The sequence below is a fragment of the Euprymna scolopes genome, chromosome 9, assembly GCF_053919585.1.
Source record: "Euprymna scolopes isolate OS-2025 chromosome 9, ASM5391958v1, whole genome shotgun sequence".
NCBI classification, from domain to species: domain Eukaryota; kingdom Metazoa; phylum Mollusca; class Cephalopoda; order Sepiida; family Sepiolidae; genus Euprymna; species Euprymna scolopes.
The window spans coordinates 3020255-3092343 of NC_136490.1; positions in this window are offsets into that span (position 1 = coordinate 3020255).

The following is a 72089-nucleotide window of genomic DNA, read 5'->3' on the forward strand; positions in this document are numbered from 1 at the left end:
TTTTATGTATATTGATTTATATGTATGCATTTTTGAACAAAACTGCATAATCAAATTTAAAAAAATTGTTTCTTTTACACATACCCCCCTTTTAAAGGTAACAATACGTTCCACTTCTTTTATTTCTCTATTCTGTACACATTTAAACACAATTAAAAATGGCGTCTTTTTATATGCTAAAATTTTAAGATCCAAATACTTTCTAATTTTTGTTATGTATAATTGAATATAAAATCATATATTTATTTTTGAGCAGAATGAACACAAGGGACTTTCGCAGTATAGAAAAAATAGGGGAGATGTTCCAATATTTTTTATTCATAATGGGGTAGAGCAAAATGTGGCACAATGCCGGAAAGTGGGGATCCATCATGCACCACAAAGGAGAGGCACTCCTGCAATCGTAAAAATTGTCTGAGTAACCCCGTCGGTATACCCCGGTTGGGGCACCTCAGGCAGTAAGCGATAAACTTACTCGACTGGAAAGCCCAGTGGCAAGGCCTGGGAAGGTGGATATCCTAGGTATTACCCAGGCGGTGTACCTCAGTCCGACAGGTGCTGGGCCAGTTCCTGGCCCCTCGCCTGTCGGGCTGAGTGTCAAGAACGGATCCTTGACGAGTACTTCTACCCTGTCTCCCTGCAGCCGAAGCCGCTAGGAGACACATCATCCAAGATGAATAAGGGGGTATAATCCCACACAGCCGGCCGTTTCTATTCATAAACGATGCTGCTAGGAACTGACGAATCGAATTAATTCACGTTCTGCTACCAACCAATCAGAAAGAAACCAGAATTGCTCCATAAATAATAAACCTTTTCTTTAGCAATTTCGTATGGTTTTTCCGTCTCGACACGGTAAGAATCTTTTGCTCTGTGAAACTGTCTACTGCAAACCAATCACCTCTCAGTACTTATGATGAACAACGCACCATCGGAAACTGCTCTGTCTACTGCAAACCAGTCACATCTCAGGACTTGTGTAGAACAACGAACCATCGGAAACTGTTCTGAAACTAAACATGGCTTGCACTTTTACAATTTCTGTTACTACTACTACTACTACTACTACTACTAATAATAATAATAATAATAATAATAATAATAATAATAATAATAATAATAATTTAATCTCTAATAACTGCAGCACAGGATAACTCGATAAGAACCAACCATATCAAAGCAAGGATCGATAAAACACAAGAAAACAGCAAATGCAGACTCTGTGGACAAACAGACAAAACGATAAACCATATATTAAGTGAATGCAGCAAACTTGCCCAAAAGGAATACAAAAACAGACATGACCAAATGGGGGGTGCTCTGGGAATTGTGCAAACGACTGCATTTTGAGCGTACAGACAAATGGTACAAGCATAAACCCGCAACAACACTCGAAAACGAGAACCACTAAATCCTATGGGACATGGACATACAGACGGACAAACCCATCCAAGCAAGAAGACCAGATATCGTAATAATTAACAAGAAAGAAAAATCCGGTCAAATCGTAGACTTTGCAGCTCCAGCTGACCACAGGGTGAGTATGAAAGAAAAGGCGAAACGAAGCAAATACACAGAGCTAGCCAGACAGTTAAAACGGATTTGGATGATGAAGAAAATCAAAATAGTACCGATAATAGTAGGAGCACTAGGAACAATTCCGAAAAACATCGGAACTAGAATGTCAGAAATTGGAATCAGAGGAATAACTGCAAATGTGCAACGACTAACGATAATGAAAACGACTAAAATATTAAGGAAAACACTTGAACGCGGAGAATAATACAAGATAATATAACGAATAAGCGTTACAGGGAATGAAGAACACCGAAACTGCATATCTACAAGTTCTCCCCCCCCCCAATCATACATCCCCCCATTGTTTCATCACCGTTTCCCCCAATAAAAAAGGGATAACAAAGGGCCGAGAATGGTCAATAAGGACCGAGGAGAGAGCGCCAACTAGACCTCGGCTGGACAAGCGCAAAGAGAACTGGGACCTTGGGGAGGCTGAGTGCCACTCAAATTCCAGTATAAACCAATGACTACTAACAGCGAGAAATCAATCCTAAGCGGCTGTTGCGATGATGCAAATTCATTTGCAAATGCTATCGAAGGAGGTGGAGAGAGCTGAACGTTTGGGGAGACTTGCTGCCACTCAGCTGCCAGAGAACACCACAGGTTTCCAATCAGATCGTTTGTTGACTTGTGTGAAAGTTCCATGTGAGCCAATAATAATAATAATAATAATAATAATAATAATAATAATAATAATAATAGTAATAATAATAATAATAATAATAATAACAACATTAATAATAATAATAATAATAATAATAATATTAAAATTATTATTAATAATAATGATAATCATAATAATGATAATTATAATGACGATAATAATAATAATAATAATAATAATAATAATAATAATAATAATTTGCAAGTATCCTGTACGTCTATAAGGCCACCATTCGCCCATGTATAGCTACTGTTGTCACATTTGGGCTGGTGCATCTGCTGCTTGCCTCTCACTCTTAGACAGAGTTTAAAAGAGAGTCGCCAACCTGATAGGTCCGGCACTGTCATATAGGCTTAAGCCACTGCCCCATCGACAAAATGTTGCATCTCTCTGCCTGTTCTATAAATATTTAATGCTGGCCGCTCTGACGAACTGCAAGCACTTGCACCTCCTCGATGTAACTACCCCCAACAAACCCGACAAGCAACTAAATCCCACCCCTTTACAGTAGAGATCCATAGGTGTAAGAAAGCCTTTTACTCTAATAGTTTCTTCCCCACAACTGCAAGTCTTTGGAACTCCCTTTCGGGATACTGCTTTCCCAACTGTACTGATATGCAGAAGTTCAAGTGTAATGTGAACAAATATCTTTTTACTCATCCCTTCATAATGCCTCCGCAAATTATGTCCCCGATAGTAGCCCCCTACTTCCAAGTGGCTTTGCCTTGTTTGGGGTGAAAATTGAATAAAAAATATTATAGAAATAGTGGTGAGTACTTGAAATCCGTGCAGACATGTTCTTACTCAGACCCCAGGGAACACCACGGGTAATTTTTAAAATGAAGTTTATTTTTATTACCTGTGTGTAAACGCTTAGTGAATAATACTAATGTTAATGGCATATTTCTGTATTTATATTTACAGTTAAATGATTTATCTCTTTCTTTAAATATCATAAGATATTTTTAAGATTATGCTTTTCTTTTCTTTGCTGATAATATATTAAGTTGCACAAAAGATTGCTGAAGCAAGACATAAACACGCATAGTCGCCTTTGTATATGGATTATAATAAGGCGGATTTTATCAATTTTCATTACTAGTATAAATTGTATATACTTTTAAATAAGGAGTTAGCTCTCAATCAGCTTGTATATCTTTAAAATTTGCATAACTATGTCGGTAGAAGTCCATAACCTATATACACTCATCTATGTGAGTGATGTTAAATCGAGAAGTAACTAGAAGTAGCTTTAATAGGTGTTATAGGAGGTTCAATATGATAAACAAACCCGACAAGCAGCAAACTCCCACCTCTTCACAGTTGAGATCCCAAGATGTAAAAGAGCCTTCTACTCTAGTAGTTTCTTCCCCAGAACTGCTAGACTTTGGAATTCTCTTCCGAGTCCCTGCTTCCCCAACTGTAATGACACGCAGAAGTTCAAGTGTAACGTGAACCGACATCTTGCTGTCCAACTCCCTACATAGTACCACTGTAGCTTATGCCCCTGATAGTAGCCCCCCTACATCAAAGTGTCCATGTGCCTTGTTTGGGGTGAAAATTGAATAAAAATGTAATAATATAATATATACAAATATGACGGTGATCTGATATTTTATATGATGTATACTGGGGAATATATTATTTATATCGGATAGGGTTTAGGGAGAGTTATTTTTTAGAATGTCAATATGATATATAATAGAATTATTATTTTAATATGTGAGATTATATGATAGAAAATAGATGAAGAAGAAGAAAGTGAAAAGGGAAGTAAGTAAACATGCTGTGCATATTCTACGTAAGATGGAATCACTAAAATTTAACACTTGTTATCACAAAACATAAATAATAATTAATAGTAAAAATTAAAAAAATAAAAGTAAATAATTAAAACGTAACTGTGAGAGTATAGTGCTTAGAATAAAAATAACTTATAAGTAAATTTAATAAAGGAATAATAGAAAGTATAAATATGTTTTATAATTTATATCTATTTTTTTTTAAATCTACCTAATATATAAATTTATATATATATATATATATTCTTTACAATCAAGTTTTCACATTATATATATATATATATATATATATATATATATATATATATATATAATGTAAAAACATAATTGTAAAGATTAGGTAAGATTAACGAAGTAAAATAACATGTTTATTAGTGTTTTTATTGCCAATGCGAGTAGAAGTATGCATTTTGCGTACATACAAATATAATGGGGACGTTGTAAAAGTAATGTTTCCTATTTATAGATGTGATTGAAAATTAAATTATTTTGCTACGTTAACTGATTCATCCATGAACATTTCACCTCTCCGTACAAATACTGTTGGTAAGTAAGTCTAAGAAAACATTCGCTGTCATGGATACAGAAATATTGAATTCTGACAAAAGTATATTGAGAATTATGGTGACTATGCAGAAAAATAAACTCTGGAGAACTAAAGGACACTTGTTTAAATAATGAAATTCCATCTTTGTATTTTTTAAATTTTTTGATTAAAGATATAATAATTTTACTCTTGAACTCATCGAATGCTAAAGTGCGTTCCGGAAGCCCAGGCACAGCAACCATTCATCGCTGGTAAAAGTGCATCGATAATAATGATGACTATATAAATAATAATTCTGCAGCACAAAAGTAGCTCATTTCAATGGTCCTACTCTCCTCTTTGGAGTACTAGAAATATTTTAGTTAAAAAATAGGAAGTTTTACGTTTAAAATGATAGTCTTAGCGAGTATAAAATTCCTACTTGTGAGAAATCAGCCTCTCGTTTGTTGGATAACCATACTCCTTGTTCAAGATAATGTATGTTTATACCATAGTTTTATTTTTTCGCGGTTTGCTTATCTGTACTAATTAATAGGCTTTCATGTCTATATCGCGGTGGCTCATGTGGCTGAGTACCCGCATCACATCCAAGTAACTCGGGGTTCGAATCGCGAATTAGAATGTGTTCAACTGATGTACTCAAATGAAGGCGAAATTGGAGCCTTGGACTTCCAGGTTTCTGCCTGTCTCGACACTTGTGAGCTGCAACGTTGTTTAGCTGTGGAATAAAAAATATCACATTCTGAAAATCATATTACGTATTTATGGTAGCTTTACATGTTAAGTGACATCGTCGTAGTGTGTAAAGTTCGTACGAGAGACATCGGATATGGTCCTCGTTGGTTGCAGGCCACAGACGTTGTTCGAGATAAAATAGGTTCATTCCATCGTCAAATTTCGCCACCATTTGCCTAATGTGTGTTTGTCAATCGTCTTTCATGTGTGTGATACGATTGCTCAAGTGGCAGATGACTTGCTCCACATGCAAGGGACCCAATTATATATATATATATATATATATATATATATATATATATATATAAGGTAAAGAAAATTAAAATTGTAAGTTGAACTTTACGATCAAAATTTATTGTTCGACTGGATACTCCAATTTACAAAGTCCTTATTCTGCGGAGTTTCAAAGAATGCTATTCTTTTTATTCTTCTCATAAGAGGACATAAAGAAATCAGCAAATTATATTTGTAGCAATGCTAGAATTTGCGTCGTTCCGTTTGTGAAGCAGATAATCGGATATCAAATTCAGTAGACAATATTTACCATAACCAAATATTATTCTTACTTGTTTATAATCCGCCCGGAAAATTTCGCAGTGAAGACTTCTTTAAATCAAATAACACTAGATTCTTCATGGAACGGAAAAATGTTTCTGGTTGAGTTTTTTTTTTTTTAAATGAGAGTTGATTTCTCCTTCATCTAATTCTAAAGAATCGTTGAAAAAGTTATTTTATGAATGACGAAATGCTAAATTTTTTTACTACGCAGTTATTACAAGAAGAAAAAAATATAAATAAATAAGGAAAAATATATGCAACGGCGTCTCCCCACCCCTCTCTTTCTTTCTCTTTCTCTATCTTTCTCCCAAACACAAATCTTGTTAAGATCCGCGTCGAGAGAGATTCTTTGAAAAGTCAATTAAAAATGGTGTATCGGGTCATGAAGGCATAAGTTATGTCATCATAACAATGAAATTTGACGCCTTCTCTCATTCATGTGGAATAAAAAATAGGAGGCATTACTTCTGAAATGCCTGTCGTGTATATAAAGAACCTGGTTGGGATGAATATTAATATTTAATTTCTCTTTAAGTTTACAAGAGCTTTTTACTTGTGAACTTTATTACTTCTTCATTTTGTTTATATATATATATATATATATATATATATATATATAAAGATAAAGATATATATATAAAGATAAAGATATATATATATATATAAAGATAAAGATATATATATATATATAAAGAGAAAAATAAACACTTTTTCTATTGAAGCCGGTAATGAAATTTGACATGCTGTTTTCCTTTTATTTTTATTTTTCGATCCCATTTGACTTCTCCGTTGGTAGCTATGGAAAAAGTGATTTCTGTGCGCGATGGCAGCAGCACATTCTGGGGAGAACCACGTCTGGCTGTTAGGTTTTTGTTGGAATGTTTTGGATGGTCAGAATCGGTCTATGCCTACAATTAGCCATTCGGTCAGGTCTGATACTATGGAGGACGCATCCTTTTTTAAACATGGAATGCAGTGGTAAATCGGATATAAGTGTACGGAAGCTATACCAGTCAGTATATATATATATATATATATATATATATATATATATATATATATATATATATATATATATATATATATACAGTACGGTGGAGAGGTACATATCCAGACTTATTGCATTTCGTTTTTATTTTAACTGGTCGGAAGATCCAGAGGAGACAGAACGGAACTTGAACATAGCTTAGGGGAAGTTGTCAGAAAAAAAGTATAGAAGGCTAGCATACTGACCGGAAGTATCGCGCACTCGGGTGGGTTCGTGGACAAGCTGGGTGAGGTCATAGGCAATGGCAAAATCATGACAGAACCTCCCCTCATCATCTGTCTTGTTAGAGTGGGTCAGCCATTCTGCATTGTGGACAAATTTACTGATTTCTGATGAGAAGAATAGTAAAAATAGCATTCTTTGAAACTCCGATGAATAAGAACTTTGTAAACTGTTTTTAGAGTATTCAGTCGAACAATAAATTTAGATTGTAAAGTTCAACTTACAGTTTTAATTTTCTTTCTCTTATTATAAGCCCTGCTCTCTTTTGCGCATTGAGATTTTTATTCGGTTGAGTTTAAATTATCTATGTATAAACACTGGTATTTATATCAGATTGAAGTTTAGCATAACGTTTATCAGGTAAAAACTATACTTTTGGTTCATTACTTATATATATATATATATTACTTCTTCATTACTTATATATATATGTATAAATAAATATATATATATGTATATATATATATTTATATATATATATAACAATTTTCATTATTAAAGTTGTTTTGTAAACTTTCCCATGAGATTTTTGAAAACTTTCCAATCGGATTATATGTATCGTCACCTGGACTTATTTTTGAATACATTCTATGAAAAAAAATATTTTGCATTTTGGATCAACTTTAAAGAAGTTTCATTCAAACTGAAATATTATTTTATATTAGTTTTTTACATATCCAATATTTTTTCATTTTTTAATTTGGCAATAAATTGCGGTTTCACTTAATGCCGTAACTATAAAATTCTAGCATTACTACAAATATAATTTACTGATTTCTTTATGTCCTCTGATGCGAAGAATAACAAGAATAGCATTCTTTGAAACTCTGCGAAATAAGGAATTTGTAAATAGTTTTTTGAGTATTCAGTCGAACAATAAATTTTGATTGTAAAGTTCAATTTACAATTTTAATTTTTTCTCTCTTAAAATAAGCTCTATTCTCTTTTGCGTATTGAGTTTTTTTAAATTCGGTTAGTATTACATTTTCTATATATAAATACTGTTATTCATATTAGTTTGAACTTTACCATTGCGTATATAAAGTAAACACTACACCCCTTTGTTTTCATTAATATATATATATATATATATATATATATATATATATATATATATATACTAATTAAAATATTCAAAGTTGATTATTTTTAAAAGCAATTAAATTTCTTCTGGTGAGAACATACATTTAAGGAAACTTAAAAGAAATTAAACAACATGGCTTTACTTTCATATTTTTAAATAATTTATATGAAAGTAAGTATTTATAAATATATGTAAATAATTTCACTATCTTATAATGATATAAAATTCCTATAATGAGTATAAATGTAGTCTATTAGGCATTTTGTTATCATGCTTGTGAGAATATCTTTTATAAAATACTCTCTTAATTTATTTATAGTTGTATTATTAAAATAAAGAAAATACAATTATTACGAATACTTGAACGCCTTTACACAACCATTAATAGACGAAAGAGATCTAATCCTCTAAACTTTTTCTCGCGTTTTTTTTTTCATGACAAGCAAGTGGTCGTCTGAGCTCAAATCTCAGGTCCTCCTCGCCAAACTTTCACAAAAACACTCGACGAGCTACAATCACTATTAACAATTCCATCCATTCGATCTGTATCTTAATCTACACGCACATACCATGCGTAAAACTTCTTTTCTAGTACTACCTGCCTCTCGAACTCTGTTTCGCTGGGCTTCTTTCCGGCTAACTACAATATAGTAGTCTCTAAATCAAATGTAAACAAGTACTTATTGAACCCCCTCTTTAATAATCGAATTCTACTCAATATCTACCATTATCGATTACTACGATATCACCATACACTCATTAAGCCTTATCATAAGTGCCATTAAGACCTTGTAAATTGGTGCCTTCCTTGTAAAAAATATTTCATTTGAAAATCTCTGCTGGGTTCCGATAACTACAAAATGAAGAGAAAGTTAAAGTAAGGTACATCGCCCGAATGGTTCCCAGATGAATATTAGTTCGAATAATTCAAAATAATACATCTAATAAAAATGATCCGTTTCATAATGACAGTTTGTCAGTTAAACCAGTTAGTGAAAGATTGCGAAAGACATGAAGCGTTTCAGATGACCATGTGATTGCTTTGACTGAACGACAATAAAAATAATGAGGAATATATGATCCAACTTTCTAAACGTACCATGTAGAATTAAAAAAAAAAACGTTTAATTGTATATCAATCTTATGGATGGAATCTATATCAAGACTGTTTTCCCTCATTTATAATAAAACGAGTTTCAATGTTAATCCTTGATGAACACGGCTCACTCTTATTATCGTTTTCGATTTAATAAATTAACAGGTGCCCATGTGTAACCGATGTTTTTGTCATTATGGGCTTACTAGACAAACTAGTACATATCACCATCGTTGCTATCTCAACGATACCTTTTAATTGCGATTCCACGTTCATTGACAGATGGGAAAATCAATCAAATGCTTTGGGTCACTGTTGGTCGCCCATTGCTTAGCGGCAGCTGCAGTGCGATCAGGCCTCATGTCGACGGGTTAATGCTCCAAGGAATAATACTTAATTTGCATGAATTTTGGCAAATGCCCCCGGATCAATGTCACACACGTCTGGAAGGAGTTGAAGGCCCATCTAGTTATCTCCCACACGTCACCTCTACAAGATAGCGAGAACGATATTAGAATATCATGACCTGTTCAGCATGCGTTCTTCGACGAAGGACCGTACATCACGACGAAGGTAGAAAGGAAACGACCGGAATGCCAAATCGACTACAGGCTCACACTTCTGTCTGTAATAGTCCGATCGTGTGTTCATTAAAAGATCGATCGATGCTTGAACCGGAAAAAGGAATTGGCACCACGGGGAATTCTGTCAGCCTTAAATATTTTTATAGATGCTTCTGCCGACGAATGACAGCTATCTGCCGCGAAACAGGCCACGGTTTAACACCATATCAAATTCTATGCATGATTGTGAATTAATTCCAAACGCGAGAATGCAGGGCTTCGGACATGACAGCGAAATAACTTTCGTTGGGTTTTTAGCATAAGGAACGAGAAAATCAGACATTTTCTTTGCTTTGAACAACAGAAACTTAGACGAAGCATTAGAATGTAAAGGAAATTTAAGCATTACAAGCGCTTATTCTCACTAAGAATTTAACGTCTTCTATATAGAAAATATATGTAGACATAAAATGAACGCATTCATTCAGCACTTTTAATGCTGAAAATACTACACGAAGAACCACAACAGATTGAATCTGATCGCATTTTATAAATTATTTTAAACACATAGGTAAATTAAACTAAAATTTTGAGCATATTGTATATTTTAGGAGATTATATTAACAGAGAAATATATTAAAACGTATCATGTGTTATATAGTGGATATATAACGGACAGATAATAAACGTATACGTCGTATGTATGTTATTTAGCCAGGAGGATATAATATTGACGTGTAAAGTGAATCATATTGTATCAGATTTATCGCACGGGAATATTTAGCAGTTCATATATAAGAAGGATTATATATGCTTCATACCTTTTTTTCTTGAAGAGTTTTTTTGTCTTCCTGCTGCTCTGTGACGAACCATGAAACGACCAGCACCATCCAATCGAGACATCTGTTCTTACTTGTGAAACCACAAAACAACACTTTATATTTTTATAATATAAATTTATTACAGTTGTCTCAAATGGTTTTCACAGGATCTGTAGTTCTTCAACATTTTCTATTTTTACAGCCCGCTCTCTAGCTGTCTGTCGACCCCTGTGACTAGATCGTCTATTCCCTCTCAGTAGTCAAACTTCAACTCTCTGAATCTCTCCAAAACTAACTATATCACGTGTTCCCTTTTATGTGTCTCAGACCAACCTAATGTCCACATCTAGTTATTTGTTTATCCAAACCCCAAAATAATGTTTACATCTATTTTCTAATCACCACACTCTTCAGTACATCAAGATACATTTTGGTATTAATTATCAAACGGACTTCTCACTAGTAACTATACCAAAAACCATAACCGTGACCCGAAACATTGTCTTCATTACTCTGAGTACATCCCGGTAATTCGTGGCCATCCAGCGATGCATATTGAGGGTGTTGGCAATAGTCCTGTGGTCATAACTTGGATCGGTAGAGAGCATCAATTGTATAGCGGCGTATCTCCGATCTCCCTTGTTGAACTTTATGTTACTTTCAGATATGATGGTTCAAAACTACAATTGAGGCACATGTTCCCAACCGGAAATTCTATAGCAATTCCCACTCTCCACTGTGGTTTTACTCTGCTTGTGCATCTGTTACATGATAAGGGCTGTCCCCTTTTCATGTAAGTATGAAAATAGAGAATTTAGTTAAAATGAAAATGAAATAGCATAGGCGAAATTCGAACCTCGTAATTAAGGTTTAGAAATAGATTACGTGTGAGAATTTAAAAATGTAAAACAAACATTTGTTTAGAATATAGATAAATATTTCAAGAAAATGATGTGAACAGTCAAGTTTGTTATGAAATTTTAAATTGAAAGAATGCAGCTTATAAGATAATGTTTTTAACATATTGGAAAATAGGTTACTGAGTATAGGAAAAGTTTTGGACACGTATGTCCAGAACACGTGAAAGAAGGCACATGTTTTAACATGTGTATGACGTCACGGAAAATAGAAAGTTCTAGGGATAGAGAAAAACTTTAGTTAGAAGACAGTCAGTGAGAAAACTCAGAGGGAGCCAGTCGTCTAGGAAGCGAGACGTCACGTTGGAACTAAAATGTGAGACTTTGAATTCTTGGTGATGGAAACGGCCGGTCGTGACGAAATAAACCATCATGTGTTTTGTAAAGCTCGTCTTGTCTTATGATTCTTACAAAAAGGTAAAGTGGAATTGTATTATATATTTGTGTTATAAAATGTCTTTACATACACGTCTCAACATCATCATGTCTACACAATGTCCGAACTGTCTGAACTCTATCCCTTCACTCAATCTACACATCTAAAGAATGAACATTTAAAATATAAGAATAATAACAGGAACAATCTCTCTAAGTCTCTTACAACAAAATCTCTCTCTCTCGGAGTCTTTCAATATTCCTCTTAAACACTCTCTCTAAGATACAACAGCCCATATAATAAGACTCTTCCTAAGACTCTCTCTTTTAATAAGATCCCTTATATAACACATCTACCATTGCTCAAGGGCAGCATGCGTTCCACTAATTCAACCGACATAAGTCCAGTTCACACAAACAGAAGTTTATAGAAGCCAGAAATAATTGTAAGAGAGTAATAGCGACAGCTAAGACAAATTACACTGAAACCACCAGGAAACTCATCGAAGCACAAAAATTAGGAACCCGTGATTTATGGAAAATCTACAACAGTGTAGTAAATAATGGGCAGTAAACAATTCCCCCACTATCAAACAATCATGAGGTTGCTTGCACGGCAACCGGCAAGGATAATCCGTTTGCCAGTCGGTTTGCCTCAAACTCCACACTGTACCTGGCACACAACTTCCTCCCCGACCTTCCTTTGCAGACAAACGCCACTCTAGACGATTTGAAAATCACCCCTTTTCAGGTGCATGGTATCATAAAAAAAAAACTAGACACATCAAAAGAATGTGGACCAGAGCTCATCCCGGCTGTGATATTAAAAAATGCTATGCTTGTCCATCAGCTGACAGTTCTAATCTCCATAGTTTTATTGCATTTTCTATCACGTTGATGATCCTGCTTGGTATTTTATACATTTTTAAGCATCTCCAAACTTTACAATAAATGCCTTAACGAATCTTGCTTTCCCGACTGATGGAGAACCGCTTCTGTGGTACCAGTCTTCAAGAATTCTGGTGAAAGAACTGACCCACTAAATTATCGCCTCATTAGCCTCCTCCTACTTTTCGTCAAAATATTTGAGTCCTTAGATAATAAAGCTCTGGTCCAACAGCTAACAGCTGCTAAACTCCTGACTGACAAACAAGATGGATTCAGGTAAGCCCGTTCAACAGCAGATAACTTAACTGTAGTCTCTGAACGTATATCGTTCACTGGACAAAACAGGGAAAAGTAGAGCGGTAGCCCTTGATATATCTAAGGCTTTTGACAAGGTATGGCACAAGGTCTTCTAAGGAAAATTAGATCATATGGAATCACTGGAAAAATACATAATGTAATTAAATCCTTCTTAGATAAGAGAAAAATACGAGTTGTCCTCGACGGTCGTGCATCCAAACAATATGATATAAATGCGGGATTACCCCAGAGGTCTATCCTTGGACCTTTATTATTTCTGATATTCATAAATGACCTCTCTGATTAAATTGTTTCGGAGATTGATATATTTGCCGATGACACCACCCTTTATAACAGGCATGAGAGGAGGAAAAATGAAGACATATCTACAGAAATAGCAGAAACACTAGAGGATGACCTCCAATCTGCAGTGGAATGGGGACAAAATGGGTGGTCACATTCAATTCTACCAAGACTAAGCTTGTGTCCTTCAATAACTACAAAAAACATTTTCTACCACCAATAGTAATGGCCAAAAACACACTGCATGAAAGTACTCCCGTTAAACTCCTCGGCCTAAGGTTTACAGGGATCATAAACTGGAATAGATATATTGTTGCAAAGAAGGTGGGCTCTCTCTACCTTGCCAGAAAATTACTTATGTCTGAAAGTATCCTGTACCACTATAAGGCCACCATTCGCCCCTGTATGGGGTACTGTTGTCATATTTGGGCTGGTGCATCTGCTGGTTGTCTCTCACTCTTGAACAGCATTCAAAAGAGAGTCCCCAACTTGATAGGTCCTGAACTGTCATCTAGGCTTAAGCTTTTGTCCCATTGACGAAATGTAGCATCCCTCTGCCTGTTCTACAAATACTTTAATGGTGAATGCTCTTACGAACTGCAAGCACTTTACCTGCTCGACGTTACTACCCCGACAAACCCGACAAGCAACTAAGTCCCACCCCTTTACTGTAGAGATTCATATGTGCAAGAAAGCCTTTTACTCCAATAGTTTCTTCCCCAGAACTGCAGGTCTTTGGAACTCCCTTCCGGGATTCTGCTTTCCCAACTGTACTGATATGCAGAAGTTCAAGTGTAACGTGAATAAACATCTTTATACTCATCTCCCTTCATTATGCCCCTGATAGCACCTCCCTACTTCCAAGTGGCATTTGCTTTGTTTGGGTTAAAATTGAATAAAAAAAATTGAATAAAATGATAGACGGCTCATATCACTGTTAGAGTTTGTACACAACTGATCAAATAGTAAATGGTCTTCAACAACAAGAACACCGGTGTTCATCAAACGGAAATGGAATTATATCGTCTTTTCTAGGGCGACAATGTTATTATTTCATTCTGTACTCACACTAAAAACACACCGCCCATAAAATATAAACGAATGTACACAGTCCATCAAAAATGACATACATTTATCTTCGCCAATGCTCAACCTGATATTTATATTAATAGAAAATAACACCTGAATTAGTGAACTTAAAAAAAAACAAATGTCTCAAACTGCAAATCAAAAAGTTAATAGTGTGAATCTATAAAGAACACGGCAAGAAAAAACTAAAAAAAATGTTTCATTATATGAATAGACTTTAATGCTTATTTGAGGTTGAGGTAGACTTCCTTACAATTAACGCTCGCAGTGCTCATATATATATATATATATATATATATATATATATATATATATATCTTATATATATATATATATGTGTGTGTGCTCATAGATACTTGAATAGAATTCGGTCGGGAGATTTCTACTCTCTAATAACTATGCGACGGGCTGATATATATATATATATATATATATATATATATATATATATATATATATACACACACACTTTTACCGTTTCCACCTCTCAATATATATATATATATGTGTGTGTGTATGTGTGTGTATGTGTGTGTGTTTATGTGTGTGTTTATGTGTGTATGTGTGTGTATATTTTTGCAACAAGTCATTATCAAGGCGCATTTGATTAAATACGATAATTTTCTTTTCTTCTTTATTTTCTGTCAATTTTCTCGATCTGCCGAGCATTTTTTTTTCAGTTGCTAAGTGATCTTTGTTGGTCATTTATTTCTAGTGCTTTCTATCACTGATCGTCGTCAGGAGCAATTTTGCCATTGTTAATGAGGGGTTTTTCTGTTATTTTTTTAATATTTAATCAATGTTATTTAGGTTTTTGTTTATTGGTTTAAATTTATTTTGGTATTTTGATTTAAGTCCTCTTTTAAGGAGGAAATGATAATAAAGTCCACTTTTAAAATTTTAAGTCAATATATATATATATATATATATATATTTATATATACACACATATATATATATATATATTTATATATAATAAATTATACACCCAAACAACGTCGCAGCAAACAAGAGCCATTACATTCAACGAACCGGAAGTCCAAGACTCGAGTGTAGCCCTCATTTGGGTTCATCAGTTAGACACATCCGAACGCAAGATTCGACACCCGAGCCTCTTGTATGCGAGGCAAGCACTCTGCCAATCTCTCTCTCTATATATAGTTACGAATATATATTAATTGTGTAATATATTTAATATATTAGCACCACTGTTAAAAAGTATTTTGTGAATGTTTGGCTGCATTCTAGCTAATTAATATTGTTTCCAGTACTTTTGATTTCTCTGTGCAGTTAGTAGATGATAATTATAGGTTTTGTATATTGAAGAGCACAGCTCCCGGTATTTGAGTAATTATGGTTTAAAACTATTTTTAAAGAGGAATGCTGGAATGGAACGAAGTAATCAAAAGTTAAAGTGAATATTTATTGATATGTAAATGCGATTCCAGGAATGTAGTGAATTATCCATTGTAGTTCGAAATAATTATAAAAAGAAAACTAGTTTAGAGGAATAATGAACACTCAAATGAACGAATGTTCTTGGGATTTCAGAACACGTTTTGTAAGCATATGCACTGTAAAACGTGAAAACCAGGCACGGTTGCACCGTTCTGACGTCACAAAGAAATATAATACAATATATACAGTTAGGTTCGACTAGAGTTAAGCAGGTGAGAACGGTTGTTGAGAGAAGAGAAAGAGGAGAAGCCAAGAGTTCGAATTGAGTTTGTCTTTTATAAGCGAGGCAGAGAGGGGAAGACAACATGCAAAATCTAACTCGGCATCGGATTCTCAACATAAATGTTTTCATATATTTGCCATCAACCTAAAAGTTATGTGTTGTTTTACGTTATTATTGAATAATGAACCTCATATTTGATTCTTCCAAAGTGTTGAATGCATCGCCCTTATCAATAATGCATCCATTCATGTTTAAAAGAAATGTCTTTTACATATCTCTACACCTATATCAGCCTTTTATTAAAAAATAGAGAAAAACCCGATATGTCGTAAAAAACAAAGAAAAAGTATATGCTAACGGTATAGAAAAATAAAGAAAAAAGAAAATTACACTCAAAAATGAGAAAATGGGTTTAGGAACAAAAAGCGTAATGCCGTAGGTGTGACCAGCTAAAAATGTATTTTAATACACACGGATAATCAGGAAAAAGACACATGATTATTAAATGTAAAATCTGTAAAGAAAGAAAACAAAATGTGTGAATGGAATGCAATCCTTCATCCCAAGAGTTGGGATTGTAGCGGGTCGAATTGGTGTGATTGCAGTCTGTCAGAAGTGAAGGCTTCATACGACCTTGTTGACAGATTTCGTCTGGATCATGCGGAGCGGGAGATTTGGATGTGGCATGATAGTGTGCGTTCACATCAAGCACATACGTGGATCGGATGTTAGGAGAGCTGATGTAGACTTTCTATAGGAGATTTGGACCATAAATTTGTTATGGCCCGGTTGACCTAAAACGCTTGTCCTAAACTAGCCAGATACTGAAAGTTTAATAGCACTTTAATGGAGCTCGATGACTTCCGACAGAATGTTATAGAGATAATTAGCGGGCACTAGTGGGAGCGGTACGGGAAGTAAGATGTGGGTTAGCACTAAGTTTAAGATTAGACGTTCCTGTGTCCAATACAGCGAACGCCTAACTCAAGATATGGCTAAGGCAAATAAGCACGGATCCGATAGGTTTGCACGGGGGTGGCTGTGGGTGATCTAGAAATAGCAGTAGCTAAGTACGACCTTAACCGCTTGGCTAGGAACGGTACGAAGATCAAGGACATAGGGCGAGGATAATGAATGTTTTCAACTAAGCCGTGAACGTTGGCGCTCTTGAGCGTAAGACGGCGTTAGGTCCCGGTTCAGATGGGTGCATTCGGAAAGTAAATAATTTGGAAGGACACGTCCTCGTATTGACACGGGGGATTTACGAGGTTTTCGGGAGCGTTTGTCACAGTGATACGCAGACTCAAGGTCCAGGATTTGGCAGCTATCTTGCGAGCTTTCCCCGTTTCACGGCGGCTCGCGCAGCTAGCTGCAATGTTCAGATCACGAAGCGTGCTATCATTACACCGCTGAAGCAAATCGGCTACAACAAATTTCCAGAGATGAATGGTCTTCCCTATGAATTTTATTTGAGGCTGTCACCCATGTTGGCTTCATATTCTGATAGATGTGTAAAATCATTGGATTGCTCAGGGTTCGATGTCAGGGAACGTTGCAAAGGGATTGATCACATTGCTGAGAAAATGTCAACGGCATTGTGAGGAAGAAAATTTAGATGATAACAGGCAATTTACTCTGCTACACACAGAATTGAAGATTTTGGCAAAGAGTTTTTCGAATCGCTTGCAGATTGTCATCACTGACTGGATCGACCCGGACCAGAGCTACGTTATACTTCCTGGCGTTGGAACCCCTCCTTCACAAATTAGGTCCTGGATATGACCTTAAACTATATCCAATAGTGAGGCTCCAGCTTTCGAGCTTTGGGGTGTGTGGAACCACCCTTGAATTGGCATTGCTCCCAGGTCCACTCTGACCCGGAGTGGCAGTACTTGTTAAGGTCCCAACTATGGGTTAAATAGAAACTTACTTTAAAAAAACAAAACAAATATACTCTATTAAAAAAGTGTTCTTCAAAATCACTGAATTCGGCATTAAATAACCTGAAAAGGGTTGATATGCCGTAAAACAAAAATTCACAAGTTAAGTGACAAGGCGCTTAAAGCTATTCTGCGTAGAATAGCTCTTTCTGGCGGTAAACAAGCCGGGGCTTTCGTGTTCGCCGATAACGTCACCGTGTGCGTGTCGAGCCGCACAAACATCAGAACGGTAACCAAGGCGCTCGCTCGCTACAAAGAAGTAACAGGGATCGTCTTCAACCATAGCAAGACTTCCACTTGTAGGACTGCGTTCTGTACCACAGGCCGACGGTAGCGGTGCTCATCAACTATAGACTTTCGGAGTCTTTTGCCGTCTCTCGTTCGGTGCGTCAGGACTGCCCGCGGTCGTCTCTATTATAATTCATGACGTTTGAACCCCTTCTTCGTAAGTTAAGGGACAAGGCGGCTAGACCAGTTCTGCATAGCTCTTTCTAGCAATACACGAGCCGGGGTTCCCGCGTTTTCCGATAACATGACCGTGTGCGTGTCGAGCTGCACAAACATCAGAACGGTGACCAAGGCGCTCACTCGCTCGCTACGAACAAGTAACAGTGGTCGTCTTTTTATCGCAGCAAGTCTGTCTTCTTATAATTGGCTGCCTGGAAGGGTTTATCCGCGCTTCGGGGAATATTCAACTTGACTGATGGCCCGGTCCACGTTCTCGGTGTTTAGTTCTGACTGGATCTACAGTCGAATTAAAAGTGGTCGGAAGTTCAAATTTTTTTTTTCTTTTACACAATGATCACCACTTATCAAGGCCCGGTAGCCACTCAGGGATAAGGGTTATTGAAAGTACAGTACGTTAAAGTGGAGATTTGACGAAGTGTTTACTTAAGGCGGCGGTTCATTAGGAATTTGTTAACGTTGGACTTGAAGACATCCAAATTGTAGTCCGGTGGGAAGCAGGCAGACGGAATAGAGTTCCAAAAGCGTGCAGTTCTAAGAAAGAAGCTTTGTTCATGGAATCCATGTTTTGATTTAGGCACAGATATAGAGTGGGGGAAATTTTTCATAGTGGATTCAGCTAGACGGGTGTTTTTCGTGAAAGATTGGCGAGGGGGGTGACCAGAGATTGGAGTTCAGACGAGCACCTGCCATGGAAATAACGATAAAACAAGGGTAGGCTCGCAACGTCTCTTCTGTGGGACAGAGGTTGCAGGGTAGAGAAAAGGGCATCCCTCACTAAGCCACGAAGTCTATTTTGTACTCTGTCAAGGCAGGATAGGCTGTTTTTAACAGCTCCAGATATGGCAACAGTATTCCGTCCTTGAACGTACAAACTTGATGTACGTGTTCCATTTCAGATCAGGAGTAAAGGTCAAACCCAGAAGCTTGTCAAAACACGGGGCCTCACCCAGACGAGTGCCATCTATCACAATTGATGCCAGATGAGGATCAGAGCGTTGATGATGTAAGGATAGGAGTTTGGTTTTGGATGCATTAAAGGTAACCAGCTACGTCTTCCCCCACTGGACCACGCGCTCGAGATCAGAGGAGAGAGAATCAGAGAGAACTTTGTCATTTACAACCTTTGATGTGTTGCCGTAGATTGTCGTGTAATCAGAATAGATGTCAACGAATGATTTAAGTATGTGTTTAGGGAGGTCATTGATGTAGATCAGGAAGAGAGTTGGGCCCAGGATTGACCCCTGAGGGACTCCAGCATTTATATTGTAGGCCTCTGATTTTTGTCCATCTTCCACTACTCTTATGAGCCTATCGGAAAGAAATGATTTAATGATTGAGAAAACATTTCCAGTTATACCGTAGCTGGAAATCTTGTGAAGTAGACCCTTATGCCATACCTTGTCGAAGGGCTTTGATATGTCAAGAGCAATTGCCCTAGAAAGGAAACCTTTGTCAAGAGATTCACTAATTCTGTGAGATATAACCGTCAGCACATCTGCGGTAGATCTTGCAGAGCGGAAACCATATTTTGTGTCACTAAGAAGGTTGTTTCTGCTGAGGTGGTTGAATATTTCTCTGTTTAATATGGATTCCAGCAACTTAGTCATAACACACAGGAGACTTATTGGTCTGTACTGAGAGGGAGATGATTTATCACCTGAATTCTTAAATACAGGGGAAACTGATGAGGTGTTCCAGGGAGTCGGAAAGCACTTCTCCTTAAGGCAGCGCTTAAATAGTTTCGTAAGTATGGGAGCAAGTTCTGGTTGAAGCTTTTTTAACACTATAATTGGGATGCCATCAGGGCCAGTTGCTTTACTGGAATCTAGGTTCTTGATTAGCTTGGCGACCTCATGCACGGATATTTGTATGTTACCTAGCTTGTTCTGTGTTATAGGAGGAAATATGGGGAGCTGATGGCCTTCGTCGCATAGGGTAGAATTAGCTGCAAAATTCTTTGCAAATAGTTTGGCCTTGTCTTACGCTGACGAGATGACCTCTAGTCCATTGATAATGGTTGGGATAGAACGCATACTTCTGTTCAGGATCCTATTTGTTATTTGCCAAAACTGGTGGGAACCAAGCCGCTGATCAGCAACCTTGGATTTAACAGACTGGGCATATAGCTCTCTAGCATTTTTTTATTACTCTTTTTAAGTGGTTGCTGGCAGTCCTGAAAGCAGCTTTAGTCTCAGTGCATCTATTACGTTTGTAGCTATGGAAAAAGTGATTTCTGTGTGCGCTAGCAGCAGCACATTTTGGGGAGAACCATGGCTGGCTGTTAGGTTTTTGTTGGAATTTTTTAGATTGTATGAATTGGTCTATGCCTACAATTAACCATTCGGTCAGATTGGTCGGTTGAATAGTTAGATTCAGTCGGTTGAATCGTCGGTAGCTACTTGGATTCGAAAAAATTGGCATGCGCTACTTAAGTCTTCGCGCTCATCCTTTACCAGTTGTCTGTACATCCAACTCCTGCGAAACAACCCCAAGCTTTTACAGAGCTCCTTTCCTTGAGTTTATAAGAGAATGGAAAGCACTCAAAATCCGAGCGAGGGAGGCATGGCATTGCCCGATCTCAAATATAGATATGCCGAGAAGTTGGCTTTCCTAGGTCGTTCGCAAGAATATGGCGCTTATACGGTTAGAAGCGCTTTTCCAAACCTTAAAACCGACCACTTGGTTATAGGCCGAGGGAGGAACCTCAGTGCTTTGCCGAATGCCGATATCCGCTTAAGCTCTGCCGGGGACTAGTAGTAGGCAGTAAAACATGTACGAATACCTATTACGTTACGCATACATATTCGTAATGCCGTCGTTCGACCTTCACCTGGCAAATTCCATTTTTAAAATTGTCACACCTTTGCGTCGATTTTCCCCGGCTAAAACTCAAATATAAAGTTTCGCATGGTTTCGAATACCCTATATATTAAGTTTTATGTCTATAGACCAAAAGCTGACAGAGGAGTTTGATAAGTAAAATTTATTAAACCAATGCATTTACTCATACATTAATATAAAAAGAAGATTTATGGTTACTCTAACCTTTTTACGCAAATATTAGGCGAGTGTAAAGCATGTAGAATATCTGCATGAATATAAGTTTACTAAAAAGGATCAGCCCTTAAGAAAATCGAAAACAAAGTAATAAAAGGTTAATTAAAATGAATGTATAATAGAATATGTAAATTAGTTAGATCTCTTGCAACTGAATGCAATTCCACGATCTATATAAAAGACAGTTAAAGAATATCTGCATGAATATAATTACACGTAATAAGTTTACTAAAAATGAATATAATTACACGTAATAAGTTTACTAAAAATGAATATAATTACACGTAATAAGTTTACTAAAAATGAATATAATTACACGTAATAAGTTTACTAAAAATGAATATAATTACACGTAATAAGTTTACTAAAAATGAATATAATTACACGTAATAAGTTTACTAAAAATGAATATAATTACACGTAATAAGTTTACTAAAAAGGATCAGCCCTTAAGAAAATCGAAAACAAAGTAATAAAAGGTTAATTAAAATGAATGTATAATAGAATATGTAAATTAGTTAGATCTCTTGCAACTGAATGCAATTCCACGATCTATATAAAAGACAGTTAAAGAATATCTGCATGAATATAATTACACGTAATAAGTTTACTAAAAATGAATATAATTACACGTAATAAGTTTACTAAAAATGAATATAATTACACGTAATAAGTTTACTAAAAATGAATATAATTACACGTAATAAGTTTACTAAAAATGAATATAATTACACGTAATAAGTTTACTAAAAATGAATATAATTACACGTAATAAGTTTACTAAAAATGAATATAATTACACGTAATAAGTTTACTAAAAATGAATATAATTACACGTAATAAGTTTACTAAAAATGAATATAATTACACGTAATAAGTTTACTAAAAATGAATATAATTACACGTAATAAGTTTACTAAAAATGAATATAATTACACGTAATAAGTTTACTAAAAATGAATATAATTACACGTAATAAGTTTACTAAAAATGAATATAATTACACGTAATAAGTTTACTAAAAATGAATATAATTACACGTAATAAGTTTACTAAAAATGAATATAATTACACGTAATAAGTTTACTAAAAATGAATATAATTACACGTAATAAGTTTACTAAAAATGAATATAATTACACGTAATAAGTTTACTAAAAATGAATATAATTACACGTAATAAGTTTACTAAAAATGAATATAATTACACGTAATAAGTTTACTAAAAATGAATATAATTACACGTAATAAGTTTACTAAAAATGAATATAATTACACGTAATAAGTTTACTAAAAATGAATATAATTACACGTAATAAGTTTACTAAAAATGAATATAATTACACGTAATAAGTTTACTAAAAAGGATCAGCCCTTAAGAAAATCGAAAACAAAGTAATAAAAGGTTAATTAAAATGAATGTATAATAGAATATGTAAATTAGTTAGATCTCTTGCAACTGAATGCAATTCCACGATCTATATAAAAGACAGTTAAAGAATATCTGCATGAATATAATTACACGTAATAAGTTTACTAAAAATGAATATAATTACACGTAATAAGTTTACTAAAAATGAATATAATTACACGTAATAAGTTTACTAAAAATGAATATAATTACACGTAATAAGTTTACTAAAAATGAATATAATTACACGTAATAAGTTTACTAAAAATGAATATAATTACACGTAATAAGTTTACTAAAAATGAATATAATTACACGTAATAAGTTTACTAAAAATGAATATAATTACACGTAATAAGTTTACTAAAAATGAATATAATTACACGTAATAAGTTTACTAAAAATGAATATAATTACACGTAATAAGTTTACTAAAAATGAATATAATTACACGTAATAAGTTTACTAAAAATGAATATAATTACACGTAATAAGTTTACTAAAAATGAATATAATTACACGTAATAAGTTTACTAAAAATGAATATAATTACACGTAATAAGTTTACTAAAAATGAATATAATTACACGTAATAAGTTTACTAAAAATGAATATAATTACACGTAATAAGTTTACTAAAAATGAATATAATTACACGTAATAAGTTTACTAAAAATGAATATAATTACACGTAATAAGTTTACTAAAAATGAATATAATTACACGTAATAAGTTTACTAAAAAGGATCAGCCCTTAAGAAAATCGAAAAAAAAGTAATAAAAGGTTAATTAAAATGAATGTATAATAGAATATGTAAATTAGTTAGATCTCTTGCAACTGAATGCAATTCCACGATCTATATAAAAGACAGTTACATTTTCTTTTTAAATAAACATAGAAAAGTCATTTTAATATGAATATCAATACACAAAAAGACCCAAATAAATAGGAGTATATATATATATATATATATATATATATACTAAATAAATAGGAGTATATATATATATATAGAGAGAGAGAGAATGAGTATATATATATATATATATAGAGAGAGAGAGAGCCCCCCCCACACACACATATATATATATGTATATACACAAATGCGCACGCATATTATGTAATAGGTAGAACGCAAGAAAGTGTCGATCTATCTATTTAGTTACCTATTATTGTATCTATCCATCTCGGTCTATCTATCTAACTGAAGAAATGGACGCGAGACGAATATGAAGAATATTTATAAAACTTGCAAAATATGGTAAAATCATATCATAGACACGTTTACCAGGAGGGTTGGTCAGCTGATCGGATCTGCGTTTGAATCACGTGATCAGGTTAAGTAGATATTTGAGAGTTGGAATTTGGACGTTGAGCAGAGCGGACGCTTTAGTACGTTGTCCCTCCTTCAATGGGGAGCGAGCTGATGTGTTTGAAAATAGAGACATAGAAGCAAACCACGCAAGCAATGATACTCACTGTCCATTCTTCTGCGATCGACACCGGGAAAGTGAATAAAAACTATATACAATCAACCAGCGTTCTTGGAAGTAATTTAATATTGGTCCAAACAGGTTCCAGCCTCCCCTTCAAGAACACTATGAATTCCAGGTGGACAAGATCAACGACGCATGAAGTTAAGGTATATCCAAAATACATGTATCACACACACATACACATATGAACTATTAGATATGAATATGTCATAAATAGACAGCAACAATATAATTCTAGGGTTCAGATTACGAAGAAGCCATATTAGACATCTAGTGAGACGTATACACATCAGAATGAACCCTTCGTCCCAACTACGCATATCACCATTTAGATGATTATACCACATATTGGTGCCTTTTTAGTACTAGGGAGTATAACACACGCACGTATGACGACAAATATATATGTATGTATAGATATTATTGCATTTATATATATATACATGCATTAATTCTTTACTTAATATAAGATATATTTCCAGTATAATGCATACAACTTGTAAATTTAGTTATAGGATGGGAAATAAAATATCGAAACAAGTGTTCGGAGATTTGAATGATGTTTTCCATAAAGACTTTGACAATTTGTCAAACTTTTGTGAATTTGCAAAAAAAAAAAAAACTTTTAAAAATCTATGCATTTTGAGTGTCAGTTTAATTTAGATTTTTAGAAAACTTCTTTGGATCCAGTTATTTTTCTATTGATTTTTTCGCAACATATATGGTATTAGGCTGCAGGTTATTCTTAAGAAATTCGACGAAGAAGTTGGAATTGAGGTAGTTTTGAAAAAAAAGCTAAATGTCTTCCATATTATGTATGTAATGTTTATCGATAAATTGGCTATCCACAGTCGATTAAAAGTTAAGAGATAATTCACTATTTGTATGCCTTGAAATGTATTCGCTGTTGTATGATTGCAACATCAGATTGTATTTGAAACAAAACAAAAACAATTACATGACATTACACATTAAAAATATACGATTATATTATGAAATAGAAGATTAGAAAATTTATCCCATGTTCAATATTTTATATGAATTGAACACCAACATATATAATATACCCTCCCCATATACGAATGAGAAATTTCATATAGTTCTTATGATATAACTACTGTTATAATAAAAAACTGACTTTTTACAAACACATAGACACATATTATAGCAATGAAGCTAGGCAGATATTTTTGTGCTTAATCCCTATTGGAATCATCAGGATAACATGCAAATTAGCCTTACAACTTATTACGGTAATAAAACACTGAATTTTCTCTGCCATAATTGAGTAGCTGTTAGGTTGGTGCAGACATGATGTTGTTTCTTGACGTTCAACTTAAGTTAAAACGACATTATTTTTGCACCGACATAATAACTGTAATTGTATGTTGAGAACTGTTAAATTGAATGCTCAAAATCGATATATATTTGATATCTGTTTAGAACATTTTATGTCGATATATAGAAATAGAATTATATATATATATATATATATATATATATATATTAGCATGGGTGCCCGGCGTAGCCCGTGTGTTTGAAGGTGTGTTTTCAGTAAAAAAAAGTGGTAATAGGAAGGCAGGCTCGAAACCGTACCGTGAAGGAGGAAAAGAACCGGGGGAAAACGTGACGTTTTTGCTGTTACGATCACCACCAAACCGGAAGTGACGTAGGTTTAAATTAAGGCTAGACAATCGAAAAGAGGGGATAACTTTCGAAAATAACGATGAAAAACGCGACCCCTTCCTGTAGAAAAAGTGCCCAGTTAAGGGTGAAGAAATTAATGCTTTTTCCAATTTTTCGGTATTTGAAGGGTCGAGCTTCAAAACCATACTAATCTTGTGAAAATCCGTCGCCTCTGTCGAAAGCTTTAAGCATGCATGCATACATACATACATACATACATACATACATACATTTATATATTGGTAGCTCAAATTTTCCACCCAAACCGATTAAAAAGCTTGCCCTATCTCTGAATACCCTTTATGTAAAATTTCAAATGTTTAGACCAAAAATAGTCAGAGTAATTTGGTAGAGACCGCAGAGGTCAAATTTTTTTATGACCCCTTAATATGTATTGTCTTGGGCTCAAATCAAGTTATTAAGTCAGATTCATGCCCAAGGAACCTATATCTAAAATTTCAATTGTTTATACCAAAAATTTTCAGAAGAGTTTTTTAGAGTTCTCAAAGGTCAAATCGTTAAACTTTGGTGATTTAACAGCAAAATTTGTGGCTGAAAACGGACTACAAAAATTTCCCCAAATCTCCATACCATGTATATCAAATTTCAAGTGTGTAGACTGAAAATTTACAGAGTTATTGTGTAGGGAAATGTACACAGACAGACACACACGCAGACATACACTTTTACTTTTAAAGATATATATATATATATATATATATATATATATATATATATATATACATATATATATATGACTATATTGCTGCGAAAATTTAGAGATAAGGATTAAAGTACATAATAACAAAATATTAAATAAAAGCAATGAAAACAACAACAAAATAAACAATAAAAAGTGGACACAATGAAAAAAATAAAACTAACACAAAGGACACATATGTAATTAGTAGAAATAATAATAATAATAATAATAATAATAATAATAATAATAATAATAATAATAATAATAAATTAACTCCGGACAAAGACAACTATACTAGAAATAAAAATAAAAATAGTAATAACGAACAAGATAAATGCAACTGCAGATCCAGCACACTTTGTCCACTTCAAAAAAATGTCTCACCAAATGCATAATTTACCAGGCCACAATATTTGCGAAAGAAAACCCGAATAACAAGAAAGCTTACCTAGGTATTACTTGTTTAGATTTAAACACCCGATATTATGACCAAAAAGTGCATTCAAAAGTAAAAAAAAAAACACCAAATGAAAAACCTCTAGCAAACAAATATTGAGGACTCAAAGAAAGCGGACGTTCGCCGATAGTCGAATGGAAAATAGTAAGACAAGCAAACACATATAGATTATGCCTTCATGAAAAATTTGCTATCCTATACTTTAAAGAACCCCAACATCTATTAAACTGTAGGAGAGAAATAGCGAACAACTGTGTTCACAGGATCAACTTTACTCTAGGTTAGCGATACAAAATAATTTTAAAATTAACAATAACAATATAAAATAAATAAATAAAATAAACATACATATACAAAAATGATCATATACATATCTATCAACTAACATAAAATTAAAAATATAAGCTATATATATAAGCTATATATATAAGCTATATATATAAGCTATATATAAGCTATATATGTAAGCTATATATATATATATATATATATATATATATATATATATAATACCTACATATATATACATTTCGTTAAACATAACTAGATAGAAGTGTTAATGCATAAAATGTTTAAAACACATCGCCATAAAACGGTAATAATTTATTATTAAGATTTACAGTTTCGACTATTGATATTATTATTACAACACGTCTTATCAATTTTATGTTAGATTTACTGAAAACTTTGGAAAAAATGATATAACTGAGTAACAAACACATTATGTGATAGTCAAGTATTTAAAAATTTGACATATATTTAGTTGATTCATTTTTTATTGACGTTTTACCCCAAACAAGGCACAGGACCACTTAGTCCTGCGTACCACCTATTTGGGACCATATTTACCGCGATAATATTTATAGAGCACCAAGATGTCTGTCCATATTACACTTGAATTTCTGCATTTCAGTAGAATCAGGGAAGCAGGGGCCCGGGAGGGAATTCCATAGTGCAGCAGTCTGAAAGATAAAAATTATTCGAGTAGAAGTAATTACGGCGTCAGGGATCTCTACAACGTAGGGTGGGATTTTGCTGCTTGTATGGTTTGTCGAATATGAGTCGAAGGGGCACTAGTGTTCCGAGTTCGTCAGATCACTTGCGATTGAAATACATGTATTTTTCATAAAGCAGATGAATCTACTCTTAGCATTGATTTTTCTGGTATCTTCATTGACAGGCATCGAGTACTTATGTGAAGAACGACGTTAAGGTTGCCAACATCCTGAGTAAAATTTACTCTCTAGATAAAACGTGATAGAGCTTGGGACGTTCGAGGTTTTCACTTTGTATTGTTACTCATTTCGCCGCCGTCACCTCTATTGATAATGTATCCGTTCATATAATTTCTCTATGTAAACAAATTACGAGGTCTCTTGTTCTGCACCCTGTCCATCATAACGTGACCGACCAACCATTCATAGAGACGCGAAAATAAAAATACAAAACAGAAAAGAAAATCTTTTAAATTTTAAGAAAGGAATAAACGAACATTTGTTTGCGTCTTAGTTCGACTAATTAGTGGCCAGGGGCCGATCGTTGGATGAAATAACTTTAATTGGAAGCTCGATCGTCCGGTTCACACATGAATGATGATTTGGATGTGAAGAGCGTCGGGTCTCTCCGCATCGCGTTCCATCCCTCCCGCTTCTTTCGTGAAAGGCGATTAGAGTCGAACGGGCCAACCACACAATACAGCCAAACGCAAATCACGCAAGTTGAGACCGCGACAGCCGCAAGCTAGACTAATATGCCGAATGCAGCTGTGCGACCAGAGAGGGGAGGGACGCACACAACTTTAGCTACACATTATGCCAGGGATCTCGGAACCGTTTCCAATTAAAATGAATAAAAGGTGGAGAAATAGTTTGTTCATTTTTTAAAAGATAACAAAAATATATTCTAGTTTAAAAAAATAAACAGAATATTACCGACAGCAAAGTCAACAGAGAGACGAAAAAAATTAATTGGAAAAAATAAAATAAAAGCAAATTTAAGCAAAATTCAATATTATAGTGATAAGCAATATGTAAGAAAAACACAAATAACCCCGTGTTCTCTTTTGTGTACGTAGTGAAGCAATAATACAACCGAGTTCCAGATATAACATGTACATATTACACACACGCACACACACCCACCCACACACAAACACACACACATATATACATATGTATATATATATATATATATATATATATATATATTCCCAACTCGCATTTAGGTAAAAATGCACTTTCGTAAATAATTGAATTCATTCAAGACGTATCGAAAAACAAAAACAAATAACATAAACGTAAATAGTGATATATCCAAACAGTCAGATAGGAGGACGAGGCGTAAGGGTTTAGGCTTCTTACCATGGGGTTCCAATTTCGAATCTCGCAAGATTCAGACACTCTGATGAGTGGCAGACGACGAAACACGTGTCAGTGGATAATTATATTTTAAAAATGATATATATGCCACTCCTCATGTGGGGATGCCAAATTGGTTAAAGGGAAAGTTATTCCCAACTCGCATTTAGGTAAAAATGCACCTTAGTAAATAATTGAATTTATTCAAGACGTATCGCAAAAACAATATATATATATATATATATATATATATATATATATATATATATATATATAGTCATCTACATACAGTAACTGTTTGCTGTATCACAGCTCATCAGCACGGGTAGACAGGCTATTACCTCAAACCAGGATCGAAACATCGTATTCCACATCGTAACATGAAGAAAACGTATTCTAGAGCTATCGTATCTGTGGTTCCACCATATATATATATATATATATATATATATATATATATATATATATATATGTATATATTTGTGTGTGTATAGTTATTCCAATATTTACCAGAGATGAAGCAACCAAGAAATTATAAACGATTTTAATGCAGCGATGCTAAATGTGGTGCAAAATATACTTTTTATTTGTTTTACAAAAGCATTTATATGTCGCTACACATTCATGAGCTTTCTTCAGTCAGCCGGTTCCAAGTAATACGATATATCTTCAGTAGATATTGCAGATATATTAATAGGTTATCATTCTACTCTACTTTTCTATAAGCAATATCTCCTGAAGCGGTATGTAGTTATTTGTAACGTGCTGACCGAGACATGCTCATGAATGTGTAGTGACATATAAATGGTTATTCAAACAAAAAAGTATATATATATATATATATATATATATATATATATATATATATATATATATATATATGAATCTATATAATTATGTAACTTAGAGCAGCTTGCTTGCTTAGGGGTTTTTAAGGTCCATCCGATTTCTTACTTCTGGTTTCTAAAAAGAATTATCTGCTTACCAATTTCATCGCCGTCTTGTTTTAAATCCCATATTAAAAGCCACTGCTGCTATTCTAGGCAAAGGCCGACAATATTTTTTTTCTTTTAACTTATTTTAACGGGGTTTCCTTACAAATAGATGTAATTTAACACTGCTTAATTAACCAAATAATCTGGATTAAATATAGATATATAATATATAACTATAATCATAACCATATTTACTGCTTTTAGTAGCGCTCCTGTGGATTCTGACAATTTATTTTTGTAGGCCTTAAAAATATTTTCTCTTCAAGGAGGAAGGGGAGGTAGAGTTTTGGTTTTAGTAGTGCCTTCTTTTTTTTTAATTAGTACTTGCAGTAAGTGCTCTGGATGCTTCTTGAGTTTTATTTTATTTCAATCATCATTTAAAAAATGTTTTCTCAAGACAATAAAAGACAATAAAATCTCAAAAGCACTTTTTATGTACTCCTTGGGGGTAGGAGCGTCGATGTGTGCATGTATCTGTGTATGAGCGCGTCCATGCTTGCGCACACGTACCCAATTTTAGCACCTTAAGGAAATTTTGATGTAAGCGGGAGCGACGCGGGTGTCCATGCATCCATGCGCGCATATGTGAATATATTTGCACGCCAAGGCGGGGATGTATGTGTACATGTGAACGTTTCTTTAAGTATATATGTGTGTACGTAAACATGTGTATGCTCGCGCGCGTGGCCGCTAGCTAACCCTCTCCAAACAATTAACAACAAATAAAAACTAAATGAATAAACCGAATCATAGCCCCCCCGCCTCCGAACCTAATCGAACACCCAACAGGTTAAGACATAATTATCAAGAAATCATCTCACCAACAAGACGCCAAAAACTTTAACATAAAGACTCGAATTTTAAAGTAACCCCCTCCTCCTACCCCCACATATTCCCCTTCCCCTTCCATGTGTCCCTATTCCCTCAGCCACACCAGACATTAACTTCTCAGACCCTCCCTCACGGTTCCCTAAACTCCAAAACTAGAACATTACCGACATACCAAGCACCCCCTCCCACCTTTCCCCCTTGTTCCCTTCCTCTTTTTTTCTCCCGCTCTTCTCGCACCCCTCCCCTGTTCACTCTTTCACTCTTTCATCCCATAATAAAGAACATTTCTGTAAAAGTCTGAGGAAGCTACAGACGGCCAAAAAACGGCCGGGTAGCTGAAACAATAATGCAACTTAACAGAAAGATACGGTAATAAAAAATAATACGCATATTTGCTCTCTACAACAGTATTGAGCACTTTCTTCAGTTTTTATTAATTACCGTTTCTACTATATATATATATATATATATATATATATATATATATATATATATATATATATGGAGGGGTGCGCGCGTGTGTGTATAGTCAATAACAATAACTTAAACCTATTCTACAGTTGCTGCAAAAAGTTAGAAATGATAATTAAAATATACAATAGGAAAATACTAAATGAGAGAACTATTAATAATAAATTAGCGAAAGGATATGCGCAACTGACCAATATAGCAAGAATAAACATAATGTTCAGAAGAACAAAAGCTAACCACGAGAAATTTTAATTTTAATAACCAAAACAATTTTAGCAGTAGTAGTGCTTAATAATATAAGAATGTTAATAATGACAACAAATTTTCAATTGAAGAATTCGTACAATATGTTTACTACGAAACTAAAACTACAACGCGTCTTACGAAAATAGCAAAAAAAAAAAAGCAAGAAATTTCAAACCAGATATTATGATCATGACAACACATTGAATAAAAACGACAAATACAAAGCACCAATTTCTGAAAACTGAAAGGAAGCGAGCGGTGGTCAAAAAACCGAGTAAATAATAGTAAAAGCCGAAAGTCAATTTCTGTTGTGTGATGTTAGAATGAGAAGTGTGAAATCCTAAACTACTCATAGATTTCACAAAATGTTAAAATTGCTGAAATTAAATAGTAAACAAGTGGTATATAAAGTAAATATTACCTAATGATAAAAATATATAAGAATAAACGCATAATCATGATTTAGTCTGTAAGTTTGACGATGACTAGTCGGGGGCTCGGTGCTTTATCCTTCGGTGTTTGCGTAGTCCTCTTTCTGTGTGAAACGTCCGGTCACATGCACCGCATATGTGGGTGCCGGGATTGTGTAGTCGATAGTGTCTCAGCTCTAAGGCTTCTCCAGTGTTTCTCTCTATTTCATCCTTCCTTTTGTGGAAACTGTTCGGCCAGCTACTCCTTTCTTTGGCTTCTTCCTCCCAACTCTCGACATTGATGTTCACCGCCTTTAGGCGCCGCTTTGTTACATCTTTGTAGCGAAGCTTCGAACCCCCTACCTTGTGGGTTCCATTTTCCAGTTCTACGAAGAAGATCATCATTAGGATTAGGTCGTCTTACATTCTGTGCCCGGACATTGTAGTTGCATAATAGCAAGGGTAGCTTCCACGCTGTCTAGGTTTAGTCTCCTGAGAACTTCCACGTTTGATATGTTGTCACTCAATTTGATCTCTGCTGGACGGCTTACAGTCTCCCTATGTGTTCTCTATACAAAGTGTAGGTCTCTGCTGTAAGTCTCTTTCCAGAGCGGCTTTCCTAGCTTACCAAAGGAGGCACATGCGCTTTGTACTCGGCAGTGTATTTCTTTGTCAGCGCGGTTGTCAGTGTTTAAAATGCTTCGAAGTCATTTAAAGTTTTCCACAACTTTTAGCACCTCGCCGTTGTTTTTATTTATACTGTCTTTGGGTTGTTGCTATCTGGTGAGGGCTGATACATCACTTCTGTCTTCCGTATGTTGATTTGTAGGCTAATCTTCCTTGATCTGGAGAGAAGGTATTATCTATCCCCTGCATCTGAGTATGATATTGAGCTATCAGAGCAGTGTTGTTTGCCAACAACAATTCTGTTACAAGCCCCTTCCTAGTCTTGGTCTTGGCCTTCAGTTTTGCAAGGTGAAAGTTTTTCGTCGGAACGCGTGCGGATGAAGACACCTTCTTCGAAGTTTTGATGAAACAGTATTAGGACGGTTGTAAGAAATAGGGTGAACAGTGTTGGGGCCAGTAACTCCCATTTTTGTTCCTTCATGAAATTGTTTGAGAATTTCCACGAAGTGATCTGGCCATCCAAATACTTTAAGGACTTTCCACAGTATATTTCGTTTAACCGTAGCAAATGCTTTGCGGAAGTCTACACGGACTATGTGGATCTCCAAGTACTGTTCAATGTTTCTTTCTTGGATCTATTGTAGGCTGAAGATCATACCTGTTGTACATTTTTTACACTTGAACCCGCACTGTGTTTCGGTTAAGACATTTCTGCCAATCTTGCTAGCCAAGATTGCACCACTTTAGCCATTATTTTCCCGGCAATGGTCAGTAAGGATATACCTCGATAGTTGCTGCAGGCCTTGTGGTCATCTTTATTTTTATAGATTGGGATAATCATAACATCTTTGATTTCTTGTGGCAGCGTTGCTTGTTGCCTGCATTTTGCGATTAGTTGGTGAAGTTTTCTTATGAGTTGTTCTCCGCCTAACTTGCATACTTCAGCTGGTATATCGTCAATTTCTGGAGGTTTTAGTTTTGTTAATTACTTCCTTTACCTCCCCAAGAGTTGGTGCGTCATTCAGGTCCATCTGCTGGAGGAAGACTATTATGTGGCTTAAGATCCCCTCATCCATATACGATTTTACATTCAGTGCTGAAGACTTTTTGTTATCTTTCAATTAACTGTTTTGGTTTGGTAAGGGTAGCGTTTGAATCTTCTGATAAGAGAGTGCTAGTAATCTGGGTTATGGGGCCATACACTTCCTTCAGTAACTTGTCAGTGCTTAGAGTGAAACCTCAGAATTGTTTTCCCCTGTTTGCTGCAGCATATCTTCAGCCTTTTTAAGCCACCAAGTGTTTTCCGTGTGTGAAAATCAGATTATACATAAAGAAAATATGACCTAATGATAAAAATATATAAGAATAAACTAAATATTTTATAAATAAATAAACTACATTAATGCCGAACATACAAACGATTAACAAAAGATATATATATATATATATATATATATATATATATATATATATATATATATATAAGAACACCCAAGCGTGAAGTTCAGTAATGTAAATGAGACGAACTAAAAAAGCAAAATAAAACAACCCCCTCGTCAGAAAACCGGCATAATTACACTTATACAAAAGAAACAGTTAAGATATTAACCGAACATTTGTTTCAAAATAATTTCTTTAGTAGAAATATTTTATGTTTGGAAAGAAATATTATTGAAACTTATTGATTTAGAATAATCCTTGTGTTGATGCATTTTAATTTGAACATTCTCGATTTAAGTAAATAACGAATACACCTGTGTATATCAATGTCTATCAATATATATTTTAATTTTAATATATATATACAACCAAACCAGAGATGGCTTGTGTCGTAGGGTTCGAATCTATCGACTGGTGTTAATCGTGACACCCTGCACTTAAGATTCCCGAAAGGATGAAAAACTAGTGTCTCTAGGTATTAGTAAATAATTATATATATATATATATATATATATATATATATATATATATATATATATATATATAGTAAGGTATAAAAATATATCTGCTAAGCTACACAGAATATTCCGCGTTTCATCCATGCTAGGATTCGTCAGGCTTATGATGAATCCTAGCGTAGTTGCCATATATATTTTTATGACTTACTACCTAGCTCTACATATGTATTGAGCACTGTTCAAGTAAATACTTAAAGTTTACGCATAAATTATACTTTCGTATATTAATTTATGTGATTAAATAAAGTAGTCGGAAATTATTGGCCTGCAGAATGACGTCATTTTTGGGGGGGAACCCACTGCATACATACATGCATATATATAAATATATATATATATATATATATATAATGGGATTAAAATGATAATTAAGTATTATTTATTGTATCTATACATATATTGCTTGCTTAAACAAGATGAAACGTGAGACGGAAATCTCGAAAAATAGAGTTTCAAGCGCGTAGATAGAACAGAATATGAACACAGAAAAAAAAAAATTAAAATAAAATAAATCCAAAATAATTTTTTAGTAATATTAATTTTACAGACAGATTTAGACACGGTTAAAATGGTTACTAGATTCGTAGTATAAAAATACAAAACAATTAAAAAAAAACCCAAGTAATATTCGAAATGATATCAGGATTTTATATTTAGTTCTAAAACAGTGACGGTGTATTCTTGGTTCCACAAGAGAAGAATATAAAGAGAATCTTGTAATATAGTTTGAGGTAATAGTATGGGCCTATTTAAGTACCTTCTATATTTATATCAGCTAAGTAGATACTATTACAGGTATAAATATATACAAGATCGATATAGAATTTAGATATCAAATATCATACTGAAAGTTTGGCACGATTCTAAAGTTTCTTTTTAAAATGTAAGATTCCCTTACAAAATTGCATTATCATATTTCATTGTATTACTTTGAACAAGCAATACCTACAATTAACCATTCAGTCAGGTCTAATACTATAGAGGACACATCCTTTTTAAACATGGAATGCAGAGGTAGATCAGATATAAATGTACGGAAGCTATCCCAGTCAGCCCTAGTGTATCGATATACTGTACGATGGAGAGGTACGTCTGGGGACTTATTACATTTCATTTTTATCTTAATTGATACAACTGAGTGGTCGGAAGATCCAAGAGGCGACAGAACAGAAACTGAACATAGTTCAGGGCAAGTTGTGAGAAAAAGGTCTAGTAGGCTAGCGTACTGGCCGTCATTGTCGGGCACACGGGTGGGTTCCTGAACAATCTGAGTGAGGTCATAGGCAATGGAGAAATCATGACAGAACCTCCCCTCATCATCAGTCTTGTTTAAGTGGGTCAACCATTATTTCCTCCTGTATCAGAAAACACGCTATGTGATATACGTATATCTGTACGTGATGTTGCCAAGCTAATCAAAAACCTTGATTCCAGTAAAGCAACTGGCCCTGACGGTATTCCAATTATAATACTCAAAAAACTTCAACCTGAAATAGCGCCCGTACTTACAAAACTGTTTAAACGTTGTCTTAAAGAGAATAGTTTCCCATCTCCCTGGAAAATCTCATCAGTATGCCCTGTATTTAAGAATTCAGATGATCGCTCATCCCCCTCTCAGTACAGGCCAATAAGTCTCCTGTGCGGCATGAGTAAGTTGCTAGAATCTGTGTTAAATACAGAAGTAATCAACCATCTCAACAAAAATAACTTTCTTAGTGACACTCAATATGGTTTCCGTTCTGCTAGATCTACAACATATGTGCTTACAGTTATATCGACTAGGATTAGCAAATCTCTCGACGGTGGCAATCTTTCTAGGGCAATTGCTCTTGACATATCTAAAGCCTTTGATAGGGTATGGCATAAAGGTTTACTTCATAAGATCGCTAGTTATGGTATAGCTGGAAATGTCTTCTCAATTATTAAATCATTTCTTTCTGATAGGTTCATAAGAGTAGTAGTTGAGGGGCAAAAATCAGAAGCTCACAGTATTAATGCCGGTGTCCCTCAGGGATCCATCCTGGGCCCAACTCTTTTCCTGATCTACATTAATGATCTTCCAAATCACATCCTTACATCATTTGTAGACATTTATGCTGACGACACTACCATTTATGGTTGCACATCTAAGACAGTAAACGACCAAGTTCTCTCCAATTCTCTCTCCTCTGATCTTGAGCACGTAGTACAATGGGGAAAGGAGTGGCTGGTTACTTTTAATGCATCTAAAACCAAGCTTCTCTCTTTACATCATCAACATTCTAATCCACATTTGGCATTAATTGAAATGAATGGCTCTCGTCTTCAGGAGGCCTCAAGTTTTGACAAGCTTCTGGGCTTGACCATTACTCCTGATCTTAAATGGAACACGTACATCAAATCTGTTGCCAAGGCCGCTGGAAAAAATGGTGGGATCTTTCTATCGATCCGGTAAATATCTCACTGCTGATGCTATTCTCTATCTATATAAGAGCCAGGTACGTCCAAAGATGGAATACTGTTGCCACATCTGGGCAGGAGCTGCTAGAAAGGACTTGGCCTGCCTTGATAGAGTTCAAAATAGACTTCGTAGCCTCGTAGGAGATGTCCTTTTCTCTTCGCTGCAACCTCTATCTCACAGAAGAGATGTTGCGAGTTATTCTCTGATGTATCGTTATTTTCATGGAAAGTGTTCGACTGAGCTTCAATCTATGGTCCCCCCTCGCCAAACTTTCACAAGAAACACTCATCTAGCTGTAAACACTATCAATAATTTCCCCCACTCTTTATCTGTGCCTAAACCTAAACGTAGATTCCATGAACAAAGCTTCTTTGTTAGAACTGCACGCCTGTGGAATTGTCTTCCGTTTTCCTGCTTTCCGGCTGACTACAATATGGTTGTCTTCAAGTCTAAAGTAAATAAGTTCTTGATGAGCCGTTCCATATAAGTTATCAAATTTACGAAATTTTCATTACTAATGATTACTATATTGTCCAATTTCTACTGTATACTCTTTAACCCTTATCCTTGAGTGGCCTCTGGGCCTTGATAATGTGGTGATGCCTATGTAAAAAAAAGCAGTTGTTAAAAATACAGTATGAATACATCTATAAAATACTAACTAAGTATTGTACGTAACATAAGTCAAAAAAGCATTTCTTAGGGTGAAAATATTGATAGGTACCCTTCCCATTTTGCGTTTGATTAAAGTAAAAAGGTACAAGAGAGATAACAGATTATCTTATAATATATATATATATATATATATATATATATATATATATATATATATATAGACACATACATATATATACACAAATATATATATATATATATATATATATATATATATACATACTAGCTGTACCCTACCACGCGTTGCTCTGGCTCAATTTGTTGTAATGGAAAAATCTAATAAAAAGAGAAAATGCATGTTTCTTATTTCTTAGTACAGCAATCCACTCCAAAAAGTTAAAAAAAAGGCGAAATGAAAAAAAATGGTACTCTTGGAGAATTGGATCCGAATCTTCGGGAGTTACCGTCAATCATAGCTTGGGCTCGACCAGCATTCAGTGGATTAAGCCGAACGTTGCTAAAATGTTGAAACGCTAAATAGTTTTATTTTGTTATTGTATTAAAAAAATGTGACATTTTAATTAATATTTGGGTGAAGGGGGTGTTACTATACACAGATTCGAAAAAGTTGCCCAAAAACAAATAAATGAAAGCAAAGGTAAGGTAAATTATGTTTCTATCTAACTGGATAATTTTGTAGTGTTTATATTTAATGTAAAATGTTTAATTGGCTCAAGAAACTCCGTGTTTATCGATGTATTTGAAAAAGACGAATGGTCGCGGACTTTGTTAAATGCGTTAAGTTTGGGAAAATCAGTTAAAAACTAAAACACTATACAAAACAGTGTCACACACACACACACACACACACACACACACACCCACACACGCACACTGGTTATATGTTATCGTGACATAGGCTGACATATTCGGTGGGTTTCTGACAGTATTTTGTATAGTTTTTTAGTTTTAAATTATTTCCCAAACTTAACATCATCAACAGTGTCCGCCACCATTTGTATTTTTCAAATACACTGATAAACACTGTTTTTCGAGCCGACTAAACGTTACAGTAAATAAAACGGGTTTGTATTACTAAGCACAGAAACGAAAAAGTTGTTGAAAAATAAATATAACAAATAAATGTTATCAAAGGCAAGATAAGTTACTTTTCTACCTAACTGGAAAAGATTTTAGTGTTTTCATTTAGTGTAAAATGTTTAATCAGTTATAAAACATGTAGTGTTTATCAGTATATTTGAAAAATACAAATGGCGGCAGACTATGTTGAACATGGTAAGTTTGGTAAAATGAGTTAAAACTAAAAAACTATACAAAATACTGCCAGGAACTCACTCAATATATGTTACCGTGACATAGGCAGACATGTATTTGATGGTTTTTAACAGTATTTTCTATAGTTTTTTTTAGTTTTAACTCATTTTTCCCAAAGTTAACGTGTTTAACACAGAGTCTGCTATCATTTGTAATTTTCAAATATAGCAGTAAACACTGTGTTTTTCGAGCCGAATAAACATTTTACATAAAAAAAAAATAAAATTATCCATTTGGGTAATAAAGTAACATATCTTGCCTTTGATAATATTTGTTATACATTTATTTTTTGACAACTTTTTCGAATCTATATGTACAGTAGTACAAACCCAATAAAAACACTAAAAATTATCCAATTAGGTAGAAAAGTAACTTATCTTGCCTTTGAAAATATTTACTTGTTATATATTTGTTTTTGTTGACAACTTTTTCAAGTCTTTGTGCAAGTACAAACCCAAAGGCGGTATTTTTCTGTCTAATTTTATTTTTGGTACCGCGCTTAAATTTAAATTTCACGATATCTTTTCTTAGGGGGGTATTTTTTTTTACATTAGGTCCACCTCCACAATTTTCGTCTATGCTGAATAAGAAAATCTCATTTAAAATTTGCAGAGACAAGTAGTTTTCGAGATATAAAGACCTATACTATGCACTATAATTCACTGGCGGCCATGAATAAACACTCCCAACCTCCCCATATTAAGAACGGCTTTCGGGATAAACAACTCCCATGCCTAACCACGTGTTTTAATCTTTTACCTGTCTTTCATCTGTTAAAAACGGTTTTTGGAATAAATACCACCATTCTCCCCATATTAAGAACGGCTTTCGGAATAAACACCTCCTAACCTAGTCATGTTAAAAATTGTGGAAGTGGACCTAATGTGAAAATTTACCTTTTGTTTTTTTAATAAATTGTAAGTTGAAAGCACAGAATATTGACAGAACACCATTCACTCTCCTTGGTAAGAATGGCTGAAAAAAATAACGGTTTTCTTGGTAGAAACTTTTCTGTATTTCACCTAACAATTTCTGGTGCTAATACATTTACTGATTGGCGCTATTGTTTAAATCGTATTTCCAAGTTTAATTAAAGTTTTATGATATGTCTTTTTATTCAATTGTAAGGTTAAAGTACAGAATAGGTACAAAACACCCTCCCCTCCGCATGTTAAGAATGGCTTTTTAAATAATAACATTATTTCAGCACGGATCACTTTCTGCGTGAGTACCTAATATTTTCATTTTTTAAAATTTTTTTTCAGCCATTCTTACCATACAGAGGGGATGGTGTTTTGTAACTATTCTGTGCTTTTAACTAACAATTTATTATTATTAAAAGATATCGTGAAATTATAAACAAATAAAAAGATATTGTGAAAGTTGAATTTAACTTGAAAAAAAAAACAACAAACAACGTGAACGGCACGTTCAACATTGTAGCCGGAGCTCATTTGGCAATAAGGTCACGTTAGTCGATTAATGGGTACTAATGCACTTACAGATCAACGCTATTTTTTAAAATCGTATTTCCAAGTTTAATTAAATTTTTATGTTATTTTGGTATTTTTTTTAGATTAGGTCCACCTCCACAATTTTCTTTTAAATGACGACTTTTATATGTTTTCGGCTATGCTGAATACGGAAATCGCATTGAAATTTTGCAGAAATAATAGTTATCGAGATATAAATATTTGTTTTATGCATTGTATTCTTTTTATCATTCGTAACTATATATTTAACTTCTATTTTTAATATTTTATCTCCACCTGATGATGATTCCAGAAAGAATCGAAAGCGCTCATGTGAACCATGGAACATTTGTAAATACCTCCCATCTTGAAGTTAAAAAAATATTACGAAAGATCGAAAAAATGAAAAAAAGAATCATTAAGCAAGGTATCTGTTGTTTTTAATAATGTTTGCCTGAATTTATATATGCATATACATTTATATATGCATATACATTTATATATGCATACACATTTATATATGCATACATATTTATATATGCATACACATTTATATATGTATATACATTTATATACGTATATACATTTATATACGTATATACATTTATATATGCATATACTTTTATATATGCATATACATTTATATATGTATATACATTTATATATGTATATACATTTATATACGTATATACATTTATATACGTATATACATTTATATATGCATATACATTTATATATGCATATACATTTATATATGTATATACATTTATATATCCATACACATTTGTATATGTATATACATTTATATATGTATATACATTTCTGTTTCTTAAAATTCTCTCTTTCATTTCTGGTGCTTTGATGGTCTCTGCTTAAAGAATTTATAGGCATCTTGTTCCGCCATTGTTCTCATCTCCGTTTGGTTGGGTGGTTTCATGCGTTCTGTCGTCTCACTTTTCCCTTTCTTCCAACTAGTAGTGCGGATTTTCTATTCCAAATTCAATTTGGATATCCTGGCTGAATATCCTGATATTGTTTATTAATATCTCTACTTCATTTTTGGTTCTTGCAAAAAATTCAGATCGTCCGTGTACATCAGGTTGCCCATTTTTTCCTCCTTATTAGAGAATTTGTATCCGGTCTGACACTTTCTCAGTATACTGTTCAGAGACATCATGGCAATGATGAACAGTAATGGTAATAGTGAATCTCTTTGGAAGATGCCTTTTTGTATGTAAATTTCTATTGTGTGTTGTCCATCAACTGTCAGTTATAGTCAACATGTTTTCATTTTATTTTTGAACGTTGATGATCTTGCTTGGTATTTCATACATTTTTATGCTTGGGGGATCCTGTCCTACGCTTTTTGTAGTCAATTATTTATTCTTTCTTTTTACTTCCTTCAGTGTCTTCTGATGTATGTATAGCAGATCACGTGTTCTTATTTGGAATCCTTTCTGTACTCTGAGAAGAAGTCCACGAATGGTAGATTTATTCCCTCAGTTGTGCTCTTAGTATTTTCCACATACTGGGTAAACACAAGATAAATAATAATTGCTGGGGGAGGTTCCTTTCTCTGTGTCTTTCTGTATCATTGTTGTTCTACCTTTTGCCATCCAGTCGGACACTTTTGCTTCATGTATACATCTTCTCAGGTATTGCGCTAGCCTTTCATGCAATGTGGATTTTTTGAGCCAGTATGCATGTATCTCGTTGTGCTCCCCACCCATTTTCCTATGGTTTTCTTTAGAGTTTCCTTGCTGATTTTATTCAATGTTCCTTCTTCGAATTGTTGTAACTTGTTTCATGTCTTTCAGCCGTTTGTCATTTCTATTGTGACTCCATCGTTCTTCCCATATCTTACTACAATAGAGTTTTGCTTCTGTTGTTTGGCTGTATTATTTTTGTTGTTCTTCCGTTCACATTTTTGAAAAATTAGCTTTCATTGTTTTCTAATGTTCTGCTTTGTTTGAACTCTGCAGATTTGTCTTTATATCAATCTCCCTTCTTTTAACTTATTATGTTTTGGTTCATTTTTTTTTTCAAGAGGATTTCCCACTTATAAAGACCCAGAGGTCACTCGATGACAAGGGTTAAACAGCTTGCATTAGTTAAAGGGACACTATCATAGTAATCGTTTGAAGTGTAAATTGGGTACATTTGATTACTTACGGGGAAATGCTAATCAAGGCCTTGTTTATGCTTGACTTTCAGACGACTATATTGTAGTTAGTTGGAAAGCAGAAAAACGAAAGACGGTCCCACAGGTATGCAATTCTAAGAAACAAGTTTTGATTCATGAAATCTTCGTTTAGGTTTAGGCACAGATAAAGAGTGGGGGAAATTACAGATAGTGTTTTCAGCTAGACGAATGTTTCTCGTGAATGTTTTGCAAAGTGAGACCATAGATTAGAGCTCAGACGAGTACTTGCCATGAAAATAACGATAAAGCAGAGACGTGCTCGCAACGTCTCTTCAGTGATATAGACGTTGAACATAAGTGAAAAGAGGATTCCTCATTAAGCTACGAAGTCTATTTTGGGCTCTGTTAAGGAAGAATATGTTTCCAGCAGCTCCTGTCCCGATGTGGCAACACTACCCCATACTTGCACGTACCTGGCCTAGAAATAGGTAGAGAATTGCATCAGCAGTAAAGTATCTAGTGATTGATAGTAGGATCCCACTATTTTCCAGCGATCTTGGCAACGCATTTGATGTACATGTTCAATTTCAGATCACGAGTAAAGGTCAAACCCAGAAGCTTGTCCAAACATGAGCCTCTCCAAAACGAGAGCCATTCATTTCAATTGATGTCAGATGGGGACCAGAACGTTTATTATGTAAAGATAGAATTTTGGTTTTTGATTCTATGCCATAACTATCTTGGGAGTCAGATTTTGATGTTAAGTATTTTAATGCTGAATGCTCTGACGAACTACAAGCATTTGTACGTTACTGACGTGACTCCTCTCGACAAACCCGACAAGCCACTAAGTCCCACCCCTTCACAGTAGAGATCTCTTGGTGTAAGAAAGCATTTTCTCCACTAGTTTCTTCCCCAGAACTGATAGACTTTGGAACTCCCTTCCTGGATTCTGCTTTTCCAACTTTCCATGGCTTCAGGGTGTGAAACATATCGACAGGCAATATAATTATTTACTTAATCATGGATGTTTGCATTTTGTTTATTATTTGATTCTATAGTATTCCTTACCTCAACTGAAGTACAGTTATGTCAGTTATAGATGTATGTAAATATATATTTAATACTCTGCACAGATGAACAGATTTGCATATTAATATTGTTCGAAAGGAAGCATTGCAAGATACAATACAGCTATTATATTCAAATTGGTTTCGAACATTTAAATTCAGCCCATTCTCATGTGTCCTGTATTCTGGGTATCGATTCATAGTTAGAGAGGTTTCATTTCTGGGCTTTTTTGGATAATGTTTTAGGTACATACCATCATTCATACTCGGAGAGGAAGGGTTTCTAGTGCCACAGAATTCATGAATCATATCTTTCTCAACCAGACTATGTCAAACTGAGTCACCCTTAAAATCAGGAATTGCAGCACTAACTAATTTATCGATGTCACTTTTGTTCCTCGGTTTATCCTCATTTCTTAAAACTACCAATATGTGGCAGTGAGGAAGACCTCTCTTCCGAAATTCTTCGATATAGGCGAACATAAAACACATTTTTGTTCTTTATATTACTTTCAGTTGCAAGTTGTACATTCTGGCAATTAAGTCAAGTTTAATCTCGGGGGTTTCATTTTTATATAAATTGTTCATTATTTCAGAGCATTTAGGGTTAAATGTGTATGTTATGAAGATGACAGGTTTGCTATATTTTGCTATATTTTGCCACGATTGATATTGCATTAAAGTTTTGGTGTATGATTGGAATGGCTATCAATGAATGAGGAACGAAATCTTATTGCTAGTTTTGGTTGGATGTCCTAATCTATTCTTCTGTTTAAATAGTCCATCATTTCATCATAATTCTCAAACGTAATTAGGGACCCTCTTGCACTTTAAGCAAATGGAAATTAGGAAGATAAAAAGGAACAGCAATCGTCTTACACCGGTTGAAAGAATGCCATTGATTGGATAGAGAAATTATGACGTCATTATATAAATAAAATGGATTGACAATATTAGAAAACAGAAGTTTTTATTAATGCAGGATTTTTTTTTTAAACAAAATTTGAAACATTTTTTTTAATTAATTAGAAACGATAAAAAGAAACGATATTGAAATTGACAACATTAGAAAACTAACTTTTTTTAATAAATGATTGTTTTATAAATAAATAAATACATGCATGATAAAATAGGTCTATGAGATAAATACGAAGAAAGTGAAAACACTTTTGGGCGCATTTCAGGGAGCAACCATTAAAAGAAAACTGTTTACGCAACGTTTTTTAATTTAAAATAAAAGTAAAATAGTTCACTATAAATCAGCGATCGAATTCTTACTTAAAATGACTTTAACTCTTTTAAAAATGCTTCTACAAATTATTTATTTTTATACTAACATAAAATATTTTTAAATTCTTTTACAATAATTTCAATTCTTAAATTCTATCTTAACTTAAAAAAATTAATTCTAAAAATACTATTCATTATTAAATACTTAGTCATTAAATTCTTTTTCAATTTTTTTACAACAATTTCAATTATGAAACTTTATCAATATTTCATAGTAATGACGTCAATATTTCTCTATCAAATCAAATTGCATTCTTTCAACCGGTGTCAAACGACTGCTGTTCCTTTTTTATCTTCCTAATTTCCATTTACTTAAAGTGCAAGAGCGCCTAATTAGGATTGGTTATTCCCGAGATACTGAAACCTGCAACCCTTAACTTTTATATTAGCATCCACTAAGTACTGTTGAAATACTTTCTAAGCCCGGTGAATTCTGCTGTAACAACCTCAAAAATGTAAAATTGTTGCATTGTGAGATGATTACAAACTCTTGTACTATATTTCTCTGCATGTTGCATTTAACAGTGCCATCCAAATTCTTTATGTGAAAAAAGAATCTGATTGCTCATTGTGTCTAAATGACATGAGATGTAATATATTTTAGACTGCATATTTTTTTGGGTAAACTACAATGTCCCTATTTTCTGGTAGGGCATAATTCTCACCAAAACATACGATCACTATTTCATTGCATTGGGAAAATATCTATTTATGATTTGTACTGAAATGCAACACCTGAGCATTTGTGTATTTTTTCTTAGAGCTTTTTTTACTGTTCTTTTTTTTTAATTTATATTTTCATACACATTTACTTAAGGATTTATTTCCTGCATAATCTCATTAATAGTAGACATTGTACGAGTGTAATATTTAAAATTTTTAAAGCATTTAATCTGTATTGTAATGCTTCGTTTGATACTATGATGTACAGTTGACCATACCGAGGATGCCCATGATAATTACTGAAGGTTGTACAGGGTGGCCGAAAAGTCCCAGGACACTCTATTTTTAATATTTTAATGCTGTTAAATATGATTGATTTTAATATTCTAATGTTGTTTTCTGCTTTGTTTCTAATAAAGTTCTCTTTTTTGTTGAATATATATGTTTTCTGTGTGTTTCATTAAAAAATACTGTGTTTTATTAAAAATACATGTACAGTGTCCTGGGACTTTTCGGCCACCCTGTAGTTTTATATGTTTGTCGTTGAATGCAAAAAGCAATATTAACCTCTGCTTAAAAGAATATATAAGTTTGCTCTAAATATGCATTACGTTGCTATTCATCCACGTTACTTCCTCTCATGTAACACCATAATATCTTTTCGAATATTATTTTTTGATGATGATCAGTGTAAAAACTCCTATTGAACAACAACAACAACAATAACAACAACAATAATAACATTAGCAATAATAATAATAATGATGATGATAATAATACTAATCGAATCAATTCTATTAGTTGTAAAAACTAAAGTAATACCAGTAAATATACGTGCACTATATACATGTCTTATAAACAACGAGAAACAACGAGAAAAAAGAAACTCCTTTACTTATTAAACCATTCACAATATGCGTAGTGTTTTTGTTAAAATAAACCCTGAAATGAAAACAATAATAAACAGTGGTGTGGGTTAATAAAAGTAGGCTATATGACGTCATTCATACTATAGCTAAGTTTTAAAAAATACCTAAAACTAACCTACTCTATCGTAAGTCGTTTGATAGCGTGACTATATTCGGTTCGGCAAACCAAAATTCTGAATCTAAGTTACATCCAAGTACCACTCCAAATCAGCATAATTTACTCAACAAAAGCGCGAAACTTTTACAAAACTGTTCTTGAAATTTGCTGGAAAGAGTTTCAACTTCTTTCAGCTGTGAAACACCCTTCTGCCGCGTTGACCAAATCCCACCTCTCATCACTGCTAGCAAGCAGAGAAAAACAAATTTATCCTCTTTTCCTATTGTAGGAACACAATTGCAGCACGTTGAAACCGACTCAAAAACAAAGAACTTTCCGTTCAATATGCGAACAATGATGACTTCAACCAACATAATGAACGTACCATAGCGCAGTGGAAGAAAATGTAGTCAATATCTTCCATCCAGTCTTCGCATCGCACACAATTTGGAGTCTCCACTATGCTTGCTGCGAGGAGTTTAGGAGGTCCTTAGGAGAGACTTCAAGACCAACGACACTCGCGATAAAAGGATCACTCGCTTCTGGGCAACAAGTATGCCCCCCCTCCGGCGAGTGCACACTTTTCTAGAATTTAACGTTTTCCTTGCATGGTGTACGCATTCATTCTAAATAAGTTATGCGAAGTGTATGCGTACTGATATCAATGTTTGGCATGTCCAGACCCCCTTTCGACGGATGCAGGTAACAGATCTCCGTACTTACCATGACTTTATTTCCCCGCCACAAGAGATTGTCAAGAGAACGCACTAGTTGTAGTTGTATGGTTTTAGGGAGTGGAAGTACTGATAGACAGCTGAGGATACGATGATAAATGTGTGAATTTCAGACCTCCACTCGACCTTTTAAAGCTAGATTTCTGTTAGTTACTCGGTGACTTTTACAATATGCACCTGTCACCCTTGGACACTTGTTTTCGTGACCGTTGTTATAATAGTACTTTTATTCATTGCATCACATATTCTATTTTGAAAAGCATTCCAGATGAAAACGTTCGTCCGAATAAACAGAACAAAAATAATTTTATCCAATCCTCATTCGTAAAAAAAATGCGAAACATGATTAGAAAGTAAATTGAATAAATATGGAGCGAAAGTAAGCTGAATGAAACGCTAAACAGAGGAGAATCCTTGGTGATTGATCATTTTCTGATGAATCGATTCTGTCTTGTGCGTCTCTGGTTTTATTGCAAATATGCCTTGCCGCTTTTGCTTTGTTTTGTTCTTCGGTGCAAAGCTAGGCATGCGACGCACTGTATCCTCACTCGCATACATAAAAAGAAAACGATTTTTGTTTCTTTACAAATTAATACAAGATATGGTTTGCTAGAGTTTATTCGTTATTGTCGGCTATTGCAGCCATGTCTCTACAATCAATGCTTGCCTGTCAGTCGGGGAGCTGCTTGAACTGAACACATTATGACATGCCAATAAAGGAAATGAAGAGCAATATATTTCTTTATTACCTCGGTATTTGGCGGGTTTTTTTTCTTATATTTATTTTTTATTATAGTGAGGCTCATTTAATAAGCACAGATGTATATATATATATATATATATATATATATATATATATATAGTACGAAATAAAGCTAACAGAATAAAAGGATGTCACTAGCTTTTTAATGGTGTATCGAGGGATATAATTTGTTATTTTAAATCTATTATTGCAAGTGGAATGCAGGGAAGATATCTGTCAATGCTGACAATTGCATATAGTCATATTCGACGCAAGATGGAAGGAATTCCTCGTGCGAATAACGAGTATCGAATACGTGAAATAATAATATTTCATCCACATACAATAGCCTGGCACTAATAAGAAGGTTGTATCATAGTTCTTTTACCTTCAAGCTACTTCAAATACGGGAGATTGTTTATAGCTTGGATATATTGTCGTTTTGTTGCTCCGCCCGCTTTGCTGATTTTGGTTTTAGTTATGGCTGCTCAAATATCTTCATCGTATCTAAAAGCGATACATTTGTTTTTTTTTAATTCAAACATATAAGGATCTACAATTATTTGTAGTTTTAATGATTTCTCTTTAATTATTAATGTGAGACAAATAATTGGAGCAGATTCGATGGTCTATTCGATGTTTCTTTTATATAGAAATCATTGTGTGTATATCTGCATCCCTGTGTGAACTTGGTTATGGTAATTCTTTCATGTATCAATCTCCTGCACTGGCGTTAGGAGTTCACATCTCACACATCTCTTAGTCTTTCGTATTTGTCGATAATTCTTGTTATTGTAGCGATTGACGTCCACAAACATTTCTAGCATTTCGCTTTGCTGTTCCTTCAAAAGTTAATGGCAAACAAGCAATTGTTGGTTGGCACTATAAATAGCTTCTAACTAATCTCATAAAAAAGTCTTAATAAAATTGCCTTTTGCTAATTTTGTTTCAAGTTTTATGTTAGTCATTATGTGTGTACTGTGGACGGGCACTGTACTTGTCAAGGTTGACGATTAAATAACGCCTTTATTGAAACAGACTGTCAAATACGCACATTTTCTATATATTTAAGCAGCATTTTTAATTTAGACATATGTTATGAAATGATGCCGAGTCTGTATATCTCAAATAGTCTAGTTACTATTTCAATCAATTTGCTATACTTTCGTAATAAATTTGTTTCATTTGTCTTTCTTTTTCCCGCGTCATCAGGTTAAGCCTTTGTTTGTTTACAAGTTTTCATTAATGAGTAAAATTCTTAACCAGTTATTTTTTACTTTAACACAGGAATCTGTATTAATGAGATGTTACATTTGAACTTGATTACGTGGTTAACGTGTGAAGCATACAAAACCGTGGCTACTTAATTCAAGACAGTTCGGTTATGTTAATTAATATGTCAGACTTTTTCGAAGAGTAGTGATAATATTTGTAGTTAATATAATAAATTATGCATGTCTGCTTTTAACGGTACTGTCTTAAAATAACATTTTCGAGTATATATGGTGATGTAGTAAAGAAGCAATATTAGGAAAATTTCTAAGAGATATAAGGTTAGCTTACGTGAAGATGTAATTGTAGTATAAAAATTAGTAACACTTAGTTGCTTTTTTAATTATTGTAAGAGAATCATTCTTCAACAGAGATTTGCAATTGGTATATATAATTGTGTTTTTAATGTGTTTTGTACTTAAAAAGATCTGATTAAATGGCATCATGTATGAAAATATTAAGTAGTGTATCACATTCTATCATGTTTTTTCATGATGAATATATATATATATATATATATATATATATATATATATATATATATATATATATATCAAGTTAAAGGTATTCAGGAAATAAGACCCGTACATTAAAACGAACTAAATGCTTTGAATAGCAGATAAACTTAGTTTTTCACGCTTGACGAGGAACTTTTTGTTTATCAATAAACTAATTTATCCGAAAAATTAGCATGTTCAGTGTAGCGACTATGTAATATTTGTCCATATAAGTAAAAATATCATATATATATATATATATATACATACATATATATATATATATATATATATATATATATACTAGCAAAAGTGCCCGTCATTGCCTGGGTTCAAAACCAATCTACAGAAAATGGACTCTGATTTATGAAAGTATGATAGGTTATGAAAAGGAAGGGGTTGTAAAGAGATAGCTTCGAATTTGGGGGTATCAAAACCAAAGAAAAATATGATGAAAGTAAAAATAAAATAGATAAACCCTGTTATATAGTGATTATTATTAGTATTATTAGATGATACCACTTGTGTGCGTATGTTACGTGAGTTCTTATTAGTAATGATATGTGTCTTAGTGAGAGTTCTTGTCTTATTACATATGATGTTGTATCTTAGAGAGAGTAATGACATTTTATAACACAGACATATAATAACAATACAATTTACCTTTTTGTAGAAATCACAAACACAAAGATGAGCTTTATCCAAAACACATGATAATTTATTTTCTTACGACCGGTCGGGATTTCCTCATTAAGAACTCAAAGTTTCACATCTTAGTTTCTGAAGTGACGTCTCGCTTCAGACGTCCGTCTGTCTCTGTCTCCCCTGACTGTCTCTCTGACTCTCTCTCTGACTCTCTCTCCGACCAACTAACTCCGACTTCCTATATTGAGAATCCATGCATCCCGGCCACGTGAGCAAAATTCACGTGTTTCAACATGCGCGATTTTGCACGTTTTCGACATTGATTTCCCAATAACCTATTTTTCTTGTGTTGTTTCCACAAAGGAATTTAACCTACATATCTAATTTATTTAACTCATATTTTATTATCCACATTCTTTTAACAATTGAATAGTTTATTTATTATTTATTTCATCCGAATTAACAATTTACTGGACATTCCATTTAAACCTATTGTTCTTTAAAACTTATGTCCAGAGTTCGATTTGTGCTTTCTCTTATTTTCATTTTAACTAATCTCTCTATTTTTATACTTACATGAACAGGGGACAGCCCTTATCATGTAACAAACCCCATAATTGCCTATTACATTCTATAGAGGTCAGGCGCGAACGGAGACCCCACAATTTTATTATACCATCCCTATTTAAGTTAAGACATACTTATCAAAGTATTCTTATATACATCTTATTTTTAAATGTTTTATTTTCATACTTTGTGGACCAGGCGCGTACGCAGACCCCACAAATTTTAATGAGTCATCATTATGCCAGATCAAACATACCCAGTCACGTGTCTCGATACATCTTCTATCTTTATATGTGATCAGTTTTCTATAATAGTCAACTATACAGTAGCCTATTTGTGACCAGGCACACACCAGGTTCAGCTTATATATATATATATATATATATATATATATATATATATATATATATATATATATATATACTAGACTATCCATGACCCGTTGGGTCAGTATATATATACTATTGAATTAATGTATGAGCGTGACACTTTTGACATAAAGAAAATAGGTTTTTGTGACGTAACAGAAACATTTCTATGAAAGTATATTGAAATGAAGAAAAGAATATAGATAGATTTCTATCAGTCGTTCTGTTTATAATTGTTTAATCTTGAAAAAAAAACTTACAGCCATTGAATTATAAGTGGTTTGCCATACTTACAGGTAAATGTGCACTGAACAGATACCATAATACTTAAAGTTAAATTGAAATTTTGAAATATCTTTTAATTAAATACGGAAATAAACGATGTAAAAAATGCAGAAAGTATTAACAATTGTTTATTTGGGTAATTTAAAACGCAAAACAATAGGCTACTGAAAACGTACACAGTAAAAAGAAAATATGTTGTTAACAGGTCTAAGTTGACCTATTTGTGAAAAAATTGCGACAGTATAGTTGTAATACAGAATAGTTGCAAAACATCACCTAAGGGGTCAGTATGTTATATTAGCTATGGAATTAATGTATGAGCATGACACTTGTGTCGCAAAGAAAATATTTTTTGTGACATAACAGAAACATATCTATGAAAGTATATTAAAATGAAAAAAAGAATATAGATAGATTTCTATGAGTCGTTCTGTTTATAATTGTCTATTCTTGAAAAAAACTTACAGCCATTGAATTATAAGTAGTTTTCCATACTTACAGGTAAATGTGCACTGAACAGATACCATAATACTTAAAGTTAAATTCAAATTTTGAAATATCTTTTAATTTAAACGTGAAAAAAAATTGGGTCGCTGAAAACGTTCACAGTAAAACAATACATTGTTAAATAGTAGATTTATTTGTAAGAAAATTGCGGTAAAATAACTTAAACGTAACACGGAAATGAACGATGTAAAAAATGCAGTATTAGAGTAGTAATAGGGAAAATTCATGTCAACCAGTAGTAGTAATAGTAGGTCAAGGAAGAGGAGGCGTAGTATAAGTAGTAGTAGTAAGAGGACGAAGAGGAGGCGTAGTAGTAGTTGTAAAGAGAAGTAATAGTAGTAGCAAGAAGAGGAGGCATAGTAGTAGGAGGAGGAGGATAGTGTGCAAGCAAACAAGCAAACAACCAAGAACGACAGTTTTAGTATTATATATATATATATATATATATATATATATATATATATATATATATTTCCATGTATTATATTTTAAAATGTTATTCAATTCAATTTAAACTTTAGCTGCATTTAAGGAATTACAGGAAATAAATATAGTAGGACTTATTCAATTGATTACTATGGATATTGTCTAAATTTACAATAAACAATTTTATATTTGTATATAATTGTGACATTAACCTTTAATTACAACTGTTTTAATACGTTACGTATATTTATATGATTGAATAGATTACTTTTGCGTGATGCAACATATTATTTAATTCTTGTTATTTTCTGTGTATGTGTAAAGATAAATACACTTAAATATGCAGTTGTGGAAATTTTGGTTCGGATTCCTTTATAAACAAACACACACACATGATATAAATCTCAGCTGCCTGTTAGTGTGTGTGTTTGTATGTTTGTGTGTGTTTTTTACGTCTGGCTAAAAGTAAAAAAAATAGAAAAGAGTTCAGCATGAATATTGTATATGTCGGAATCGTCAATCACTCGGACAAGTAATATCTAAAATGTAGAAAAGTATATTAATTTTCCCGACCTAACGACTGCAAATTCTGATAGGGAATCACATAACATAGTCTCCTTCTTAACATTTGCGCATACGTGAACAACATTCGTCTCTCGCATGCATTAAATACCAAATGTATCAACAGCTTGTTCTAACGCTTACCGTAGCCGGAACTATTAATTTAAATCTTCACATCCGCCTTACGGTGGGCGTTCTGTTTTCTTTATTTTTTTCACAGAGTTACACAATTTTAGAATATATTTTGTTTTGTACTTTGTAATATTTTTTTTGAAATTTTTTTTATTAGTGATTAATTAAATTAAAACCAAAAACTATTTTTCGTATTTCGAGGGTAACGTAAATCACATTTTTTAACATTGCTGGATACTTTTTTTTTCGAATTCGTAGCAGAGAGTCGATATCAGTGGATTTTTTTTTTACAAACTGCTATAAATAATTACACACTAAAATGAAAAAAATAAATAAAACGAAGTCATGTGTAAACGTATTTCTCTTTTATTATTTCAGTTTGCTTTATTTTAAAGTTGTCTTCTCTTTTGTCTTTGAAGCTCACGGGCTGTACTGACATACCAACTTTCAAAGTAACTCTAGCGTTGGAACGAACCGTAAAACTTAATATATATATATATATATATATATATATATATATATATATATATATATGTGTATGTATGTTTGTGTGTGTGTGTGTGTGTGTGTGTGTGTGTGTGTGTGTGTGGAGAATTTAGGGCGATTTCTACCATTATTCCAGCGTGATCATTATCGGGAACTGTGATCAGAATTAGATCTAAAAGAAGGTTTTGTGAGGGAAACGTATCAGAAACGTAACTGTTTAGTATAAGGGATTAGATATAGAGAAACTTGTTTTTATGCTATCAGCTGCGTCTGTGTAATAGAGAACCCAATCAATAACCGTGGTAGACATAAAACGTCACCAAATGCATGCACAGATATATATATATATATATATATATATATATATATATATATATATATTATAAAAGAGTAGATGTATATGGATGTAGGTGTTTCTGTCAAGTGATTTTTTTAGTTAGTATTATACACACACATTTATACGAGCTATAGATAATTGGCTCTGTAATAATGAATAGGAAATCTGCATGAATTTATTACGAAAGTGACCAGCTAAGATTAATATATAGTATTTAACTGTCTTCGATTAGGGTTCCAGCAGATTTCTACTCGTGGACGTTAGCTGAATAATTTCCACTTTATAAAAAGGAATTTTCGGTGAGTAACTGGCACAAATAAAGCCAAATCGTCAGGTGAATTCGTTTTCTTGGCCGTTTCTCTATTTCGTTATGATGATGAAGATGATAAACTTTAGGAAGTGATTTCACAGAATCACATTTAGTTCTCATAAGAACGCTGTTTTGTTTTCCATAGCTAATGGCGGCTTCTTCCAAATTCAAAACCTGTTTATGAATATCACTCTTTCGTGAACCTATTTCGAAAAATGGACGCCGCTTGCATATCAAATATATACGATTTGCAATCTGTTTGATGCAATGCTCATTCGAATATTTCATTCTATTTTAGGAAGAAACAGCCAATAAGTGTTGGTGTAACATGCGGGAGAAAACATATTTTGAATTATCTTTTATATTTAAACTGATGTGGTTATTATGTAAAATTCTGAGTATCAGAAGATTATAAAACGATATTAAAATAAAACGTAATCAAATGAGATATTGAGGCTTATTTAATCTATCCAGTAAATACATGTAAGTATATATATATATATATATATATATATATATATATATATATATATATATATATGGTAAGTTATAAAATATATATGTGTAATCAGAGTTTTTTTTCTGTCTGTTTCGATTTACTCAAAACCGCACACACCTCGTCTTCTCATGTATCGTTCTCATCTTCCTCTTCTACTTCTTGCGCTTTTTCTTCTTTTTTTCTTCTCAGTCGTCAGAAGCGTCGTCTTTGTCTTGACTACGTTTTTCCTTCTCCCTTCTTGCTCACAGTGACCCGTTTTTATGCTAAGCTGAACTCTCCTGTGTGCGAGAGAACACAAGATTTTGCGTGATTACTTGGCAATATTAACCGGCCGCCGCCATCTTGCCATTTTTCTTTGGACGTGCCCGCTTTGCAGAGTGCACACCTCGAGCGTATGTCAGGTAAGCCTGTCTGTTCGCAATTTATTACACAATATGGAGATTAAGCTACACTGAATATTCCGCGTAGGTAAGCCTGAAGAATCCCAGAGTGGATGAAACGCGGAATATTTAGTGTAGCTTAATCGCCATATATATTTTATAATTTACTAACTAGATATACCTACGTATTGAGCACTGTTGAAGCAAATACTTAAAGTTTACGCATAAATTTATGCTTTCGTATATTTATTTTATGTGAGTAAATTAAGTAGTTATATATATATATATATATATATATATATATATATATATATATGCATATATTCCTCTCTTGTTTTATTTTTCTTATCAATTTATTTTTGCTTGGGATGAGACATTCTACCGGATGCCAAACATTCTCTCATAAAGTTAGTTAGTCAAACAGCATCAATAATGTGTATTGTATAATAAAAATATCGTGTATATATGTGTAATATTTTTAATTTCATACATTTTTTAAAACTAATAAAAATGAAGAGGTTAGCTGTAAAAAGGAATTTAAACATATGACCAAAATGTTATTAAAATGTATTATAGATAATCCGAACCATCTAAATACAGCCGGTTTGTAAATTAAAAATAAATTCCTTGGAGATAAGGACAAACAAAGGACATTTTTTAATAATACACATAATACTCATAATACACAGAGGTAAGGACAATTCATCGGAAAATAAACAAATAGAATAGTTTTTGTTCTGTTCAAATGAAATGTTTTTAATCAACACTACAGGACAGCCATAATTCATTGTATTGTTTGTGTTTTACATAACCAAAACAGTGTTTTATCGTAAACAGCTAATAATTTAAGAAAACTACTTGATTTAGGGGTTTATGGAGACAAAATAACTTACTGATAATATAATTTCATACAAAAAAATTAAATTATATAATTGCCTATGTTAAAAATGCTTAAATACTATCTATCTATATATCTATCTATCTATCTATTAATCTCTCTCTCTCTCTCTCTCTCTCTCTCTCTCTATATATATATATATATATATATATATATATATAGTAAGGTACAAAAATGTGTATGCGAATAAAGCTATACAGATTAATCCGCGTTCCATTCTGTTGATTCATCAGGCTTATGCCTGACGAATTCTCACGGGAACGAAACGCTGAATATTCTGTGTAGCTCAATTGCCATAAATATTTTCATAACTTGCTACCTAGGCTACCTATGCATTGAGCACTGTTGACGAATATACTGAACATTTACATATAGAATTATATCTCAGTATGTCAATATATGTGATTAAATGAAGTAGGCATATATATGTATATATATATATATATGTATATGTATATATATGCATATGTATATATATGTATATGTATATATATATATATATATATATATATAGATAGATAGATAGATATGAGGCAATAACAGTGGAAAAAATAATTCACAAGCACTCTATATTGGACAATATAGAATGAGTCATATATTAAATATAGATATACGTACATTTGTTTGGGGATAAAGTGGACTCTTAATATATATATATATATATATATATATATATATATATATATATATATATATACTAGCAAAAGTATCCGTCGTTTACTGGGTTCAAAAACGGCCTACAGAAAATGGACTCTTATTTATGAAAGTATGATAGGTTATGAAAAGGAAGGATTGTAAAGAGATAGCTTCAAATTTGGGAGTATCAAAACCAAAGAAAAATATGATGCAAAAAAATAGATAAACTCCATAATTTATTATACCATACATATTCACACTGAAACACTTATCACAATATTCTGTGAATCTATATTAAAAAAACCTTGTTAAACTTTGTGACATATTTCCATTCTATGGAGGTCAGACGCGAACGAACACCCCATAATTCTATTATACCATATTTCATCAAACTGAAACATAATTATCAAATTATACTTACGCAGATAGATATGAAAAATCTTTATTAAAGCTTTTGCCTATTTCCATTCTATGGAGGCCAGGCGCAGACGCAGACCCCACAGTTTACTTATACCATCCCTATTTAAGTTAAAACATACTTATCAAAGTATTATTATGTACATCTATATCAGAAACACTTGTAAAGGTTTGTTTTTTTTAATGTTTAATTTTTTTTCCATACTTTGTGGACCAGGCGCGTAAGCAGATCCCAAAATTTTAATGAACCACCGTTATGCCAGATCAAACATACCCATTCATGTGTCTCGATACGTCTTCTATCATTATATGTAATCAATTTTTTAAAATACTCAACCATATAGGAGCCTATTCGTGACCAGACACACACACACGTGCAGATATTCAGCTTTATATATATATATATATATATATATATATATATATATATATATGTAAAATATATATATATATATAGGAAGTCTCGAAACAATTTGATGAACACATAAATCAGTTTGTACCTTTTTATTTCTCTATACAGTGATATATCTTTTTCTAATTATTTAAACACTTCCGCTTTATAAAATGTTGAAATTTTATGAAACTAAATTTATTGTCAAGTTTTCTTAACATGAAATATAGCGGTGGCGAAACATATTTCTGGTCCTATATTGATCGAAACCTACTCTTAATATGTAAGTTAAATTTAAAATGTATAAGCATCGAACATTTTATGTATATATATATATATATATATATATATATATGTATATGTATATATATACAAACACATATATATATGTTTATATAGTATACATATTTTTCTAAACATGTGATATGTAATATCTATTGTGTATGTATATAGCATTCTCCTAATAATTGTAGGCGCAATATATTCCACAGTATGTTGTACAAATGCATCGATTTTAAGAGAGATATAAAATGTTAAGCAAACTGTGATATACACTAGAATGAAACTATGAAACCCAATACGCAAGAATAAAATACTGACAAAATAATTTCCAAATGTATGACAAAAAATTTGTATAAGTTTATTTTGTTTTGTAGTGTCGGTAATGTTAAAAAAACTTGCAAGACGATATTATATAATTCAATTTTATTCCTCTATAATCGCACCTGCTCATATTTGACTTTTCATTAAAATATCCTGGTGTTCACAGGATTTGAATTAATTAAAGAAGGCAAAATGAACTCTGCCGCAACAATGAGCTTCAAATATTTACCTTTTAGCCAACAAAGCATCTCTAATCGTAATTGTTGTTGTCTCAGGTTATACAACGAAACACTAAGAGAAGAAATGCTATAAGTGTCCACAGCTTCAGAAACAGATTTAAAATCCAACAACATTGTAATCTTGTTAAAAAGTTCTCTTTTTATACAGTTACGAACAGATTGAATGAATTTAATTTGCGACGCCCTGTCGCAAGATGCAGACCAATGTGTTCTGTAAAGAACAGAAAGTGCCGCTTGGACTTCGTCAGATGCAATGAAGATCATTGTTCGGTATTTTTAGTCACGAAAGCAAGTTCATAAGGCTATCCAGTTCATTAGCCAATGCGCCCGTCGAAGGAAAGACGGTGAATTTAATCCTAGATGCACAGTTAAAACGCTGCAATGTGGGGCGTTATTAGTGCTAATTATCCAAGGCCTAAAGTCCCATTGCATAGTCGAATTAATTCGACTAAGTACATTAATATGTGTACTGAGCATTTTCTACCCTACTTTGAATTATAATCCCATCTTCACGCAGGATAATGCTCCCATTCACACAGCTTGCAATGTAAAAAGGTTCTTTGAAAAGCATAATATCCTGTGTTTGGATTGGCCTACACAATCCCAAAACCTGAATTCTATCATAAAAACTATGACATTTCATCAAACAACAGCTATACAATAATAAAATTTCAAATCTGGAAGAACTTTGGACAAAAACTACAGAAAAAAGGATTCCATTACACCGGTGTATTGCCGTAGACTAATTAAGGGAATGCCTAATAGATTGCTGGGTGTAAATTGCAAAATGGCTCTGCCAATAAATATCAACCAATTAATTGCTTCATGTTTTATTTGTGCTGAATTAATGTTCCAAATTACATTTAAATAAAATATTTGATTGTGCGGATTTTTTGGTCCTCTCGATTAAAAGTTACTTTTTGTAAATTGATGGGAAAACAATGATACTTTAATTAATGACCAAATATGAAAGTAATATTATAGAAGAATTAAAGGAAAATCAAATTAGGTATACGTTATATAAACAATCAGATTTAATTAGCTTAAATTTACAGTTGTTGAATAACTGAAAAGTACGAAGCATTTAAAAAATAAATTTAATACCATTTTCGCGGTTAACGGTGGCCGAATGGAGGAGGCCCTTTCCAATAAAGCCAAGGATTGCTTCTATCGCCGGGTTCGAATCTATCGACTGTTGTTTATCGTAACACCCTACACAGACGATTCCCGAAAGATGAAATACTAGTGTATCTAGGTATTGAATAATTATTATAGTAAATAATTATATATATATATATATATATATATATATATATATATATATATATATATAGTAGCATGGGTGCCCGGTGTTGCCCGGTGTTGCCCGGCCTTGCTCAGCGTTGCCCGGCGTTGCCCGGCGTTGCCCGGGTATTGTGAGGTGTATGTTGAGCAAAAAAAAAAAAAAAAGGTCAATTTTTAAAAAATTTTGACCCCTATTATGACCCCTTAAAATATATTGACTTGGGCTCAAATCAAGTTATTAAGTTAAATCCATACCCAAGGAACCTATATCTAAAATTTCAAGTGATTAGACCCAAAATTGTTGGAGGAGTTTGGTAGAGTTCTCAAAGGTCAAATCGTTGAACTTTGAGCCCTTAATCCCAAATTTCTGGCCGAAAACCGATCACATCGATTTTCCCAAATCTCAGTCTCTGTATATCAAATTTCGAGTTTGTAGACTTCAGATTGAGAGAGTTATTGCGTAGGGAAATGTACACACACAGAAACACAGATACACACACGGACAGGCACTTTCACTTTTATATATATATATATATATATATATATATATATATATATATATATATATATATGTGTGTGTGTGTGTGTGTGTGTGTGTTTGTGTGTGTGTGTTTATGGAAACATATGCTTCTTCAATTATATTTCAGCTTTTATCCATACCACTCCTTTAATTTATGAAGCTCAGTATAACTACAGGGCATATACAAATAAATGACAAAAAGTCTATATACTAGATCCCAAGATGTTGTCCATCTTACTGTTTATTTCTTTAAGCATGGTAAAATCCTCAATACTTGATAGCATCTATTTCGTAGCGCAGAACATTCATGTAATTATTCGGTCATTTTTTAAAAATATTTTCACACATTAACTTATCAGAAAAAAAATGAACTCATCAACTTTAAAAGATATTAAACAAATCCGCAAATCTGAAGAGACGTGTTTTATTTTAATGTTGCCATCTTTGAATTCAATCTTTTTAGAAGATGAGTCTCCTCAGCAAAGATTACAAGTACTAATTCTGCAATACAGACGTAGAGCATATGAGCGACCTGATGCAGATGTAAGGTATTACTGGGGATCTGCTATTATACAATGCGATACAAGGGAGAGTGTAAATCTCTCTACTGGGCCAAATAAATAACGAATGCAACAACAACAAAAAAAAAACGAGGGGCAAATAACATAACAATTGAAAACAATTCATACACCATAAACCATGACTATGCAATTCCTACAGCTGCATACATAGAAAATATTATTCATCTTGAACAAAGAGAAGAAAGAAGCTTGGGTGAACAGAGTTGAGAGGCAAAAGATAACGAAATGACATCACAAGAATTTCGAATCTTTTGAAAATCTCTAATATTTTAGTTATTATTTTTAAAATCTCAAAATCTTCCTGATAAATATACACGGTGAATCAAGTGCAACAGAGGTTAAAAATTTCACTTACATGGACTCTTAGAATCTTTAAAATACTTTTCGTTTTGAAAGTATGATATAGGGGTGAATAACTGCCCCCAAAAATGAAGCTTTGCTGCATACGGTAGGATACGCTATCCTCAGCTAGAGACAAATAAGAAAATTGAAAAAAGTTACTCTACTTGAAATTGGTTTCCAATGCTGCCATGTTGAACATTTCTAAGAGGATGCATATTATAAAATAGTAAGGTCTTATATGAGAAAATGTAATCTTAAGACGTTTTGTTACGGTCTCGATATGATTAAAGTATAAAATGAAGCAGGTGCTAGAGTTATTGCAGAAATTATAAGTATATTGATCGGTTTTGAATACCAATGCTATTAATCAGCAGCACGCAATTTCTAGTGTCGGAAAGAGCAAAAGTTCATTAGGCTTTAGTTGGACACATGTAATGTTCAAAATTATTTTACAAGGTGGTCAACAGTTATCAAGGCCCGGAAGCCAGTCGAGGATAAGGGTTATTAATTGTCTACGGATAATGTATTTTCAATAAGTTTCCAGACATTTTTTGTGTGAACACTTTTATTGAAAGTACACACGTGAAGCTCTAGTTCCATTCCAAGTAATTCCCTCCGGTTGCAATGCCTTTGTTGTACTCTTCAAACAACTTCTGAATGACCCCATAGAAGTCTTCTTGTGCAATTGTATCAATGACCCTCGTCGCAGAACCTTTCATCTCCCGAGTTGTCTCATAACTCCAAGGTTTTCTTTGAGCTTAGGCAATAACTAAGTCACAGGGAGCAAAGTTTGTAGCATAGAAAGGATAAACAACTGGCTTGATGCCCATCTTCGTCAAATAGTTCTGATTTCTCAGTGCACCTTTCGGACAAACCTCGCACAAACCCCCTGTATTTTCAGTTCCGTGTGTACAGTTCCTACACTGACATTAAACTGTGCGCTTATTGTCTATATAGACACACGACCGTTCTTATCTATATAATTTTTTTATTTGTCCTATAAATTTTAAGGTTCTGACTTTCTCATCCTTCCCACATCTGTCATCACAATTCATAGACGTACTGCCTTCCTTGGATCTATTTAACCCACTCCAAAAATGATGCTCAATTCATACACGATAGTTCAAAAGCGTTCTGATGCATTCTGTGACAATCAGGTTTTAGAAGGTGCATTCCAATTCCTGTTGTAGTTATTCATTATAATTTGAAATCATAAAACATTATCAGTCCTTATAAGATGTATCGCTATACCATACTGAATTTGAAAGATTTTACAATAATTTTAAATGTCTGCCCGAAAGCAAATCTATAAAGTTATTGAATGCATCTCGTATCTAACCCTAACCCTAACCCAAACCCGAACCTCGTATCTAAGATCAGTAAACGTTTTTTCTCGTCTGCCCCTCCCCAGATATCGTTTGCATCATTTTTGATGGGTAGTGTCATCTGTGTAAATGCCTGTTGTATTTTTAGCACGTTTATATTTTTGTGTAATATTTAGGTTTGCATATCATATTAAAGTTGAAAATATATTGCCTTTCTTCTTATTCTGTTACGTTTACAATTCAAATAAGAATGTGTCGTCTTCTCACACTATTTTTTGGATTACATGTTTGGCTTGATTTTACAAGGCTTTTTTACCACGCATTTTTAGGTTAAAAATAGAAAAGGGAGGAAAGCATGACAGACAACGGTGTTTTACCTGATATATTTTAACTTCAGAATAAAATGATGGTGAATAATTGTAATAATCGTAAATGATAGTTGGAAGTCTTGACGAAACAGAAACGAAAACTTTATTAGATTAGAAAATGATTCAGAATGATGATAATTTTTTGGCTTGGATTATTTGTATTATCAGTGTAATTCACATCCGAACCTCCTAAGGTGCTTTTCGCAAGGACCTGTAAGGTAATTAATAAATTGCTACGTTAAATTTAAGGCTCAGTCCTCAAACAATACTAAGAACACAACTAACAAACTAAAACAACAAAAAAACAAACAAACAAAAACAACAAAACCGAGATTAAGCAAACCACGTGTATTAAATAAAGGGTTCTGTTTAGAATTCCGTACAGATTCCCAAATTTGACCCCATGATTACCGAGTTTAACAAGATTCACATGAAAAGGTCGAATGTTAATCGACCGTAATGTTGTACAAATAACATACATGCTCAAAACATGCAAATACTCCAAACAAAATATAAAAAAAAGACTTTCATAAATATAAACTCTACTTTTTTTCAGTTCAGACTAGTTATTATAAACAACACAAGACATTATCTGGAAACTATACTTATAATATTTGACAACGGATGTTTGTAATTGTTTTGCTTGTGTCTCACGACAAGCCAAGAGCATCTCAGAAAGTTCTCTAAATATCAGTTCGGCTGTGTAAAGGTCAGCAGTTTCGTGTTCATTGTTTTCATTCTGAAGTTTGAGATGGAGTGCTTTCCGGGTCTCGGATTATTCCGGACGGGTTTAATGATATTTCAAAACAGAATTGACACGCATGAATTGTGTGCCGAGTATTTTCTTGATCATTTCATGTTATAATCTTCAAGGCAGACATTCCTGAGAATGAACGAGAAACAACGAAGTCACAAGGGTAATTACAGAGGAGAAGAAACCTTTGATCTATGACTTATGCTAGGTTTTATGTGTGGCAATATAGTTTGCATAGAACTTTATGTGGATTAGAAGACTTGTAACGATATCTCAATTGGATGTGACTTATTGAGAATGGAAACACAAGCTGTCTGTTAGCAAATTTATCAAAATGTTTTTTTTAAGATTTTCAATATTCGCATAAAATTTTATGTTTGACAATTCATATTCATTTTTAGTTTTTCATAGCGTAAAATGTGACATAGAAAAATAATTATTAAAAGCATTTTTGGTTCGGTCTTTATAGGATACCAACTATTTTCATTTGATGCCAAAGAATGATAACTAACAACAATAACAATAACAACATTAAAAATAATAACAATAACATCAGAAACTACAACAACAACAACAACAACAACAATAATAATAATAATAATAATAATAATAGTAATGATAATAATAATAGTAATAATAAAAATAATAATAATAACAACAACAACAACAACAACAATAATAATAATAATAATAATAATAATAATAATAATAATTATCCTGGGGAACAATAAATGTAAGTGAATTTTTCATTTGTGTAAGTTTTATTAAAAATAGACAATCAAAATCATGTATAGAGCATGAAAATAATAATAAAGTAAATACATGTATGTATAAACATATATATATGTGTGTGTGTGTGTGTTAGTAATCGTTAATTTAATCAACATACATATATATATATACATATGTGTGTGTTAGTTACCATTATTTAAATTAACAAATATATATATGTATATATATACATACACATATATATATATATATATATATATATATATATATATATATATATATATATATTATATACATACCAGAGCGAATAGTCTTGTTTCAGATGGTGTCTACAATAGTGGATAAGTTCGAAAGGGATATTATCAGGCCCGGGGCTTTATTTACTTTCATTTGCTCCATGGCAATTAGAAATTCTGTAAATGATGCTGGTGCATTCATCCATAATTGTGCTGGTTACTGTGGGACCATTTTGAGAAATTCATCATCTGCAGAAGATTCTTTATTGAGTAGAGAGGCAAAATGCTCCTTCCAATAATCCAGAATTGATTGTGGATCGTTGAGGATGCTGGCATTTTCTGTTGCAAGGAGTGGTCCGGTTGAGGATCTGATAGCGCCAACAATTTGTTTTGCACCGGCATGGAAATTTCTAAGTTCGCGGGGTTGTGCAAAACCTTCCAATTCTAAAGCTTCCAGCTGTCACCATTTGTTTTCTAGTTCCCGTAATTTCTATTGACACTGTTTTTGCGGTTTCTGTAGATATTGGTCTTATGCCACCATGGTGGACAACATCTGAAAACAAGACTATTCGCTCTCATTCTTAAGATGTGGGAAGAACATCAAGTACCAAAGGTTCCGAAAGACGCAGTAATAATAACCATCTTCAAAAAAGCTGACCGAAAATCATGTTGCAATTCCCGTGGGATTATCCTTTTGTCCATAATGGGAAAAATCTTTGCCCGTATACTACTGAATCGCTTGCTGCAGGTCACGGAATCAGTCCTCCAAGAATCTAAGTGCGGCTTCCGTGCCTCTCGGCCAACAATAGATATGATTTTCTGTGCTAGACAGCTGCAAGAGAAAAGCAGGGAACAACAGAAACTCCTCTTTCTTGTATTTTATTACCTGCAAAAAGCACTCGATAGCGTTCTAAGGGATGCAGTGGGGGAAGTTCTCAAGCAATTTGGTCGCCCAATCCACTTTGTAGAACGCATACAGGCACTGCAGGACGGCATATCAGGATATGTATCGTACCAGGAAAGGAAACAAAAAAGTTTCCAGTTACCTGTGGATTAAAACAAGGTTGTGTCCTTGCACCTACTCTTTTTTCCTTATACCTTGCTGCAATACTGCACAAACTTCCCTCCGAAAACCGGGGGTGGACATTAGTTACCGTTATGATGGAGGACTTTTCAAGCCTGCTAGACTAAAATCTCAAAGCCTTGTGAAATTCCAACACATCACAGAGCTTCAATATGCAGAAGACAACATGGTCCTTAGCCATTCCAAGGAAGACATCCAGAGATCCGTAAACAACTTCACGGCAGCCTACCATCACTTCGGATTTTCTGAAAAAAAATGTTCATTTTCTCATCTCATAATTTAGGACACTGAAATCGAACATTAAAAAAAGAATGTTCGTCTTGTTTACTAAAATTCAGTATATAATAATTTAGGACGTTTGTTCCTTAGATTCGTTCATCGTCTTCTAATAATCCAAGCCACTGGAACCAAAACATGAAAGGACATTTCGTCTTTTCTTAAGATTCGTTCATTTTGCCCTCTTATAATTTAGGACACCGAATTAAAAACATTAAAAAAAGTAAATTCGTCTTGTTTACTATGATTTGTTCATTGTCATCAAATAATTTAGGACGCATAAACCAAACATGAAAAAAAGAAAGTTCCTCTCGTTTACGAAGATTCGTTCATTTTGTTATCTCATAACTTGCGACGCTGAAACTAAAAAAAAAAGAAGATGTAAATCGTTAAGAAAGAAGATTGGGCAACTTATTTCTAAAGTTTTATTACGAAAATGCGACGATAGGAAAGTATATTTTACAAACAACGTGCGGTTGAAGGTGCGGGTAGTTAAATGTTAGGGTGTAACTACGGATTGTTGTAATTATGAAAGTTCTAGAATATTTTACTTGGTTTTATATTCATGAAAGACCATGGTAGTGAAGATTTGAAGTTTTCGTTTTTAGTATCAATACGGAATAACAGATTTTTACTTTTTCAGCCAATGAGAATACCCGGAATGTAAGAAAGCATTATTTTCGAATTGTAAATGTGGTTTCATGTCTATCAGTGTATGATGCAGGACACTATATTTATATTATGTATATTTTTACACAGTCTTCCCTGGGAGCGGGAGTAGTACTTTCCATTAAGAGTGAAAAATAACAGCTGTTTGCATTGTATGTCTTTGCGATAGTGATGATGTTTCTCCTAGGTTGGATTGTAAGATTTTGATACAGCGGATAAATGTGTGTAAGAGGGCGTTCAGAAGTTACATAATATAATAATAGTATACATGTAATAAATTTGCATGTGTCCTCTTTTAGAGCAGCCCAAGTATACTTTTTTTTTTTTTTTACAAAGGCATCACCACATTATCAAGGCCCAGAGGCCACTCAAGGATAAGGGTTAAAGAGTGTACAGTAGAAATTGGTCAATATAGTAATCATTAGTAATGAAAATTTGGTAAATTTAATAACTTATATGGAACGGCTCATCAAGAACTTATTTACTTTAGACTTGAACACAACCATATTGTAGTCAGCCGGAAAGCGGGAAAACGGAAGACAATTCCACAGGCGTGCAGTTCTAAGAAAGAAGCTTTGTTCATGGAATCTACGTTTAGGTTTAGGCACAGATAAAGAGTGGGGGAAATTATTGGTTTAGAGGGGTATTTCTGCAATCAAATTATTCTATATAGAACTAGCTGTCGAGGAGTTTAAAAACTCTAATCATTTGATATATACAAAGAAGTTAGAATTTAATAGTTTACTCAAAAAAATAGTAAAATAGCTTGTTTTTTAGGTACAAATTATTATTGAATATTTATTTTTAATATGCCTTTTATTCATATCGTTTCTATGTTGTATAATACTAGTATAAGTCCTTTATATACCTATTTCCGGGAGACTATAATGTATGAGTTCATGAGAATAGATCACAGTAAATTGATATAAACAGATTTAATGCTCTCGCGTTCTGCTTACGTAATAAAAGTGAATATCAGATTACAATATTTATATAATTAAATTTCCCCAAATTTTCTTGCTTATAAGTCATACTAAATGAACCAAACTAGATCAAGAGCAAAAATCAAAATGAATATCAGATATTTAGTATAAACTATATATATATATATATATATATATATATATATATATATATATATATATATATATATATATATGCTAAACTTCTGACTGACAAACAATATGGATTTAGACAAGCCCGTTCCACAGCAGACATCCTCACTGTAATCTCTGAACGTATATATCATTCACTGGACAAAGGGAGAGGGCAGAGCGGTAGCTCTAGATATATCTAAGGCTTTTGACAGGGTATGTCATGAGGGTCCCCTCAGGAAAATTAAATCATATGGTATCACTGGTAGAATACTTAACATAATTAAATCCTTCTTAGATAAGAGAAAAATCCAGGTTGTCCTCGACGGTCGTACATCTAAACAGTGTGATATAAATGCGGGAGTGCCTCAGGGGTCTATCGTTGCGCCTCTATTGTTCCTAATATTTATTAATGACCTCCCCGATAAAACTTCCTCTGAGATGGGTATATATGCTGATGACACCACACTCTATAACAGTCATGACAGGAAAACAAATGAGCACTTAACTAAAGAAATGGCAAAAACTAGAGGATGACCTCCAATCTGTAGTGAAATGGGGACATAAATGGATGGTCACATTCAATGCTGTCAAGACTAAACTGGTTTCCTTCAATAATTACAAGAAACCTTCTCTGCCACCAATAGCAATGGCCAGTGACTCTTTATCTGAGAGTATATCTTTCAAACTGCTTGGCCTAACGTTCATAGGAAACATGAGTTGGAACAATTATATTGAAAATATTGCCAGGGCCGCTGCGAAAAAGGTAGGCTCTCTCTACCGTGCTAGAAAACTACTGACACCTGAAAGTATCCTGTACCTCTATAAGGCCACCATTCGCCCATGTATAGAGTATTGTTGTCACATTTGGGCTGGTGTATCTGCTGCTAGTCTCTCGCTCCTAGACAAGATTCAAAAGAGAGTCAGTAATCTGATAGGCCCTGAACTGGCATCTAAGCTTCAGCCTCTGTGCCATCGACGAAACGTTTCATCCCCCTGCCTGTTCTACAAGTATTTTAATGGTGAATTCTCTGACGAACTGCAGACACTTGTGCCTCCACGACGTAGACACCCTCGACAAACCCGACAGGCATCTAAATCCCACTCCACACAGTAGAGATCCCTAGATGTAAAATATCTTTCTACTTCAGTAGTTTCTTCCCAAGAACCGCAAGACACTGGAATTCCATTCCTGGTCCCTGCTTCCCTTACTGTACTGACATGCAGAAGTTCAAGTGTAACGTGAACCGACTTCTTGATGCCCAAATCCCAACATAGTGCTCCAGCAGTTGCTGCCCCTTATAGTAGCCCCCTACGCCGAAGTGGCAATGTGCCTTGTTTGGGGTGAAAATGTTTATATATATATATATATATATATATATATATATATATATATATATATATATATACAGTATCGGCCATAATATAAGGAACGGAAAAAAATAAAATTATTCATGTATATTTCAAAAATTAGTGCATGGATTTTTCTGAAATACTCAGAATAAACAAATAGAACCAATGTGTATAAACTAGTACAAAAAAAAAATAAAATTACGATTCAATATTGAGAAATATTTTAGGTTTAAATTATATCTGTGGATTCATCCTGGCCAAAAGTTAAGGAACGAAATAGAAACTTTATGTTTTTTGTAATGCAAATGTTTTAAAAAATAAATACATTCAATATTTAGTTAACATCCCTTTATTCTTTTTGACCTCACTGCATCTTCGACCACAAGATTGGATTAGTTTCTTGCAAAATTCAGGATTTATCTTCTCCCACTCTTCCTTCAATAAATCCCACAAATGATTTTGATTTTGGGGATTCCTCGTCTGTGCTCTTTCTCCAATCATTTTCCAAACATTTTCTATCGGATTCAGATCCGGACTCTGCGCTGGCCAGTCCATTACTCTTATTTCTTCTTCCTCGAGGTAACTTATCACTTTTTTAGCTTTATGGCAAGGGACGTTATCTTGCATAAAAATGCTTGCCTGATTAGATGAAAGGTGTAAGCTCTCAATGCCATGTTGTTGAAGGAGCTGCTTATAAGTCTCCGCATTAACCCTACCATAGATTCGAACTAAAGGGCCAACTCCTTCCGAGAATATCATATCCCACACCATTACACTTCCCTCTCCGAATTTAATTGTCTTTTTAACACATTTGGAGGATAATCGTTCACCTGCTTTAAGCCGTACATGCTTCTTTCTATCAGATCCAAGCAAACTGAACTTGGATTCATCGCTGAAGTGAACCTTAGCCCATTGTTCATCAGTCCAGACGACATGCTCATGGGCAAACTTTAAACGGCTATATAATTTTAAACTAAAACATTTCTCAATATTGAATCGTAATTTTTATTTGGTACTAGTTTATACACATTGGTTCTATTTGTTTATTCTGAGTATTTCAGAAAAATCCATGCACTAATTTTTTAAATATACATGAATAATTGTAAATTTTTTTTCCGTTCCTTATATTATGGCCGATACTGTATATATATATATATATATATATATATATATATATATATATATATATATATATATATATATATACCGTACTTTGGGTAATTACGCCAAAATCGGGGTAATAGCGCCAACGAGGTAAAAGAGCCCGTTTTTTTAATTGGCAAAATTACCCCTCACTGGAGTTGGCGCAATTACCCCAAAGTACGGTATATTACATATATATTTACATATTTTTCATAGTTTACCAAATTAAAGACAGAGAAAAAATGTTACTACTAAAGCAATTATTAATATAAATCTGAATATTAAAACAGATTTTGTTTTAATGTAATATATAAATTAGGTAACTACAAAAATCATGGCCGATTTCAGAAAAACACATTTTTCTATAAGAATGAACAACAGAAATGGAAAAAGTAATCAAACTTCAAGCCTTGCATTTTTGTCATCGATCTACAAGATTATTTATTCTTCTGGATAAAAAGTTATTAGCTATGATGCAACTAAATCTTTGAAAGATGATTACACCTTTTCTTTGGACCGAAACGTTTTACCATTTAAAAATGAGCTTAAATGCTTAAAATAAACAATAACCAGTAGGCGGAAGGTCTGGAGAATATGGAGGATGTGGTAAAGTCTCGTATCCCAAGTCTATAATTTTCTGTAGAGTCAATTTTGTAACATGTGGCTGCGCGCCATCGTTGTGCAGAATTGGACCAGGTCAATTCACCAAGGCAGGCATCTTTTTTTGCAAGGAAGCATGCATTTCAGGTAGATCTCTGTTGTAATATTCTGATTGGTTCCCAAAAAGCTGTAGTGGACACCGATTTCAGACCACCAAACTGTCACTGATGAAACTTTGCCTTTGGGAATATTTTGGGAGACTCATCACGATCAAGCTGTTAACCAAATCGTTTACGATTAAAATAAACGATCTACTTTACTATTTACTATTCGGTCAAGAATAAGATCATTGTTGTTATG